Source organism: Nicotiana tomentosiformis, chromosome 7, assembly GCF_000390325.3.
Source record: "Nicotiana tomentosiformis chromosome 7, ASM39032v3, whole genome shotgun sequence".
NCBI lineage: Eukaryota > Viridiplantae > Streptophyta > Magnoliopsida > Solanales > Solanaceae > Nicotiana > Nicotiana tomentosiformis.
Window position 1 is genome coordinate 65,718,706 of NC_090818.1, and position 72,089 is coordinate 65,790,794.

Genomic DNA, 72,089 nt, shown 5'->3' on the forward strand with positions numbered 1-72,089 from the left:
TTATCTGATCATTTTAGTGCGAGGTAAGAGCATTTTAGAGAGAGAAGGAGGAAACCTAGCATTTTAATCATCCAATATTACACCAACCTTCATGAATCAAGGAAGTCAATCACTAGATTATCATCTATCCGGGTAAGTCCTACTCCTAAACGTTCATGCAAGAGGTTATGAGTTCTAGTATATTGTGGGGGGGGGGGGGTCGAAATAGACCATGCTTGTAACAATAGGTTGTAGTATGTGGGATTAATGAACCATTTTAGTTAGTTTCTTGTTGAAATTGGTTGAGGGAGAAAGGGATTACCATTGTAGAGCTTTATAATCTATTTTGCATACTAGGTGTTTGACAAAATTCTTAAGAGAGTTAAACCATGAGTATCCTTCTAATTATTATCCGATTTTCACTATCTTCCTATAGATTATTATTTCTAGAAGTATTGGGACGTTGTAGTAACTTAAGGAAAGCTCAAACAAGGTATGTTAGCTAAACTCCTCTTTTAGAATTGAACCTCACAATGGCCTTGTAAGTCCCGTATTGCTCATTATAAATTGATTATTCCGAATAAGCCTTGTGTCAAAAGATATATGCATTGAATTTGTAGTGAGTTACTATTTGAGAAGGTGATTAAGCATGGGCTGTGTGTTAATATGTTGTGATTTGAAAACGTGATTCTAATGAAAACTAGCATGTCGAACTGTGTACGAAATCACATGTTCCTAAGACCCTTAATTTGGTTAGTTGCTCAAATGTGTATTTAAATTCTTGAGTAGAAATACCTTGTTATTGATAATCTATAAGGATGCGCGAAAGTGAAAGAAGTGGGTTGGAGATATAAAGTGTGGCCAACGTGCCAAGAATAAAAATTATACTTGTGGTCAATGGTGCCGAGGAAATGAAATGATACGAGAAAGGTTATGAAATAAGCCTTGATTAAACTCTCCCAAACTGACCTCGAAAATAGATTTTTCCTAAAAGTTTATGTACCCAAGTTATGCCCAAATGTGGCTGTTTTAACTAATGCTGTGCTTTGTAAGTATTTCCAATATTTTTTGAGCTCTTATATCTTCCTGAGTTGAAATTGTGTATTGACCTTTTTGGGAAAAAGTATTTCAAGAACAAATTATGTGTTACACTTTTATGACTTTAACTTGTGCTTCGGTTGTCAATTATTTTACTCCATTTCTTGGAAAGAAATCCATTGTGTTTAAAGTCTTCATTACTAATAAACCTAAAGTTGTGATTTTCGGAATATTATATTTGTTGATATTTATGATGATGATCCATGAAAGTAAAGAAACGAAAATGTGGAATATGAAATACGGCCAACGTGCGATGAATGAAGAATCATAAGTATGGCCAACAGCGCCAAGGAAATAACGATGTTGTGAATGGTTGAAAGTACTAATGAAGATATTTATAGTATGAAATATAATGAGGTGAATATAAAATATGTTTGTACTTTTGTTTCCCTTGTGTGCAAAACAAAATATTTTTGGGAATAGCATAAGCAAACCGAGGAAGAGTAGGTCGTAAGGCCCACACCCGAAACTACACGTGCCGGTGTAGGAGTGGGTTGTGATTATTTCCCTTATTTGGGATGAGATTGAAATATTGATGTGATTGTGATTATTCCCCTTAATTGGGATGAGATTTTTGATAGCCCTTGATTTAATGTCGACTCACACGGCATATGTGGGGAGATAACCTAATTGGTCGGGTGGGGATCGGACGCCATGTTGCGCACATGGTGGTACTATTCTTGGTAACACCTATTTTCTTCGTACCACATGTCAAACCACATTGTTTGTGGGGAGATGGCCTTGCCGATCGGGCGTGATCAGACTCTGTACTATAAACACGGTGGTATATTAGTGCTATTAATCTCCTAACTGATTGATAGGATTGCATGCTAGAGCGGGCTGGTGACTTCAAGATATCCCTATTGTCCGATCGCAGGCCTTGCAGTCACCTTATTTTATTTCTTTATTATTGTTTACGTATCTTAAACAGTGATGTAGTTTTTAGACTTCTTATGTATTCTATGTAGAGCTTATAACTTAGTATTACTAGGTTTTTGGGATTTATGACTATTGTATTCATGTTTTGGCTATGTTATGGCATTTCTCATTTTTTATTTAATAATTAAGTATTTATATTTTGTTTGATCTCGTCTTGTGATAGGCTTTGTGATAGGCTTACCTAGTCTTAGAAACTAGGTGTCATCACGACCTTTATTGTGGGATTTTGGATCGTGACAAGTTGGTATCAGAACTCTAAGTTCATATGTTCTACGAGTCATAAGAGAGTTTAGTAGAACATTGCGGATCGGTACAGAGACGTCTGTACTTATCTTCGAGAGGCTACGGAACTATTAGGAAATTTCACTTATTTCATTTCTTATCGTACATATTTATTGATGTCGGAGTGTGAGCCTTTGTCTTTCTAATCTCTCACAAATGGTGAAATTACAAGCTTCAGTTACGGATAATACTGCCCCGATGCTGGTGTTGCTAGAGGTCGGGGTAGAGGTATAGGAAGAGCCGGAGCCCGTGTCGTAGCGAGGGGCCATGATAGGGCCACGATTAAGGAGACGCCAGTAGCTCCGGCTGGGGAGTAGGCACTTGAAGCGCATGTTGCTACCCATGGACTTCAGGAGACTTTAGCACACTTTCTAAGCATGTTTGGTACCTTGGCTTTGAAAGAGTTGATTCCAGTTGCACAAACTACTTCAAAGGCTAGGGGAGGAGCTCAAACTCCCACGGCCCATACTCCAGATCAGCAGGCTCATGTTGATCAGGCTCCAGGTATTATACCGGTACAACCCGTGATCGCGGCTCAGCCCGAGGTCAGGCCCGTTGCATCGGAGGAGGAGAAAAAGAGGTTAGAGAGGTCCCAGAAGTATAATCATCCTCATTTCTTTGGTGAAGCTTCTGAGGATGCACAGGGTCTCAAAGACTAGTGTCGCTGTATTTTGCATGCTATGGGCATAGTGGAGTTGAGCGGGTCGACCTAACTACTTTCTAGCTGACGGGGTCAGCATATAGATGGTGGCAGACTTATGAGGCGAGTAGGCCAGCTGGCACAACGCCACTTACTTGGACTCAGTTAACTAATATCTTCTTGAGGGAGCTCATTCCACAGACCTCAGAGATGAGTTGTGAACCAAGTTCACGCAGTTTCGTTAGGGGAGTATGAATGTGTCCGAGTATGCTATGAGGTTTACCGAGTTATATTGTCACACACCTACTTTTGTTTTTAGTGTTAGAGAGAGTGTTCGCAGATTTATTGAGGGACTAGATTATTGATGACATCCAAATCCACTCCTTCAAGAGTAAGAGGACACGGTCGCATGCAATATAATATACTCAACTATGAGTCAGGGTCGAATCCCACAGAGAACAATATATAGGCGATTAAGCAAGTAAGTGAATTATCGCTATTATGCTAAGCCAAATACTAATAAACGTTTTGAGAAAATATTTATATCTAACTGCGAAAATGTAAACTAACCTAGAAAGCAAGTAAAATGATCAATGGCTATAAGCATGGATACACGGGGAATTACACTCAAGTAACGATCCGATGTATTTCACGATTTTACAAAAATAAGCGAGTTTATTTTAATTAGCCTCGGATATTAATTCTATATTAGCTTCTTTTGAAGACTAGCAAGACTTCCTAATTGAATTATCCCTAAAACAATTTAGAGATTAAGTACACCCGATGTTGATACAAGTAGTTTAATCCTATCCCCATGTAGAATCTATAAAATAAGGGATGACGCCTCAAGTTCTTGTTAATTAATCTTTCCCAACCCCAAATTACCTTTTCCAAGTTTAATTCGAAGCTAATGGATGAGTCCTAGGGTTATCTAATCCCTTTGGAAACACTAGAGAATAGAAATAATTAAAGAAACAATTAACTCACTTCATAATTAATAAAAATCATTCAATACATAAGAACAACAAGTTATTTAATCCAAATTTTAACAATGAATATTCCCATAAACAAATACACCCACTTAGATATTCAATACAAAGCGAGAAAATGAAGAAATGAGTAAAAATGGGTAAGAAATTCTTATCCAAAGTCTTCAAATATTCAATCCCCAAGTGTGTGTGCAAGAAACCTAGCTCCCAAGATTATTTTCTCTTGCAAAGACTACCAAAGATATCTTCCAAATGAGCTGAGTCGAGTATTTATTGGCTTGGGGGTCAAAAACGTGAAATGCCAAAGTTATCCATATTGTTTGCCCAGTTATGTGAATCGCGTTCGCGAAAATGACTTTGCGATCACGATGAACAATGATTCATAGAACCGCGATTGCAAATTGAACCTCGCATTCGCGTAGCATATTTGACCAGCCGCTGACCAGCTTTCCTTCACCGCATTCGCATAAAGTCCAACGCGCTTGCGATTCTTCCAGGATGACCATGATTGCATCACTCTACCTCGCGATCGCGTAGAGAACTTGACCAGTGGCTGACCAGCTTTCCTTCATCACGTTCTCAGCACTTCCACCGCATTTTTGATGACTATTATCTTATACTTCTACGATCATATAGTACTCGCCGCGATCGTGAAGAGCATTAACTGGCATCAGTTAACTTTTCCATTTTAACACATTTCGACTTGTTTTCTTCCATATCTTCTATAAATCACATGATACATAACATATGCCAATAAACCTCAAAAAATGCCTTAGTTTTCAAAAAAATCATACAAAAGTCTAAGTATCAAGAAGAGATAAGCTGGTAAAATACCAACTTATCAATTATAGCCTCAAATTTGGGATGGCAAGGAGCATGAGATTGAGACTCCATTCCATCAGGTTGTGGAGATTTCTAGGAGGTTGGAGCATCTCTGTGGGCAAGAGAGAGGAGATAGGGAGGCCAAGAGGCCTCGAGGCTTTGGAGGATTTAGCGGTTCCCGTTCTTCAGCTACAACTCATCATGGCAGAGGTTTTATCAGTCAGCCAGTTCAGTATGCACTTTAGGTTACTCATAGTGCTCCAGCTAGTCAGGGACCTTAGGTTAATCATATTGGACAGCCATCTTTCAATGCACCTTCTACACGGGGTTCCTACAATGGTTATTCTAGCCGTTCGGGGTAGACTTAGTACTAGCAGCCACGCCCACAGAGAGGTTGTTTTGAGTTTGGTGATACTAGGCATGTGGTGAGAGATTGTCCCGGGCTTCAGAGGGGTGGACCTCCGTATAGTACTTAGGCAATGGAAACTGCTCCAATTGCTACTCCACATGCACAACCATCAAGAGGTGGAGGACAAGCAGGCAGAGGACGTCCTAGAGGAGGAGGCCAGGCTCGTTGTTATGTTTTCCATGGTAGGACTGAGGCAGTTTATCAAATATTATCATTAAAAATATTATTCCGATCTGTCATAGAGATGCATTAGTTTTATTTGATTTAGGATCCACTTATTCGTATATTTCATCCTATTTTTCTTCATATTTGGATATGTCTCGTGATTCTTTGAGTACTCTTGTTTATGTGTCTACACTCGTTGGGGATTCTATTATGGTAGACCAGGTCTATCATTCTTGTTTGATCACTATTGGGGGCTATGAGACTAGGATTGACCTTCAATTACTTAATATGGTGGATTTTGATGTGATTTTGGGAAAGGATTGGTTGTCACCATATCACACTAATATTTATTATCATGCTAAGACAGTGACGTTATCTATGCTAGGGTTGCCCAAGTTGGAGTGGAGAGGTTCATTGGGTCATGTTCCTAGTAGGGTGGTATCCTTTGTGAAGGCACAACGGATGATTGAAAAGGAGTGCTTCACGTACTTAGCCATTGTAAGGGATGTTAGTGATAATACTCCAACCGTTGAGTTAGTTCTGGTAGTGAGGGAGTTTTCAGATATGTTTCCAGCAGACTTGTCGGGCATGCCACCCGATACCATTATTGATTTTGGTATTGAATTGGTGTCGGGCATTCAGCCCATCTCTATTCCACCATATCGTATGGCACTAGTGGAGTTGCTTGATAAGGGTTTTATTAGACCGAGTGTCTCACCTTGGGGTGCTCCAATTCTATTTGTGAAGAAGAAAGACAGCTCTATTAAGATGTGTATTGACTACAAGCAGCTAAACAAGATTACCGTCAAGAATAAGTACCCACCACCACGTATTGATGATTTATTTGATCAGTTTTAGGGTGCTATGCTATTATTGAAGATTGATTTGTGATTGGAGTACCATCAATTGTAGATCCGGGCTTCAGATATTCCGAAGACGGCTTTCAAGGACCGCTTTGGCCACTATGAGTTCTTGGTGATGTCTTTTGGCTGACCAATGCCCTAGCAAATTCATGCACTTGATAAATAGCGTGTTTCAGCTATATGTCGATTCCTTCATTATTGTGTTTATTGATGATATACTAGTATTTTCTCGCAACCGTTAGGAGCATGAGCAACACTTGTGGATCATGCTCCAGACTTTGAGGGAGAAAAAGTTATATGCTAAATCTCCAAGTGCACATTTTGGTTAGACTAAGTGGCATTCTTGGGCCACATGGTGTCCGTTGAGGGGATTAAGGAGAATCCGAAAAAGATTAAAGAGGTTCAGAGTTGGCCCAGGCCTTCAATCGCTATTGAGATCTAAAGTATTTTAGGCTTGGCGGGATATTATCGTCATTTTGTGGAGGGATTTTCATCCATTAAAGCTCCTTTGACAAAATTGACTCAGAATGGTGCCTCATTCAGGTGGTCTGACGAGTGCGAGAAGAGCTTTCAGAAGCTCAATACTGCCTTAACTATAGCTCTTGATCTGGTATTGCCTTTAGTGTCAGGTTAATATATAGTCTATTATGATGCTTCACATATTGGCATTGGATGGGTGTTGACGCAGGAGGGTCGAGTGATTGCTTATGCTTCACGTCATTTGAAGTCCCATGAAAAGAACTACCTAGTGCATCCATTGTTCACTCTTTCAATATTTGGAGGTACTATGTTTACAGCTTGTCTTGTAAGGTGTTCACGGATCACATGAGTTTTCAACACCTATTCAAACAAAAGGAGTTGAACTTGAGGTGACAGAGGTGGTTATAGCTACTAAAGGACTATGATATCACCATTCTTTATCATTCCGGGAAGACCAATGTGATGGCCGACGCTTCGAGTAGGAAGGTTGAGAGCATATGGAGTCTTGTTTTTATTCCGGTTGGGGAGAGACTATTAGCTTTGGATGTTCAAGCTTTGGCCAACCAGTTCGTGAGGTTGGATGTTTCGGAGCCTAGTCAGGTTCTTGCTTGCGTGGTTTCATGTTCATCTTTGTTTGAGTGCATCAAGGCCTATAGTTCGTGGTATTCCCTTCATCCGGGCACCGAATAGATGTACCATAATTTGAAGCAGCACTATGAGTGGAGATGAATGAAAAAGGATATTGTGGAGTATGTGGCTTGGTGTTTGAATGGACAACAGGTTAAGTATGAGCAGTAGAGACCGGGTGATTTTCTTCAGAGGCTTGATGTTCCAAAGTGGAAGTGAGAGCATACCACTATCTATTTTGTGGTTGGGCTACCACGGACCTTGAGGATATTTTATGTTGTGTGGGTCGTTGTGGATAGACTGACCAAGTCCGCACACTTCATTCCAGTCATGAATGCATAATCTCAAAGCATCTGTCTCAGATATATCTTCGTGAGATAGTTCGCCTTTATGGTGTGCCAGTGTCTATCATCTCATATCGAGGCACGCAGTTCACATCATATTTTTGGAGAGCTATGCAGCATGTGTTGGGTACGCAGGTTGAGTTGAGTAGGGAATTCCATCCGCAGACGGACAAGCAGTCTAAGCGCACTATTCATATTTTGTAGGACATGTTACGTGCATGTGTCATTTATTTTGGGGGCTCATGGGATCAGTTTTTATCGCTAGCAGAGTTTGCCTACAACAATAGCTATCGGTCGAGCATCCAGATGGATGTGTATGAGGCCTTACATGGGAGGCGATGTTCTTCGATTGGTTGGTTTGAGCTCGGGGAGGCCAGGTTGTTTAGCATTGATCTGGTTCGTGATGCTTTGGAAAAGGTGTATTTGATTCAAGAGCGGCTTCGTACAGTGTAGTCCAGGCAGAAAATATATGTTGATTGGAGGGCTAGTGATATGTCATTCATGGTAGGTGAGAGGGTTCTATCCAAAGTTTCGCACATGAAAGACGTGATGACTTTCGAAAAGAAGGGAAATTTGATACCTTAGAATATTGGCCTTTTTGAGGTTCTAGAGTGAGTGGGTGAGGTGGCCTACGGACTTGCATTCCCACCCAGCTTATTGGGAGTTCACCCGATATTCTATGTTTTCATGCTCCGGAAGTACTATGGTGATCCGCCACATGTGTTAGATTTCAGCTCGGTGTTGTTGGCCAAGTATTTGACTTATGTTGAGGAGCTGGCAGCTATTTTGGACAGACAGGTCCGGAAGTGGAGGTCGAATAACATTGCATCGGTGAAGATCCAATGGAGAGGCCAACCGGTCGAGGAGGCAACTTGGGAGATCGAGCATGATATATGGATCTGTTATCCCCACCTATTTGGCACTTTAGGTATGTCTCTATACTCTTTCGAGGATGAACGTTTGCTTAAGAGGGAGAAAATATAATGACCTACTAGTTATTTTGTGTATTTGAGCCATGTTTCCCCTTTTGAAGCTTTCTGTATATGTATTTGTGGTTGTGTGGCTTGCGGGGAAGATTGGTTCGGTTCCGGTGAGGTTTTGGATTGATTTGGAATACTTGGCTCTTAGTTTGGAAGCCTAAGTTGGAAGTGTTGAATGAGGTTTAATGTTTGTGAAAACGACCCTAGAACGGTATTTTAATGGTTCCAATAGGTTCATATGTGATTTTTTACTTAGGCATATGCCGGAATTGGATTCAGAGGTTCCTAGGTTGATTTGTCTCTTTTTGCCGAAAACTGGCAATTTGAAGGATTAGAAATTTCATAAGTTTGACCATTGGTTGTCTTTATAGCTATCGGGTTTGAATTTTGGTTTCGGGACTTGAAATATTTCAGATTTTTCATTTAGAACATGTGTGCAATTTGTTTGGTGTCATTCCGAGTTGGTTTCGTAGGAATCAGACGCTTGGTAGTGTTTTTAGAGGTTCTTGAGTTTCAATGTGATTTCTATACATTTTAGCATTTGATTTGTGGTTCCGGATGTTATTTTAGTATTTTGAGCTCATGAGCGAGTTTGTATGATATTTCTAGACTTGTGTGGATATTTGGTGTGGAGCCCAGGGGCTCAGGTGAGTTTCTGACGTGTTTCGGAATGTTTTGGACTTGGTTCATAATTTCTGGTGTGTTGTTGCTGCAGTTATAGCAAATGACCAGTTCGTATTTGCGGATACCGCATTTGTGAAGGAACTACCACATTTGCGAAGGGGGCAGTGGATGGCAGGCTTCGTATTTGCGAAGCCAGCCGCGCAAATGCGATATGGGTGTGGGATGGGGACATGTCGCTTTTGCAACCACTTGGTCGCTTTTGTGATGTGGTCTGACCTCGCAAATGCGAAGTTTATGTCACTTTTGCAACATTCCCTGGGCTCAGCAAGCATTGCAATTGCGATCAATAGGTCGCATTTGCGAGGGGCGCATTTGCGACTTCTGCAGCTGAACAAAAATTTGGAATTTCGGGACTTAGTCTCATTTATTATATTTTTTATCCTTAGACTCGATGGGAGGCGATTTTAGGAGGGGATTTTCATACAAAGCTATTGAGTAAGTGCTTTTCATCCAATTTTGATAATATAACTTGATTATCTATGAATTTTAACATCGATTCATGAGATTTGAAGGGAAATTTTGGGGATTTTTTACTATGTTTTGAAAAATAAAAATTTGATATTTGAAAGTCGATTTGGACTTGGATTTGAAAACCAAACACATATTAGGATTCGTGGGGTTATGGATAGTCGAGATCTACCCTTTGACTCAGGTTTTGAACGGGTGGTCCCAGGGTAGACTTTTGTTGGCTTTTTGGAAATTGTGCAAAGATCTTAATCTTAACTTTATTAAGTGAAATTGAATTATCTTGCATTGTTTGATATTATTAAGTCATTTTGTCTAGATTTGAGCCGAGCGGAGGTGAATCTTAAAGGAAAAACATTTTTAGAGTATTGATTGGTGCTATTTGAGGTAACTGTCTTGCCTAACTTTGTGTAGGGGATTCAGCCCTTAGGATTTGGCATAACTTGCATTATTTGTGCTATGTGAAAGGGCATGTACACGAAGTGACGAGTGTGTACACGGGCGTATGTGTTGTTTATTACTTAAATAGAGGCCAGGCTATTAATATTCCTTGAATTGTGGTTATTTGCTATACGTAACATGCTTTGTCGTGGAATACTCCCTGTACTCTTGTGTTATTATTGTGATTTTTGTACGCATTGTTGTTGAGTCATGGGCTATATCTTGTTGTGACTTTGTTATTGTTGGTTTGGTGATGTTGCGGCACATGTGTACGTGTTGTGTAGGATGATTGTTTTTGGGTGAATGAGATGCGCATGCGGCGACATACGGGAGGCATTTCATCTTGATGTGCATGCGGCGAGATAAGGGTGGTTATTTATATGCATGCGGTGACATAAGGGTGGCATTCCATTGTTAATATGCATACGACGACATGAGGGTGGCTTGTTGGGGAATGTTATGAGATATGTCAAGGTGATTCTTTGTTATTGTTCATGTATTGTAACCGAGGGTTGATGCTTCGATCACAAACATTTTTTTCTTAAATGTTCTCGCCTTGTGCTTTATTAGTTGTTAGTGGAATTCAATATGTTATCACATGCCCCCTTTTCCATTGATATTTTGTTGTCAAAAACAGATCAATTTACATTGTGATGTTGTACATATTCTTCGAGGTTATAGATATTTGTTCTGTTATGCCTTCCATTGTCAGTTTTATATTGATAACCTGAACATGTTATTTGACTAGTAAGTGTCTTGACTTGAACCTCTTCACTACTCCACCGAGGTTAGTCTTGATACTTACTGGGTACCGATTGTGGTGTACTCATACTACGCTTCTGCACATTCTTTGTACATATCCAGGTACTTCGGGTCGAGCTGATTGATACGATTGCGCGCTAGAGCTGGTTGGAGACTTCAAAGTATCCATGTTGTCGGCTCACAGGCTTCGGAGTCACCCTCTTTTATTTCTTTATCACTGTTTATGTATATTTGAAACTTATGTATTCCATGTAGAGCTTATGACTCAGTATTATCGGATTCTGGGATTTATGACTATTGTATTCCCGTTTTGGCTATGTTATGGCATTTTCAGGTTTTATTTAATATTTAAGATGTTATATTCTGTTTGATCTCATCTTGTGATAGTCTTACCTAGTCTTAGGAACTAGGTTCCATTGCAACCCTTATGGTGGGATTTTGGGTCGTGAAGTGTATTGACGGCTTGATGCAACTTGTATAGACTTATACAGTGTATGGACTAAGGTTGAAGAAAACATCTTCAGATATGTTGTGTTGATAGACTTATATGGATCGAGGTGACGTGGGATAGCTCATGGGTATGTATATGGTTAGTTTATACATTAATTTGATGGTTTGGAATGACTCTTGGCACGTTCGAGGACGAACGTGTAATTAGAGGAGAATACAATGACCCACCTGTCATTTTGAGCATTGATATTCCGTTTGGTGGTTTGAGGTATTAAGTAACTACATATGATGTATTAAGACTTGCGCGCATGGTTGGTTTTGAATTTCTGGAAGATCGGGATTGATTCGGAGGAGAATTCTCATTTCGGAAGCTTTAAATTGGAAGAATTGATCAAGATTTGACTTTTGAGTAAACAACCTTTAAATCAAAATTTGAGGGCTGCAATAGGTTTGTATGGTAATTATAGTCTTAGGCATATTCCCGCATTTGAATTTGGAGGTTCCTAGGTTGTTTTGGCTATATTTGGCAAAAGCTGGAAATTTGAAGGTTTGGAAAGTTCATAAATTTGACCAGGAATTTTCGTTTAGTCATTTCGGGCATGTGTGCAAAATTTGGTGGCATTCCAAATTGGTTTAGTGTGAATCAGACGTTCGGTTCGAAGTTAGAAATTTGTGTTTAAAAACATTTGAAATTCTTCTATTTTTATGCTTGATTCTTGATTGTTGATGTTATTTTGATATTTTGAGCTTATGACCAAGTTCATTTTAGGCTTATATACGTGTTTGGATGATTGAATGGGGTCTCGAGGGGCTCGGGTACGTTTCGGGATAGTTTCAGACAATTTTTGGGAAGTTGTTCATTTTTTATACTGATGTTATCGCATTTGCGATGACAGGTTTGCAAATACGGAGGTCGTATTTGCAAATAAAGGGGAGGTAATGGACAGCATCACATTTGGGATGATGTGGATTGCATTTGCGAGCTTCGCATTTGCGGAGCAGGAGTCGCATTTTGCGAGTGCTCAGGTGGAGTTCTCATTTGCGATGAGTTGGTCGCATCTGCAGACTCCGTATTTGCGAGATAGTTGTAGCATTTGCATCTGGGAAGTCTCAGTAGGATTCACATTGGCGATCACTTAGTCGCATTTGCGAGCTTCGCATTTGTTCGCATTTGCGACATCTACAACTGGTTATAGGGAGGGCTTCCGAGATTAGCTCATTTTATTTTATTTTTTAGACATAGACTTCGTTAGGAGGTAACGTTTTAGAGGATTTTCACATAAACTCCTAAGGTTAGTAATTTTTACTCATTCTTGATTTAGTTTCATGATTTTCGATAGATTTTTACTCTTAAAAACCAAGATTTCATTGGATAGAAATTGGGGTTTTGGGGTAAACTTATGAAAGCTAATTTTGGGAATGTAGACCTTAATTTGAGGTCGGATCTTGAAACTAATTATATATTTGGACTTGTGCGATTATGAATCATCAGGTTTTGGTCTCGATTTCGTGTTTAGACCATGTGGACTAGGGTTAACTTTTTGTTGACTTTTGGGATTTTGAGAAAGATTGAACCTTTATTGATTGGAGATATTTCCTTTATCATTGTTTGACTTCCCTAGATAATATTTGACTATGTTTTGATCATTTTACAGAGTATTTCTACGGAAGACGGTATTGGATTGTGGAATTTATTCTGAAATGAGGTAAGTGTCTTGCCTAACTATGCTGAGGGAATGTTTTCTAATAAAATGATATTGTTTGCTACATGCGGAGTTGATTCATATGCGAGGTGATGCGCGTATATGCATGTGTAGGATTATCCATGCTCGGGGTAGATTATATGATTCTTTGTGCCTCGTGAACTTTGTGATTTTCTTAATTTATGTTTTACTTAATTTCAATGATAATATGAGTACAAATATCAATGTAAGGATCATGCTTTAGCTTATTACAACTTGATTAAATATGATGGGCCATTTGTGAGACTGTTGATGTGCTAAATTCGGTCGTAACAATACCCATATCATGAACACATGTCTATATCTATTATTCTTGAGATACTTGGGTTCCATATTTATGTTGAAGATCAAGTTTGAGTTTTGTTGAGATATTTGAATAATATGGTTCTTGAAGTTTATTCATATGTTTATTGGTGCAAAAGCTGTGATTATCTGGTTAGTACTGTTATGCATATACTTGGTGAGGATGAGATAAATGCACGAAGGGTGTTACCATGTCATTTGATTGGACATACATGTATATATTTAGTGAGGATGAGGTAAATGCACGACGGGTGTAGCCGTGCCATTTGATTTGATATCTTGAACAATTCCTCTTATTATGAAGATTTGTGGGTTAACTATGTTGTTTTAGTGGTTATTGCCTTAACCTCTTGACTTGAACTGTTAAGAAAAGTGTTGGTTGTGATATTGAGGAACCTGATCGTTATTCCTTTTAGTTAATCATTTCCCTATTTCTCGTGTTTGTTCTTGTTATCAACATTGTTATTTTCAAATGTTGTCTCTACTGCAATTTAACTGTACATGTTATATTATTGAGTATCTTTTGACTTAGAAACCTCGTCACTACTTCACCGAGGTTAGTCAATATGCTTACTGAGTACATGGAGTCGGTTGTACTCATACTATACTTCTGCACCTTGCGTGCAGATATTCGGAGATGAGCAGTTGCGGAGTTCGAGGGTCTAGCATTGAAGATGTACCAGCACTCCAGATACAAGCTACCATTTGTTCGTGGTAGTTTAGAATTTATATTTCTGTTTATGTAAATTTAAAACATATGATGTATCTTTCCTCAAATTAGAGTTGTACTCTTATTCTTAGTAACTCGTGACATGTACTACCAGTCCTGGGGATAGTTGTATTGAACTCTTTTGGCTATTTTATTCATTATCCCTGTTGATTTTCATTTATAGAAGCAACTTATGCTGCTGGGCTTACCTAGAGGGTTGGGTTAGATGTCATTACGACTTAGTGAGATTTTGGGTCGTGACATATAAAATTGAGTATCATAATAAAATGGATTAGAAATATGATATTTATCGGATTCAAGGACTAGATTAATTTTAATATCTTACTATTACAAAAAGATTATTTAGATCTCTCAAGAGCGGATAAATTTTACTAGTAATTATATAAAACTGGGCACTAGATTTGTGATGTGGCACCCTATTCGGCCAAGAAAGTGATTTATCTATTTTTTATTTTAATCCTTTGCATTCATATGTTTGGTCGTTCTCTTTTCTGATTTAATCTCAACTAAATATATTTTGGTCCAAAATGTAATTGGATTAATTATTCAAATCCAATATATATGAATTTAATAAATATGTCCAAATGCGTTAGACTAACTCATTTAATTTGGCTACAAGTGATGACTCCCACTTCATTGAGCCTAAGATGTCATCCTCTTAGAGGCCCAATTTGGTGTCATTTGTCAAATGAGACGGCATGACAAGTCAAATGGAATGGCCAATAGGATCATGCCACATATCAAAAAGACAAGGCATGCCAAATCAAATTAAAAGGCCAATAAAAATACGCCACATGTGCAAGTGACATGTTCTGGCCAATCAAATGCGGCCTTGTCATGCTTTAATTTCAATGGTCGAAAAGTGTTTGTTTTCGTCACAACTCTTCTCTTCCAAAACTATAAATAGGGGTTTTCATAACTAAGAAAAGACACCAGAAGTCATAACAAGAAGCAAGAGAGAGCTCGTGGATCAAACGCCACAAATTTCACTACAAGCTTCAAGCCTCAACCAATCAAGTTCAAGTTCAAGAAATCAATTTCAAGATCAAGAACGAAGAACAAATCAAGATTCAAAGAGTACGAATTCAAATCAAAGTCCGTGCTAGTTGAATTCAAAATCATCGTTCGTGAAAACAAGCATAAATTCAATATCAAGCACAAAAGCCCTTGAATTTCTATTAGAAAAGAAAAATCAGAGGAATCATAGAGATTGTAATGCTTATGTTGTTTAAAATAAAATACTACCATCGAAATGGATTCAAAGAAAATCAACTCCAGATCAACTTCCACCAAGGCTGCTAATTCCAAGTCCTGCACTGATGTGGAAAGCATCCTCGATGTTACCTTTGGAAGCTTTGAATAGTTGCAAGGACTAAAATAAGCTCTTTAGGATAACAAGCACTCTAAGTGTCGTCCGCATCAACCTTTGATTTCGGATCTTCATCCTTAAAAGGAGCAAGATCCTATACAAGCGCACTTGAAGGAGGAAGCGATGTTGCTGAAAATATTAAGAAAACTCTAGCTTTGCTTAACCTCTCCAGATCGAAGAACTCTATTGTGAAGAAAGATGATGATACTTCAAATGATGGATCCTCCCCACTTACACCGCATAGCGTGATCCAATAAAGGATCAATCTATGTGGCAATCCATGCTACTCTCCGTCATCCACAACGATCATGCAAGCAATATTGAGGAACACTTTATGTGTGGAGGAGCAGTTGGCAAACATGACAAAAGCAATTGATGGCTTGACCAAGTGCATGAAAAATTAAGATGCTAGAATTGATAAGTTAATGGATAGGGTGGGAGTCTTGCTGGAAGAAGAATCTAGCAAAACACTTGACAAGCTCCCAGAAGTTCCAGAGAGTGATCCTCCCCCAAGACAAGTATCATATGCTAAGGTTATCCCTATCTCGCCTGAGGGGATAATTCCAATTGATCAACTAAAGGAGTTCATTGAAGGGAATATAAAAAATAAAGTTGCCTCCAAGTCCTCCCTTACATACGCAAAGCCATACACCACAAGGATCGGTAGCTTGAAGATGCCCGCTGGATATCAACCTCCTAAATTTCAGCAATTCGATGGCAAGGGAAATCCGAAGTAACATGTGGCACACTTCATTGAGACATGCAATAATGTTTGGACTTATGTAGATTATCTCATTAACCACTTCGTTCGCTAGCTAAAAAGAAATACTTTTGATTGGTATATAAACCTCGACGCTGGATCTATTGATAGCTGGAATCAATAAGTGCAAGAGTTCCTCAATCGCTTCTATATCACAAGGTGCACGGTGAGCATGGTGGAATTTACAAATACTCGTCAATGCAGGGATGAACCGATTATCGACTTTATCAATCGATGGAGGAATGCAAGCCTCAACTACAAATATAGGCTTAGCGAGGGTTTTGGCATAGAGATGTGCATCCAAGGCATGCATTGGGGACTTTGTTACATCTTGCAAGGCATCAAGCCTAGGACGTGCGAAGAACTTTCCACTCATGCCCATGACATGGAGTTAAACATAGCCTCTTCTAGGAATGAAAGATTGCCTATCTACGAGCCTCGCAAAGGGAATGACAAGCAAGATGTCAAAATATGGAGCAAGTTCATGCCCAAGTCTGAAAGAAAAGAAGCTATGAATGTCAACACATCACTTATGAAGTTCACAACAATGGTGAGCAAAAACCAGAGTATAAAATCCACTTCTTTTCAAGATAATCCAAGTGGGAAGTTGACTATAAAGAAATGCAGGAAAAGGATTACCCATTTCTGGATTCTGATGTCCTTGCAATTTTTGAAGAACTTCTCGAGTTAAAGCTCATTGAGCTTCCAGAGATGAAGCGGCCAAATGAAGCTGGAAAGACTAACGACCCAAATTACCGCTAATATCATCGACTTGTGAGTCACCCTCTTGAGAAGTGCTTTGTCTTCAAGGACAAAGTTATAGACTTAGCTCGTGAAAAGAAAATTGTGATTGAAGATGAGAAGTCAAGTGCGAACCAAGTCTCTATCATCTTTGGCTCCTTCAGTCTAGATGAATTATGCAGCTTCAAAGAAAGTAAAGATGAAAAATTACTAGAGAACAACAAAATCGAAGCTGATCAACCTAATGAAGAAGGTTGGACCTTGGTTACACGTCGTAGATGACATAAGAGAGGTCTCCAAAAAGAATCAATCAAACAACCAATAAGAAAAATGATGTTGAAAATGACAAGGAAACAGAACCCAATTAAGCATTTGAAGAAAGCAAAATTCGAGGTACACCACCCTCAAAAGCCACGAAATCTAGTGAATTTTGAGGAGTTCTTGCCAGGTTGGTTCTGCACAAAGATTTTTCATGATGGTATCGAGGCCTCTTGTTGTAATACTGATAAAGGAGAACAAATGAGTAATGACTTGCCGTTAGCACCATCTTCAAAAAAGCCCATCGAGTCAATTTCTCGGGAAGTTAATGTTTGCGACACATTCACGAATGATGGCCTTCTACTAGGTGACACTCCTCATAATCGCCCGTTGTACATGGTTGGCTATATGCGCGATGAAAGTGTAAATCAAATTTTGATTGGAGGATCCTTAGTGAACATCTTGCCAATTTGCACCATGAAAAAACTTGGCATTCCCGTGGAAGAACTCTTAGAAAGTCGCTTTATGATTCAAGGATTCAACCTAGGGGACAAAGATCCATAGGCGCAGTCAAATTAGGGATCACCATTGGAGATATGCATTCAAGTGCATAGTTTTATGTAGTCGACGCAAAGACTTCATACAATGTCTTGCTTGGAAGGCCTTGGATTTATGAGAAGGTGGTTCTGTCTACATACCATCAATATTTGAAGTACTACAAGGACGGATTCGAGAAGAAAATAGTTGCTGATGATAAACCCTTCACCGAGGTTGAGTCACACTTCGCTGAAGCAAAGTTGAAGAACCACATTGTGAAAGAGCTAAAAGCTGATGATGTCATGAAAATCAAGAATGACGAGTTCACAACTAAAAGAGCTTAGGTGGCTGCTGACGAAGTCAAAATTGCTGCTAAGGAGGCACACCCTAATCCGAATAAATATCATAGAGGGAACATTATTTTTTTCAGGCAAGAAGGTAGCTCTTGTACTTCGTTACGTCCCAAAGATAAAGAAAAAGGAAGGTGAATCATGTAACATCCAAACTAACAGGCTAAAGGGGCTAACTCTTCCTATCAAACAGATTGTGGAAATAACGTTTTCCTCAAAGATACCTAGAAAGTTTGTGTCTTAGAATTCACCGCAAAATATAGCGTACGGATGAAGGTTTTGATCCTAATGCTTACTAGTTATTTGTAAAAGATGGATATAATCCTAATGAGACATCAAAGTTAGGGAAGCTCCCATCAGAAGTTGCTACGAGGAAACCACGTGAAGGTTTGGGATACAAACAATCCTCACGAGTGCGCACCTCTATAAGAAGTGCAAACAATAATTATATCACTACAGAAGATGAATTTGCTGCTTGCAATGGGCCTTTTGTCTTAGATCGACTTGGAAAATCAACTGTGAGGACTTCCCTATTTAAGAGATTAGTTCCATTGAAGAAGAGTAACAAATTCCAAAGATATTATCAACGTATAAGAATACCCGCTTGCCCAGAATCCACAAGATCTCTAAGGATTTCCAAAGTTTGGTTCCTTCTAAAATAAGGCGACAAACAAAGCTTGTGGTTCATGTAAAGAAGTACTAAAGTTAAAGCCATATATTATGGTCTACACTAAGGAATATGATGAGGACGAAGAAAGTATGGGTTCTTCATTTCATCTCTAACAAAGGATGACGAGAAATTAGAGGATGTTTCACCGTGTTATCATATATCCTTCAATGATGGGAACCCTCATGAAGATGAAGATGCAAAAGATGCTCCGCCTGAACTTGAATAAGGGGTAAAGACAACAGTTGACACTTTGAAAGAATTAAACCTTCGCACTGATGAAGAATCGGGGCCCACTTATCTAAGTGCTTTACTAGTAGTCTATGAAGAAAGCACTTATATTGAGTTACTCAATGAGTATACGGATGTATTTTCTTGGAGTTATAAGGAGATTCCTAGATTAGACCACAAAGTAGCAGTCCATCACCTTGCAATTAAGAATGGTGATCGTCCTGCTAAGCAAGCTCAAAGGCACTTTAGGCCGAACTTTGTTCCCTTGATTGAAACAGAAGTTAACAAACTTATCGGAGCTGGCTTTATTCGTGAAGTTAGATATCCAACATGGGTTTCAATTATTGTCCCTGTAAGGAAGACTAATGGCCATATTCGAGTGTGCGTTGACTTCAGGGATCTCAATAATGCGTGTCCCAAAGATGAATTCCTGCTTCCTATTCCAAAGGTTAATGATCGATACTACTACCGGTTATGAGAAAATATCTTTCATGGACAGTTCGTCTGGATATAATCAAATTCACATGTCTCCAAAATATGAAGAGCTTACCACATTTTGCACCCCAAAGGCATTTATTGGTACAAGGTAATGCCTTTTGTCTTGAAGAATGCTCGCGCCACATATCAAAGGGTTATGCAAAATATCTTTGATGAACTCCTTCACAAGAATGTTGAATGCTATGTGGATTACTTGGTGGTGAAGTCAAGAAAGAATAATGACCACTTGCAAGACTTGAAGATGGTGTTCCAGCTACTCCGGAGATATCAACTTAAAATGAATCCGTTGAAATGTGCTTTTGGAGTTACTTTTGGCAAGTTTCTTGGCTTTATTGTTCGACATCATGGGATCAAAATTGATCAAGCCATGGTTGATGAAATCTTAAAAATGCCTGAGCCTCGGGATATTCATGAATTGAAAGCTTATCTTAGGAGATTCATCTCGAACCTAGCTAGGAGATGCCAACCATTCAGTCGCCTTATGAAAAAGGGTATCCCTTTCAAGTGGGACCAATCATGTAGCAATGCCTTTGAGAGCATTAAATCCTACTTGATGAAGTCTCCAGTTTTAGCAGCCCATATACCTGGAAAGCCACTGATATTGTATATTGCGACATAAGAAAGGTCTGTTGGAGCGCTATTGGCCTAAGAGAATAGTGAAGGGAAAGAAAACTCCCTTTACTACTTGAGTAGGATGATGACACCAAATGAGCTGAATTATTTGCCAATTGAAAAGTTATGTTTGGTGCTAGTCTTCTCAATCAAAAAGTTGAAGCACTACTTTCAAGCTCATGTTATTCGTCTTGTTTCTAAAGCAAATCCTGTCATGTTTGTGATGTCAAAACATGTCCTTAGCGATCGATTAGCATGATGGTACCTCCAGTTTCAACAATTCAAGATTGTGTACATTCCTCAAAAGGTCGTAAAAGGACAAGCATTGGAAGACTTCTTGGCAGATCATCTGATACCTGATGACTGTGATCTAACTGATGAACAACCTAACGAAGAAGCAATGATCGTTGAAGTACGACCTTCATGGAAGATGTACTTTGATGGTGCCGCACTTCGCTGAGGAGCTGGTGCTGGGATAGTAATTGTCACTTCCCAAGGGGTGGTTTTACCCTACTCTTTTAGGTTGACACAACTCTGCTCCAACAATGTTGTTGAGCATCAAGCATTGATACTTGGGCTTGAAATGATTTTCGATATGAAGCGGTTACAATTACAAGTCTTTGGTGACTCTCAGTTAGTGATTAATCAACTTTTAGATAGTTATGATGTCAAGAAACCTGAACTACGACCGTATCATAATTATGCTAAAACATTGATGGGATGGGTTGGTGAAATGACTATTCAACATGTGCCTAGGAAAGAAAACAAGAAGGATGATGTTTTAGCTGCTCTAGCTTCATCGTTAATTCTACCTGCTCAAGCGCAAGTTACTATATGCCAAAAATGGGTAGTATCGCCGCCAAATGAGGATGAAAGTGAAGAAAATAAACTCGATCATCTTGTCTCTGTTTTTGAAATGGAGATGGAAGAATGGCGACAACCCATTATCGACTACTTGAGCTATGGGATACTTCTAGAAAATCCAAGGAGAAGGACTGAAATCTGCTATCGCGCACCGTGTTTCCTTTACTAAGGATACTCTGTACAGAAGATCATTTGAGGGAGTACTCTTGCGATGCTTAGTGCAAGATGAAGCGCTCCAAGCTTTGCAAGAAGCACATTCTGAGGTATATGGGTCACACTAGTCTAGACCAAATCTCCACTTTCATATAAAATGATGGGTTATTATTGGCCAACGATGGTAAAAGATTGCTTAGCCTATGATCAAAGATGCAAGGCTTTCCAATTCCATGCAAATTTTATTCACCAGCCTCCTAAAGTGTTACACCCGACGGTTGTAGCCTGGCCGTTTGACGCTTGGGATCAAATGTTGTTGGACCACAGCCAAATCCTTTGGTGGGCACTTATACATCTTGGATGCAACTGAGTACTTCTCAAAATGGGCTGAAGCTATTGCTCTCAAGGAAGTAAAGAAGGAGAATGTGTTTGGTGTGTTTGATATGAAGGAAAATATATTCTGAAAAATATTTTTCAATTTTAGCATGTTTGGTTGGCTTAAATGTTTTGGAAAATATTTTTCTTATGAACTCATTTTTTTCCAATTGGAGAAAAATATTTTCCCTATCAAGAGAATGGAAAATATTTTTCAAATATTTTTTCAACCTTCCCCATCCTATTCCCATCCCCACCCTTACCTACCCACCCCAACCCCGCCCTATCCCCCGCCCTATCCTAAATAGAAATATTATTAATTGTATTTTTTTCATGTTATAGATAGAGTACTTTTTGTTCATTCAACAAATAAGTATTTTCTTTTCATGATATAAAAAAGTATTTTTTTATTTTATCAAAAATGTACTTTTTTTATATGATGTAGAAAAAATATTTTCTTTCATTTCAACAAAATAATGTAGTAAAAAGTATTTTCTTTCATTTCAACAAAAAAATTATTTTCTTTTCATGATATAGAAAAAGTATTTTCTTTTATTTCAACAAGATAAGTACTTTATTTTCATGCTGTAGAAAGAGTACTTTTTTTCAACCAAAAAAGGAGTATTTTCTTTTTATTTATGGAGCACAAATTTTAACGTTATTTTTGCGTAAAAAAATAAAGTAGTACATTAGTTCCTTTGGAGTTGTGTGAATTTTTAGAAGAATAATTAAATTTTTGAGGAAAATAGAGTCTTGAAATTGTTGGGTATTTGGGGGGAGGAGGAGATCACATAAAACATGGGGACTTGGGGGGGGGGGGGGGGATAGGAGAGTAGCATAAAAAATTATTTTTTTAAAAAATATTTTCTATTCTCTAACCAAACACTATAAAATATTTTCCGAAAAAATAATTTCACTTACCAACCAAACAAGAAAAATTAAGTGATAAAACCACTCATTTTTCATGAAAATATTTTTTTTGGGGGGGGGGGGGAGGGGGGAGAGGAGGGAAGGAATGAGGAGAGAAGCATAAAAAATTATTTTCCTAAAAATTATTTTCTACTCTCTAACCAAACAATAGAAAATATTTTTCGGAAAAACATTTTCACTTACCAATCAAACAAGAAAAATTAAGTGATAAAGCTACTCATTTTTCATGAAAATATTTTTATTCCTTCATACCAAACACACCCTTAGTAGCAAAACTAGTGATTTTACTCTAGAAGTCTACTTAGCTCACGTGCACCTTTCAAATATTGTGCATTGAAATTCCTTTCTATGCAAAATTCTGGGTAATGCGTTGGGTTTGAGATTTTCTCATCACATATTCTACATAAATGAGAAGTGTGTAAATGAAGCTGCTTATTTCTTTTTGGACTACAAAAATTCGGCTCAATTGAGATTGTTTTGGGGCTAAATTACAGAAGAATCATGTATGTTTCCGTGAGATATTTTGGAGTAAAAAGGGAAGAAAAGGAACGCCTTTACTATTACTTCAAGCCTAGCCGTCGAAGTTTGGTATATTTACCCCAAACTTGTTTTGAAGTATGAGGCATATTTTGGCAATTAAAATTTTATTGAATTCAAATTCATAAGAAATTTGAATTTAATCTCAATTAAATATATTTTGGTCCAAATAAATAATATGCATGGACTAACGTAATTGGATTAATTATTCAAATCCAATAAATATGAATTTAATAAATAGGTCTAAATGTGTTGGGCTAACCTATTTAATTGGGCTACAAGTGATTATCCCACTTCATTGAACCCAAGATGTCATCCTTCTAGAGGCCCAATTTGGTGGCATGTGTCAAATGACATGGCATGACAAGTCAAATGAAAGGCCAATAGGATCATGCCACATATCAAAATAACAATGCATGCCAAGTCAAATTAAAAGGTAAATGAAACTGCGACACATGTGCAAGTGACATGTTCTGGCCAATCAATGCGGTCTTGTCACGCTTTAATCTGATTGGTCGAAAGAGTTTATTTTCATCACAACTCTCCTCTTCTACAACTATAAATAGGGATTTTCATAACTCAAAAAAGACATCAGAAGTCATAACAAGAAAAGTCATAACAAAAAGCAAGAGAAAACTTATAGATCAAACGCCGCAAATTTCTCCGCAAGCTACAAATCTCAATGTTATGACAACAAGTACTGCTAAAAACGTACGTTTTGTATATCGATCACACTTGCACATTTCACAATGTTATGGTTTGTAATTTTATAGGTAAAAGGATAATTCTAGTATTACTAACGCATTCTCTTATAATAGAAGCCGCAGTTGAGCTTCTTCACGTGTCTGTGTCATCAACGTGGTTGTCTGTCCATCAACTCCTTACCTGGCATTTCACCAAATTCTCATGGAAAAGTCAACAATTGATCTTAAAGTTGATAATATTTACCAAAATATTTACCACAACTAAACTGTTACTGTTGCATTTAAAAGGATAAAATAATAAAGTAATACAACCTCCGTTCCAATTTATGTGAAATTGTTTGATTTGGCATAGAATTTAAAAAAAAAGAAAGACTTTTAGAATTTGTGATCATAAATAAATTAAAAAGGGACACAAAGTATTTGTGTGATTAGAAAAGTTTATTATTAAGGTAGAATTGTAAGTTTAAGTTAAATTGTTTTCAAATTTAGAAAAGTATAGTTATTTTTGAAACGCAACAAAAAGCGAAATAAAGTCGCATAGTTATCGGGTATTTCACCAAACTCAGTAAAGTTCCACCGTTTATGAAACTCTCCTGCAACCTCCTCACTCCTTAAGCTTTAATCTTTGTCTGCCTTTCGTTGTTTTTCTTGCTGCTACACCATCAACTGGTTAGTTTACAGTTCGTTATATCTTTTTCCTTTCGTCTAATTAAAATTTTCCCCAATTAGTTGCCTTCTATGGTATCCGATCACATCTCTGTTTCTTTCTTTGTATCATCAGATTCTCTCAACTGCGTAATTTGTGCGTTTTCGTGTTTAAAAGGAGTGGTCATGGTGTAATTTATTGTAAAGTTAGGGTTTTATTTTGGTGGGGTGTGTGTGTGAGGGGGGGGGGGGTTGTATTGTTAGATCGTGCTAGGTTTTCTGAATTTAACAAATTGCTAAAATTTGGAGGATCGTGATTCCTGTAGTAAAAGGCCCAAAGTTAACTCCATTTCACTGTAAGACCTTCTTCTGCGCATTCATTTGTAGTCTTTACCATTATTTTTGTTTGAATTAGTCAAATTATTGAATGTTGGAGTGAAACTGGCCAAAATACATAATGAATAAGGAGGCATAGTTGATGTTATAGGGCCGACTCGATAATTACAGACATTCAAGAGTCCCTCAAATGCATGCTTTTGGGTTGTTATGTACAGTTGTAATTAAAGTCAAGCCTGTTTCGGAGCATTGAGTTTTGAGGAAGGTACATTTTTGCATAGTTATTCCAGGAGAAAGAATATAACACTGTAGAAATTTTGTAAAAGCATGTTACTTAGTATTTGGTAGAATTATTTGTAAAGCTACTTATATTATGGATTTTCAAATTGCAAAGTAAAATTTAACTCTTTAATTTGATAATAGACGAACTATCATTTGAAGTAAGGCCCAATTCAGGTTTAAAAATGAGCTTGTAATAACATTTTTTTCCAGTCTAAAAGCTCTTATCTGCTGCATTCCTAAAAGATGCCAAGTGAGCCAACATGCCTTTAGGTTAAAAAAAGTTTATGTTACTATTTTATATTTTCCTATGTTAGTGCGGTGTGTGGGAGGGTCCATTTGTGGTTGTCACAGTTTTTGATGATAACTTTAAGGGAAGTCAAAGAAGCTTCTTATATAATAGCGAGTTATGTTACACGAGTCCTTGGTCAAAACAAAAGTTTATACACCTGCCTGGTTTGACGTAACAGACATGAAGGATGGTTAGTTAAAATAAATAGATATTATTTAAAATTACTTCTTGTTCTCCTCATTCTCAAAATATTAATATTTGCTTAAGGTTGAAATCTTTGAATACTTATATGTTACTTAGCATTAATGAAATCGTTTTTACAATTGTTACGTTTGTTTCTTACAATTTTGTATTAGTTTATTCCGTAATTCTTGGTAGCAGAGATGTTTATTTCTCTATTGTCTATTCAGTGATTCTTTATAGCTACTGCGGCTATAATGTTGTTCGCTTACTGGCCATGAATTTTATAATGTTCAAAATTGTAGAACTTTTGTACCAATTGCTACTTGGGAGCGATAAATTTTAATATTGATGGACTCTGAACAAACAAACAAGTGTCCCTACTATTGAAAGAAATGTCTTGATAGGAATGTTAGACTGTGTGAACAATATAAACTTAAGATGGCGAATGAAAAGAGTGTACTATCGTTACAACAAGTGCTTAGAAATCAAGCGCTGAAGCGTAGTCCCTTTGAAAGAGATACTTCTCTCATTTCTGCTGAGATAACAACAACATCAGGACATGTGCAGTGTACTCCTAATACAACAGACTCTTGCTCTACTCCCAAAATAGGTTAATATATCAATTGTATAATTTATCGCAATCTGTATAGTACACGCAATTGTTTCATTATTTATCACAAATGAAATTTCTCTCTGTGCATGAATATCTATCTTAAATTCAATACTGTGAACATTATTATTGCCTACTACGCAGACAGTAAGGTTACAGTCCTTTCATCATTCCCTGCTTTTGACAAGGGACTATTTGCATCTATGAGAAAGGTAAGTTACTAAAAGTTTCTGTACACTTACACCAATATACGAAACTCATTAAGGTTCATTGAAGAACTATTTATCTGTTGGGTTCGACGTCAGCTGCACCTAATAAAGAATACAACACAATTGAGATAGTGTTATTTCGTCTAAACACATGTTATTTTGGCTCAATATAAATGATCAGCTGCTTACTGTTACAACTATAGATGTCGACACCAAAATGCATCAGATTATTATTGCTTCAGTGCCATTAGCTCTTGAACCTCTTTCTGTAATCTCATGTTTTCTTCTGTCAGATTCTCAATACACCTCTTCAAGAACTCATAGTCCACTTGCTTCAATTTTGTCTTGTACGTCCACAGACTATTTTTTGAATAAATTTTTTTATGTATTAACGTATGTAGAGATAAGAAACATCAAATATTGATATTTTTGATTAGTAGAACTGTGAAAATCATGTTTCTTGTTTAAGAGATCTAACTGGAATAGTATTTTCAGTTTCTCATTTGGTGAAAATGTTCTCACCTAGCTTTTTTGTAGGGTAACATGCACCTATAGATGCTGATGCCAACATGCTTCAGGCAATTACTCTTATGATAATTTTTTCTGTGTAGTTGCACGATTTTTCTGCTGCTACTTGGAGACATGTTACATAAGCTCAGTATGTGAGCTTCAATTTCTCTATACATGTTGATTTGAAAAATAATTAAATCATCACTGCAATTGAAGATTAGAATAACTGCTTCGTTTATTATGATAAGTTAAAGTTTATTTCTCTCATCGTGTCTACCTCAACTGCTTATAGATTCATCTATTATGCAGGAATAGTTTATTTACCTATTGTTCATACAAGATTTAACGTCGACAAAACAAGTATCTACTCTTTCTGTGTTCAATAAAATTACTTGAAAACTTTGTCCCTTACCACTAAAATGTTAAATGTAGAGTAGTTCTGAGTGCGTTTCTATTTGCCCAAATTAACATTTAGTATGCACGTGTTGTTGTGTAACGACCTGACTTGTCGTTTTAAGAATTTAAGCCCCGTCTGTCGGCATAAGGCCCTGAGCAGCTTCTTATTATGTGTATTGACTTGCGTGCGTGGTTGAATTCAGTTACCGGATGATTCTGAGTGATTTGGGACACTTGGTCCCCTAAACGGAAGCTTAAGTCTTAGGATTTTTACCGTAGTCAGAACTGTGTGAAGACGACTCCGGAATGGAATTTTGATGATGTCAATAGCTCTGTATGGTGATTATGGACTTAGGAGCGTGTCCGAAAAATTATTTGGAGGTCTGTAGAGGAATTTGGCTTGAAATGGCGAAAGATGAATTCTTGAGAAGTTTGACCGGGGGTTCACTTTTTGATATCGGGGCTGGAATTCGATTCTGGAAATTGGAATAGCTTCGTTATGTCAATTATGACTTGTGAGCAAAATTTGAAGTCATTCCAGATTGATTTGATGTGTTTCGGCACAAGATATATAATTTGAAATTTCAAAGTTCATTAGGCTTGAATTTGGGTATGATTCGTGGCTTTAATGTTGTTTGATGTGATTTGAGGCCTCGAGTAGGTTCGTGTTATGTATTTGGACTGGTTGGTACGATTGGACGGGGTCCTAGGGGCCTCGGGTTTGTTTCGGGGTGGTTCCGGACCAAGTTTGGGTGTTTTGATGCTGCTGGTTGCTGGTTCTGGTGTTGTTCTTTGCGTTCGCGAGGAGCCTCTCGCGTTCGCGAAGAAGGATTTTGCTGTTGGGACTTTGTTTTTCGCGTTCGCGAAGAGGTTCTCGCGTTCGCGAAGAAGGAAATTTTGTTGTTCGTCGTCTGACTTTAGAGGCTCATATCTCGCAATCTATAAGGAATTCGAAGATGATCCAAAAATAAAAATTGTAACCATTTGTGTGTAGTTTTTAGAAAGGTAAACTATTTGCCATTTGGAGTTGTGTACAAAAAGTTATGGTGGATACGCTATAGGCTGTCCGGGAAGAGTTTGGAAATCTCTGTTGTACAGGGCTGATTTTGGAAGCTTATATCTCGCAATCTATAAAGAATTGGAAGATGAGCAACAAATGAAAGCTATAGCCATTGGAGTCTAGTTTTCAGAAAGTTAAACCATTCATAATTTGGAGTTTTGTACAAAAGGTTATGACCATTATACTAGAGGCTATCTTAGAAGAGTTTGAAAATGACTTTTGAAGAATTTGTTCATCGCAAACGCGAAGAACAAATTCCTGGGCAGCAGAATAAAGTCCAAATTCGTGTTATTCTTCTATGTTTGGACCAAGGAAGCTCGGGTGAGGTGATATTTTAAGAGTTTTTCAAGGAAAATATTTGGGTAAGAATTCTTAACTTGATTTTGGTTAAATTACATGAATCTATTGTTGTTTTTATCACTAAATTAGTGAAATGGGTTGAAAAATTTAAAAAACCCTCTTGGTTTAAATTTAAGATTTGGAGGTCGATTTGTTATTGGAATTCGATAAAATTGGTATGGTTGAACTCGTATCGGAATGGGTGTTCGAATTTTATGAAAATTATGTCGGGTTCCGAGAGGCGGGTCTCGCGTTGACTTTTGTTGACTTTTTTGGAATAAAATTTTAAGTCGACGTATTATTATCTGGAATTGTTTTCGATGAATTTTAATGAAGTTATACAATTAATTTGGATAGATTTGAGCGGTCCGGAGGTCAATTCAAGCAAGAAGGCGATTTTGGAATATCGGCATAACTTCAAAGAGGTAAGTGTCTTGCTTAACCTCGAGTGTGAGAATTACCCCTTAGGCATCGAGTCTTATGTGCCATTTGTGAAATATGAAAAGCCGTGTACGCGAGGTGACGAGTACGTACTCGGCCTATATGTGTATATTTTTATTGAGTTAAAGTCTTGAGCATATTGTGTGGTAAATTGGGTAATTATTGGTATATATTTAATCATCTATTTGTCGTGCCTAAATCCTTCTTGTTGTTGAATCTGTTGTTATATGACAATTTGATGTGATTGTTACTTGATTATTTATGTAATTCCGTGATTTGTTGGTTTGATAATTATTGGAATTGAATTTCATTATGGATTTTTCCTCTGCAAATAATTAATTAAATAAGCTTAAGAAGAGGTGTTTATATAATTATTAAAAATTTGAATTTAATGTAAACTTTGCTTTATGTTGACTAGTTTCTATCTTTATTGGTTGTGTTTGGGTGTTGTACACATTGTGTGGAGCTTTTGGCTATTTGTTGTGAAATTAATTGATTTTGTTATATCCTTGGAATTTGTTGTGGCCATTGAGCAAACTGTAATTTGAATTGATTTTGTTATGTTGCCGTGATAACTTATCGTGTAAATTGTTGTGTTATGTGAATTATTATTTTGAGGAGATAAGGGTGGCATTTCACCGTTGATATTATGTGAGTATAAAGGTGGCATTTCACTGTTGTGTTGTTGGAATATTGTCTTGGCGGAGCGATAAAGTTGGCAATAGAAGCGATAAGGTTGGCAATAGGAGCGATAAGGGTGGCTATTGATATTGTCTGGGCGGAGTGATAAGGGTGGCTATAAGAGCGATAAGGGTGGCTATTGTCAGAGACGATATGTGATGATGTGGGGTTGTGGTGTTGATGATTTTCATGTGATGTTGTGATTTTCTTGTGTTTATTTTTATACCTTGTGCAATTTGTCTTGTTGTTGATAAATTAATAACAATCTGATTTATGTTGAAATTGAGAGCCTGTGGCTATGGCTAGGCGGATTATAAAATGAAATGTGGGCACGAGGTGCCGTGAGTAAATAATGAGGATATTTGGCACGGGAATTGTCCATGCAGTTGAGATATGAAATGTGGGTACGAGGTGATGTGATGAAATGATAATGATATTTGGCACGTGAATTGTCCGTGCAGTTATGATATGAAATGAGGGCACGAGGTGCCGGTGAAGTATGTTGATTTAATTATGGGCACGAGGTGCCGTGGAAACATGAAAAATGGGCTGAGACCCGTGTTTACGAAAAATATAAAAATGGGCTGAGACTCATATTTTTATGATTTTGAAATGAGGCGTCACATGAGACTTTTAATTGAAAGAATTATATTCAAAATATTTATTTGGAATGATTTTTATTCAAAAAGAATTATATGAAAGAATTGTATTTGAAAGATATTTATTTAAAGAAATTATATTTGAAGATATTTATTGAAAGAATTTTATATTCGAAAGATGTTTATTTGAGGAAATTATATTTGAAAAAGAGTTTTATTCGTAAGAATTATGTGTGAAAGATATTTAATTGAAGAACTTGATTTAACTAGGTGTAAATGTATTTATCAATTATTGAGCGATATTAATGGTGATTTTATTGTCTTACTGTGCACATCACTGGTTATTTTATGTTGCCCTTATTGTTATTTGTTTTTTATTATTTTGTATATTATATTGCACAGGTTATTAGACTAGTGAGTGTCTTGACTGCACTTTATCTCTACTCCACTGAGGCTAGTCTTGATACTTATGGGGTACCGACCGTGGTGTACTCATACTACACTTCTGCACATTTTTGTGCAAAGCCAGGTATTGGAGACATCGGACTTGAGCAGAGTTAAAGCGGGATCGTAAGGATTCAAGGTAGAGCTGCTTAGTCGTCGCAGTCCCTTGGAGTCTTTTTATTTCATTGTACTGTTAATTTGTAATCAAACAGTATTGTATATTCGGTTCTCGTGATCATTCCATGTATTCAGTTAGAGTTCGTGACTCTATACTACCAGTTTTGGGAGGTTGTCTATTGTAATTATTTTCGCTGTTAGTTAAAAAAAAAAACTTTAAAATGTAATTGAAATCGGCTTACCTAGTTTTAGAGATTAAGTGTCATCACGACGCCTGTGATGAGATTTTGGATCGTAACATGTTATAACTTGATACAAAGATGGCTTTTACTCAGATCAAACTTTGAGCTGCTGGCATGAGTTGCCAGTTGATAAAAGCCATAGGAATAGTAGACTAATTTCCTCAGAGATAAGCCTAGGAAATATTTAAGTTTAGAAGTGTAATGTTGGTTTCAAACTTCTAAGTTGTGAAGGCACTTTTTCTGAGTTATTATCTGTTTATCCTCCAAAGGCATATTTTGCCACTTCTAAAATTGGTTATTGGTTGTTATGTTAAGCGCTTTAATCAACATAATGCCAATTACAACATCTATTTTGCAGATCATGACTCCTTCTGGTAGCCGATTTATGCAAATTCTTTCTGTTGGAATCCGTGGTTCAGCGCTTGGACCACAATTTGTGGTTGAGGCATTGGCTCCTGATAACCCTCCTCTCCTCTGAAGGTAATTGGCAGTTGTGTTCAAAAGACCAGTGATTGTTCTGTTGTGAGATTTATGGGTTAAGTGAACTCACTCTTTTAGCAGTAAACTGTAAGGAGTTTTATCAATTTTTCCTCGCACTCAATTACTTTATCTCTAACCTGATATAACTTTTTTAAACAAAAAAATAGAATACCCTTCCAAAAAGAGTAAAGAAGTCTCAAGTACGATGATCAAATCAGTATGTACTCACTTCGTTCACTTTTACTTGTCCACAATGTACTTTGCACGCGCCTTAAGAAATAATAAATGAGGCGCATATTTTACCATAGTACCCATAATAATGATAGTATTTTGAAAAGTCTTGAGAACTGATTTGTGAAATAAGTAATTAATGATATGGGTAAAATAAAGAAATATGGTCTTCTCTTGATTTGCTAAAATTGATAAGTAAAAGTCAAAATATATTTTTAATATCAAATAGATATAGAAAGAGTAGTTGAAAACACTATGCCTAACCATTTAAATGTTAAATGTAGAGGCCCAAAGAAATAAATACAGAAGTTGTTAGAAGATCGAGAATATCTTTCTGATATTGATGGCAACTCAGGTGAATTAATACTTTGACAACAATTTCAATACTTGACTTGGCTCTTCAAGGCTTTATTTGGGACTACAATTTTACTTACCAATCTTGAAAACAGAAGGAACATCAAGCTTGGAAATACCTCTTGACTTACTATTTTGGCTACTTATAGGGTGCACTACAAGTTTGGTAATGTATACTTGATATATATATAGCTGATCCAGTCAATTAAAAGATACAATATGAGGAACTGATCTGTCAAATTACTTTCCAAACTGATACTATGAAACGAATTGATTTCATCGACCTTGGTGCTATGGGATTGGACACGGGAACTCAATTGCTGAAATTGAATTTCTACGTCCTTGGTTATGATATAATGTGTTGCATCTTTCATATTCGCTGCTGAAAAAGCTTCCACCAGGGGCGGAAGGGTGTTCACCCGAACCCCCTTTCGCTGAAAGATTACAGTGTATATATAAGGCAAAATTTATTTTATACCTCTTTATATTATATTTTGAATCCTCTTGACACAACCTAAAAGCATAGCTTAGTGGTTGAGGGAGTTCAAAATATTTGTAAGGTCATTGGTTCTATTTCCATCAGCTACATCCTTTTTATCTTTTTCGTTTTTTTAACTCCCTTGACAGTAATCCTGCCTTTGCTACTGTCTTCCACTCCATGTTTTTGCGTTTGCTTCCATATGCTTAGATTTGTCATTGCCATAACATACTTCATATACATATTAGTACTAAAGGTTCTGTTCAATGTAACTACTACTAGTGGATTTCTACATATCCACAAGATTAAATACTCTTCTATCCGTGTTACGAAGATTCTATAAACATTTAGAGAATTGTCTTAGGGCAATATATTGATTTTGGCAATTGGGTCCGGGCTCAGCCCGGGCTAATAATACAACTAGTCATTATTAAAAGTGCCTGAATATTTACCAAAGATGAGTGCCTATATGATAACGTCTACCATCAGGAGGTTACGAGTCATTACCTTTTAAAATAGAACCTAAAAAATAAAGAGTAATTAGCGATCCTTCCCCGGTCTTGCAGTTGACTATTGAACATGAACATCAGATTAGGTATCTAGTTTCTTAATTTAGATGGAACATTACTACTACTCAAATTAACCTACAAATTTTTGGATCAAGATGAAAGGAAGTTTTCTACTAAAAATAACATCATTTTGTAATTTGACTGGTTAACCACCATTGCTTTTCATCCTACAGGCAATTACATTGATAATAAGATTTTTTTTTGCTTTTGTTTGTTCTTTTATTCCTTTAGTTCCTTTATGTTGCACAAGTTGGGCGAAAAATATAATATGGTGACAATATTATGCTAAAGTTTCAAGAAAATATGACTTCTAAGTCTAACCTTCTTATTTATAACTTGAGGTGAGGCGAACCAGAATCTTGAAAATTTGTGGTCGAATAGTAATCATATTTGATCTATCTCATTGAAACATTCCCCTTCCCGTACTATTCAATGCCTTTGTTTATTTAAACATCTTGATAATTTTCAAGAAATTTTGACAAGTTTCAAAACTGTGACTTTAGTTATTACTGAGAATAAGACTAACTTTATATTGTGCTTTTATTTTTTTTCCTTTTCGTTTTGTTTAATCGACAGGTAACTTTTAATTTTTTTGTTAAATTTTTTTACTTTGTGCTTATGGTGTTGTAACTTTTTTTAGAATTTTATTTTTGTTTTTGTGTCAAACTGATTCTCTTAGACAGAGGTTCGATGATAACAAACAAGTGTTATGTTCTTACTCCCCTTTTGTTTTCTTTTTCTCCATATTTGTTTTTCCTTTTTTAGTAAATTTACGATTTTTATGCTTATTAGCATGTTAATTCTAAAAAAAGGCATATTAGTTCTACTTTTTGGGTATCTATATTGTCAAATTTCCTTTATAGTATTAGATTTTTATATTTGTAAGACAAGATATATTTCACAACTGCGCAAAATGCGAATATATTTACTAGTTAAACTATATTAAAGGCACGTTGATTCATTAAGTCATTTTGGGATTTGACTGCTTAATCCACTGGCAGTTTATTAAAATACCCCTAGACTGTACCATCAATCGATATGATGATAAGATGTTTGGAAAACTTTTATCCACAATAAATGTTTATACTAACTCAATATATATAATTACTAGTATTACTTAAATATAACTAATTACTACATCTAGTTTATATTATTTGCATATTTGCACAAATATATAGTCCAACACATGGTATTGCACCTGCGTAGTTATTTTTTTTTTCCAGTTATCACTTGTGTAGCCATTTATTGGGATATTTGCACAAATACATAGTCCAACACATGGTATTGTACCTGCGCAGCCATTTTTCAATTTTTACCCGCATATCTACTTTTTTTTCACTACAGTGCTTATACATCTTTATACGAGTAAATTTTATGGGTGGTCATCCAACTTTATAATCATTACCTAAAAATTATTATTCTTTCTTTTGTTACGTAAAAATCATTCTACTTTACTTCACTTTTCACAAAAGTAACTTTGATAATTTTTGGTTAAAAAATCCACCTAAAGTGAGATAAAATAACAAAAATCATCCTTATATTTTAGAGTAAGTTTAAAATGCGCCCTTAAATATACTCCTTAGCTATTTTGATTCCATAAGATTGTCAAAAGTAAGAACTTTTAGTTTTCGTCGAGTATTTAACAAACTATAATTGTTACTTTAATGAAAAATGCGAAAAAAGAGATTTGTTATGGAATCACATTTAAAAGTATATTTTTTACAATTTAAGCTATTTTTGGCTTATTATAAGATTTGGTATAATTTTTTGAGGTGTAGTATGCTATTTTAAAATTATTTCTAGCATCTTATGCATTTTTTATTTTGCGACTTCTGTATTTGACAAGTCCATCTCATCAAAGCATTTGGTCTTAGTTGCAATTAGATATAAAATAACTGAATTTTGTTGGTTCATAATTAATCATGCGCTCTGAAGATTTAAAATTCATATATCATAAAATGAAAGGAGTTAACTCAATTTCAAGGTGAATGTAGGTTAATGGCATTAATGTCGATTGTCATAATTGGTGAATTTGGACTCATCTATTGGTTCGATTTTTGGACAAATCATTAGTTTTTTTATCGTTTAAAGGATCAAATACTAACTATTTAATTTAGTCCCGAAGATGTGTGATTTGTTTATATATATTGGAATAGAAGGATACAAAGAAAAAGTGTCGTTGCTTTTTTGTTTACTTTTCAACTAGTTTCACACTTGTAATATATTTCCTATCGTAACTTTATGTTTAAGTTAGCAGAGCACCTATAATTTTAAATTTTTTGGTCCATCACTAGATTTGATGGAACTATATTGGTAATTTTAGTTAACTAAATTGTAATTTTTAATATATTTAATAAGCAGAGTTTATTAAATATTAGATGAAAATCAAAAGCGCTCAGTTTTGATAACCTTATATGGGATCAAAATAGCTAAGGAGTATATTTAAGGGCCCAATTTGAATTTACCCCAAACATAAAGATCATTTTTTGTCATTTTCTCTCACATTTGAGGTGACTTTTTTGCAAAAATGATCAAAGTTATTTTTGTGAAAAGTGAAACAAAGTAAAATAATTTTTATGTAATAGAAGAAAGAATAGTGATTTTGGGGTAATGAGCACAAAGTTGGGTGACCACCCATGAAATTTACTCTCTTTATACATCATTATACACTATATACATATAGTGTATCGTTAATAATTTTTTTTTTACACGACTTATACATCTTTATACACTTTTATACATATATGTACATAATGTACATGCCTTATATAAAAATATATAATATTGTATAAAAGTGTATAAGCGTCTCTAGATGAACTTCTTATTAAGATTTTCAGTTGTAATTCTTATTCAAAACCAGTCCAAATTCCAACTAAATAACTTCAAATTTTATAGACAACCTCCTTAGACTATTTCTAACAAGTTTAAACAATATTCACTTGTAATATCTTAAAAAAATCATATTCGAAATGTAAACACACTTTAGGTTTATTTAACAATGGTGGATTACCTTTCTAATCTAATTTTTATCGCCCAAATCTGTTAAATTTGGTTTGTTGAGCTGAGATTTGAGTCGGGATTACTGATTTGGAGAATTAGAAGAGCTTGAGCTTTTAGAAAAAAACATGAATACTGATTTTGTATAGGGTAAAAATATGCTACGCTAAGTAATTGCATAAGAGAATGACACGTGGAGCCGAAGACAGAGGATAGCTAAAATCGAAGACAATTGTTCCATTTGTTACTGGGAAGAATGATGTTCATAAAGATGCAATAAATGCATGTCACCCTGTATCATTTAATGAAGAATATTCTGCAGCATTTAGTACATTTTCCATTATAAAAAATTTGTCATTTATGCTCATCGTTACACATTCTTTAATGGTCCCTATAATTGACATTAAAGAAGGGCATAATACTAGGACCTTGTTCCCTAGGTGCAACTATAAATAGTAAGTTTTGTTATCATTGTAAAGGATCGAATTTTTTGACAAACTTACGTTGTAATCTTTTCAGAACTCTGTACAATTTTATCTTCTTACTTTTCGATTTCACTGTTGTTGCGCTCGGAAGTCTTGCTCCTGGATTTACTATTTTGCTATTTCATCTTCATCTCAAGGCTAACTATTGCGCATTTCTTCAATTCTTTTATTATTTCGGGATCGAATTAATTTACTTGTCTAGAAATCACGTATAAATTCAATTGTACCATTTTACGGATAAACAGTTTGGTACCCACCATAGGGCCTAGATAGTTGTATAATTAAGTTGGTCCTTGCCTCTTTTACTAACGTGTTTTAATTATTTGTTCTTAGCAAAAAATCACAAAAAATGACAGATAATGGTGTTAACAACACATACAATCTTGAGGCCCAGGGAGATCAGCCTCAGCACGAGGATTCAATCAGTGATACCCGCAATGAGGGAAATGATGATACGCCAGTCCACAGCAGGCGGTACCCGCAACATGTCCGGGAGGCAACTCCCGATGATGCTGAAAAAGAGCATATTGTTGAAGCGGTAAAGGTCCTGCAAGAGCAATAAGAGGTCATTTTAGTCCATCTCACACTGTATGATAAGGTTATGATAGAAATAAAGTAGGCGTTGTCGGGTGCTTCCAATAACACAAATGGACGAGGACCAGTTCCTCCCGGCGCTCCCGCAAATCAAACAACGCAGAGGGTCGACAACAACACCCCGAGGGGCGAGGTTAGTTCTAATATGGCCGGGGGGAGTGGTTCCGGCCACAACAATGAGAGCGATCCTTTCAAAAGTGAGTTTTGCGGTTTATGAAGGAAGTGAACACTCGCATAGACCAAATCTCGAGTGCATCACCGGTGCTGAAAGGGCCTGATTCAAAGAAGTATACTCAGTTGCCGTATAAACCAAGCGCGACACCAGAATTGATCCAGAAGCGGTTTAAAATTCCCGACGTGCCGAAATATGATGGGAGCTAGGACCCTCAGGAGCATATTACCACCTATACAATGGCGGTGAAGGGGAACAATTTAGCTCCCCATGAGATTGAATCTATTTTGCTGAAGAAATTTGGAGAGACTCTCACGAGGGGAGCCTTGATGTGGTATTCGCTATTACCAGAGCATTCCATAAATTTATTTGAGATGCTCGCAGATTCTTTTATTAAGGCCCATGCCGGGGCCAGAAAGGTACAGGCCCAAAAGGCCGACATATTCAGAATTTCACAAGGAGAGTTTGAGTTGCTACGGGAATTCGTCACCCAGTTCCAAAAGGAGAGGATGTTGCTCCCGGATAATCTGGATGAATGGGCGGCTAAAGCATTCACCAAGGGTCTGAATTCGAGAAGTTCTGATGCCTCCCAGAAATTGAAGGAAAGCTTGCTTGAGTTCCAAGCGATGACTTGGGAAGATGTTCACAACCAGTACGAGTCTAAGATAAGGATTGAAGGTGATCAGATTGGCTTCCCGGCATCGACAAAAGGTCGGGAAAAGAATAAAGAAAAATTAAAAGATGATTTCGACACAGATAGACGGTCTTCGAGGGGCCAGTGTTTTCCATACGAATGGGCCAAAATATGCGGCAGAGGTTTTTGGTTGACAGATAGGTTCGTTACCAACAGAAGAAATGATTGCGGTCGAAACAACAGATCATTGCAGGACAAAGAAGCGTCAGGTACGCGAGATTCTTCCTACCCCAGGCTATCAGAATACAACTTCAACGTCAGTGTAGTAGAGTTGGTATCGGCTATGAGGAAAATTAAAGAAGCTCGGTTCCCGAAGTCGATGAGGTCTAATCCCAGCCAGAGGGATCCCAATTTATGGTGTGAATACCACGGGATTAATGGCAACCGGACTGGGGACTACCGACATCTGCGTGAAGAGGTGGAAACATTGCTGAAAAATGTCCATCTCAGAGAATCTTAAGTGACCGGGCCAAGAACAATTATGGTCTCAACCTTAATAACGCGGAGAACTCGAAAACAGGAGAAGACCCCTCGCACCAGACGATCGACATGATCTTCGGGGGGAACGAGATCAAGGGGGTCACCTTCTCGGAAGTAAAAAAAATGAAGGTATTAATAACCCATGGCAAGTGACTCCGAGAAGTCGCTGAAGACGACATCACTTTCATAGAAGAGGACGCAGACGGACTGTTGCTACTGCACAATAATGCATTGGTAATTCCTTTAAATGTACTTGATTTTAAAATCAAACGTGTTTTGCTGGATCCAAGAAGTTCGGCCAATATCATACAATGGAGGGTATTGGAGCAAGCCAAACTTACCAGAAGCATCATTCCGGCTACAAAACTCCTTGTCGGATTCAACCTCACAAGCATGACAACCCGAGGAGAGATCATGTTGCCCACAAATGCCGAAGGGGTGATGAATACAACTCTTTTTGTAGTTTTGGACGGTAATATGGGTTATAACATTATTCTGGGAAGACCGTGGTTGCATGAGATGAGAGTCGTACCATCAGAAGGAATCCCCAACACCCGAATGAATCAAACAGTTAAAAGGGGACTAACCGGCGGCAAGAAAGATGAATGCGATTTCGGTTTCTAGTAGCAAAGGTAAGGATCATGCGGCATAGCAATTACAGGAACCAGCGCATGCTCCCGAACAGAGTGAAGTTAGCCAGGGGGAGAAGCGTTATAATCTTATCAGGTGCCGAGATATTTCCAGGTACCAGAAGAGGCGGATGCAATAAAATCCACAGCGAAAGAGCTCGAGCAAGTTGCATTGTTTGAAAAGTTCTTAGAGAGGAAATTCCACTTAGGGACAGGACTGCACCCCGAGCTCAAGTCTGGCTTTATTAAATTTCTTAAATATATTGTCAATTATTTTACGTGGTCGCATGCAGATATGACAAGTATCCCAATAGAAGTAGCCATACACAAGCTAAGCTTGGATTCCAATATCCCTCCGGTAAGGCAAAAGAAACGCCTTATTGCGGAGTCCAGGAATAAATTCGTCAAAGAAGAGGTAACTCGCATACTTGATATCGATTCGATCCAAGAGGTGAAGTATCGAGACTGGCTAGCTAATGTAGTAGTACTTCCTAAGAAGAACAATAAATTTTGCATATGTGTAGATTATAAGAACTTGAATAAGGCATGCCCAAAAGACTCGTTCCCACTGCCAAACACTGATCAAACGATTGACGCAATGACCAGGCATGACTTAATGATTTTCCTTGATGCTTATTCCAGGTACAACCAAATGAAGATGAACCCAGAGGATCAGGAAAAGACTTCATTCATAACAAATTTCGACACATATTGCTATAATGTGATGCCCTTCGGGCTAAAGAACTCTGGAGCCACTTATCAACGGCTCGTAAACAAGTTGTTTGAAAAACATATAGAGAAGACCATGGAAGTTTATATAGACGACATGCTCGTTAATTCTTTGAACGCAGGTGATCATCTTAAGCATTTGCATGAAACTTTTGACATCCTAAGGAAGCATAACATGAAGCTTAACCTTGAGAAGTGCTCGTTCGGGGTCAGCTCCGGGAAGTTCCTAGGATTTCTGGTATCACAAAAGGGGATTGAGGTAAATCCCGATAAGATAAAAGTCATCGAAGACATCCCGGACCAGTTATCAAGTGTGAAAGAAGCTCAAAGGCTCACATTGAGATTGGCCGCTTTGAGCAGGTTTATTTCTTGGTCATCAAAGAAATGCCACCGTTTCTTCGCTCTGCTCAAAAAGAAAAACAACTTCGAATGGACCCTGGAATACCAGCAGGCTTTGGGACTAGAGGAATGATATCATCGATTATCTCAAGCATGGGAAGTTGCCCGAAGACTCCAAGGCATCCCGGGTGCTGCGCGCTAAAGCAACACGATAAAACTTCAAAGGAGGCCAGTTGTACATGAAATCTTTCCAAGGCTTGCTGGCCCGATGCTTGGGAGCGTCCGAAGCTAATTATGTTATGCGAGAAATCCACGAAGGGATATATGAAAATCATTCAGGCGCAGATTCCCTAGTGCTAAAACTGGTAAGGGAAGGATATTATTGGCCCTGAATGGAACTAGACGCCAATGCTTTCATGCAAAAATGCGATAAGTGCCAATGCTACGTACCACTGGTACATCAACCAACAGAACCATTACATTCAGTTCTATCTCTGTGGCAGTTCATGAAGTGGGGAATGGATATTGTCGGACCACTGCCACTGGCCCCTGGTAAGGTAAGGTTTATTTTAATTTTAACTGACTATTTTTCTAAGTGGGTTGTTGAACGTACTTATCATAAGATCGGCGAATGTGAAGTGGTAGTTTTCTTGTTGGAGAACATTTGCAGATTTGGAATACCAAAAGAGATAGCCTATGATAAAGGGCCACAATTTATAGGTGCAAAGATCACAAAGTTCCTTGGAGATTTGAAAATCAAGAGAATCACATCTTCACCCTATCATCCTGTAAGGCCCCGTAAACGTTTTCCTAAAAATCCGAATTCTGTGATGCCGAAGTAGGCGTAGAGATTAATAATAGTAGAAATTCTTCGCGGCGGGCTTGCAAGTCGCGGTTTTCTGGAGCATTTTGATGTCAAATTTTGGGGCCATTATGCGACCGCATAACCACTTCGCGGGCCGCACTATTATCACATATCCCGCTTTGGGATTTTTTGGAGGGAGGTTCTGCGGTGCACTATGCGACCGCAGAACAGGTCTGCGGGCTGCATAGTGACCGCAGACCGGGTCAGTCAAGCCCAGTTTTGGAGGCCAAATTATGTGGCCGGTATGCGGACCGCATATCAATTATGCGATCGCAGACCTTGTTCCGGAGCTCTATTTTTGGGTTTTTAAAACCCGACCCTACTTTGTTAAATACACGTTTTGGGCCATTTTTGAGCTAAAATCTGACATTTTAGAGTGAGAGAGAGTGAGAAGGTATTCCTCAATAATTGTTCTTCAATTCTTACTCAAATTTTGGAAGATTAAGAAGGGAAACTCACTTGGTCTTCATCCTAGAGCTAAGATTCTACACCCTAACCCTCAATTTCGAATTTTGTCTAGAAATGGGTAATTATCAAGGTAATTTTTGGGCATGAGAGTTGTTTATTTTACATGCATGTGTTATCAAAGGGTGTAGGAAGATTGTTGAGCTAAAAATGGTAAAGATTGGGTTGTGGGATGATGGAATCCTCCATAAAAGGACCTTGAAACCTTAATGCACACCTAGTGTTTGATAAAATGCTCAAATGAGCTAGAACTATGAGCATATTCTTAATTTTGGTTCAATTTGTTATATTTCTAAGATAGATTGAAGTTGCTAAGAATTTCGAAATATTTTACAGTTTAAGGAAGCTCCATTGAGGTATGTTGTCTAAACTTTCTCTTTTAGAATAGATATCAATAATGTTTCCGTAAGATCAAGTATAATTGGCTCAATATTCCTAACTTCTATATTTCGGGTTATTCCCTATAAACTTGTTTATTCCGAATGAGACTTATGTTGAAAGATAGATATTCAAAGTATGGTTTGAGTATTAAAATGTTGTATCTTTGAGACGTGTTTTAAATGAAAACTAGTATACCAATTGGGTGAGAAAAACTCGATATTCTTAAGACTCTTAATTGCTCATATGTGTACCTAAAGTCTTGATTGAAAATTTCTTAATGTTGATAATCTATAAAAATGGTTGAAAATAAAATAATTGAATTAGGGGTATAGTGTATGGCCAACGTGCCAAGAATTTAAGTTATGATTGTGGCTAATAATGCAAATGATTTGAGAGGATACGATAAAGAATATGAAATGAGCCTCGACTCAATTGTTTAAAAATGATTTCGAAAATAGATTTGCCTAAAAGCTTTTGTACTCAATTCATGCCCATAAGTGGTTGCTTTAACTAATGCTTTGATTTACAAATATATCCATTGTGATTCGAGTTCTTACTTACTCAGGTGTTGAAATTGTATATTGTCATTTCTGGAAAAGAGTATTGCAAGAATAAATGGTGTATTGATTGCTTATGATTTGATGTGTGCTTGCATTGTTGATCGGTATGACCCATTATTTGGGAAGAAACCTTTTGTGTTTAAAGCTCTCATTACTAATAAATTTGAGTTATATGATTGCTGAAATATTCTATATGTTGATATTTGATGGTGATCTTTGAAATTGAAAGAGGTGAAAGTGTGGAGTATGAAATACGGCCACCGTACCAGGAATAAAGAATCTTGTGAATGGCCAAATGATCCAAGGAAATATTGTTGTTATGAGTGTCTGAAAATACAAATAAGAATTTATATATTGTGAAAATGTTGAGGTGAGTACAATTGTATTTATGTTACCTTTGTGTGCAAATCAAATCAAAAATATTTTTGGGAGTATCATTAGCAAAATTCAGGAAGGGTGGGTCTTAAGGACCTTACCTGAAACTACACGTGCCGGTGTAGGGGTGGATTGTAATTATTCCCATTATTTGGGATGAAATTGAAATGTTGGCGAAATTGTGATACTATTCCCCTTAATTGGGATAAAACAGGTAACAATTGTGAATTGGAAAAGTCAACCTACACGGCATATGTGGGAAAGCGACCTAGCTGATCGGGTGGAGATCAGACGCCATGTTGTGCACATGGTGGTACTAGTCTTGGTAACAACTTTTTTTTCGAATCACTCATCAAAACACATCGTTCGTGGGGAGATGGCCTAACCGATCGGGCGTGATCAGACACCGTGCTAACACAGACGGTGGCATATCGGTGCTAATGATCTCCCAACCAAAAAATTATATATGAAGTTCGTATTTTAAAAATTATTATATTTTAACTGGACATTTGGATATTGTTGATTGTGACTTGCCGTTTTTATGTGTTGTCTTTTCTTATATGGTTATTTTATTTTGAAAAAGGACTTTTAGCTTTACATACTAGTACTATTCGACAGTACTAACGTCTCTTTTGTCGGGGGTGCTTCATCTTTAATGGATGCAGGTGGTTCTACAGTAGGCGGCATTGATCTGTGATAGTGGTACTCTTTCTTCAGTTAACTTGGTGAGCCCTCTTCATTTAAGGGGTCATGTATCTTTTGTTTCTTATGTACTGTGTTTTGAGGTATAACATGCCGGTATTTCCATATTACTCTTCTATTGTACTTAGAGACTCCGTAGACAGGTTGTGGGTTGTGGTTGATGTTGGGAATTGAACTAGAAATGTTGGTATTTGGAAATCATGTTTTCATTAATTCTATGAACTCGTTATATTTTGTTTTTTGGAAATTATGAATGAAGCTGCTAATGGGAATGAAATGGAAGTTGTTAATAAAATATTTTCAGTGTTTGATTAATGGAGTACATCTCCTCTTTATTTATAGATGAGTTTGGGTAGAAGGTAATCTAACAGGCTTGCTCGGCCGGGTTCTTTCGGTTAAGCACCGGTCGCGTTCCCCGAGTTTGGGGCGTGACAAACTTGGTATCAGAGCCTAAGGTTTTAAAGTGTCCTAGGATGCCTCGGAGCCGTGTCTAGTAGAGTCTTTCTTATCAGTGTGTTATCGACCACATCTATAAATGAGGAGGCTACTTGGACATTTAGAAATTTCTCACTTCTTTGTTACTCCTAATCGTGCGATAAAGCCCAAGGTAGGGAGCTAATTTCCTCATTATGTCACTTTTTTTTTCCAGATGGGTAATCTACGAGTTCAAAACAGTGAGGGGGGAATGATCGCGCCATTGAATCTGGGGTAGATTACACAAGGGTTCGTTGGGAGAATGCGTCGAGCCGTGGAGGGATTAGAAGAACTTGTTGCTAAGGGAAGTGCCCTTGTTCCTACCAATGTCACCGCACCACCAGATCCCGTGGTGAGAGAATCTAAGAAACGAAAGAGGGTTGTTGGTGCTAATGAATTGGGCTATGTGATTTGCAGCAAGCGACACTTGGGAACATGTTGGATGACCCTTGAAATATGTTATGGCTGTGGAAAGAGGGGGCACAAGAAGAACAAATGCCCTAGGTTGGGTACACCCATCCAGTTATGTCCGTCATGTGGGAAGGATCATCTGGCGTCGTGTTGTGAGTATGCTCAACAGCGCGTTAGGGGTGGTAGTTTTGGGCAATTCCGAAGGCCCACACAGCAATCCGGTGCTGGAATTGTTACTCCTGCATTGGAAGCTTGGAGGAAGGATAAGGGGTATGCTTATGATGTATGCAAAAAGGGTAAATATCAGGTCAGTGGGACTAGTCAGTTTAGCGGACTTAATCCTCGTTGTGTGAAGTGTGGGAGATGTCATCCGGGAGTATGTCACTATGGTACTAATGTATGCTACAAGTATGGTATGGCGGGTCACTTTCAAAGAGATTCTTCTTTGTCTCGCCAGAGCTTGGGCAGGGGTATGGCCCAACCAGCCAGTTCTGTAGCTACTACATCCACAATGCCTCCCCTAGCTCGAGGCACTATAACGTCCGCCGGGCTTGGAACAACTAGGGGTGGTATTCAGAGCTCGGGAGGGCCCAACAGGTTTTATGATATGAGGAGACGTCAAAAGTTTGAGGCTTCTCCAGAAGTGGTTATAGGTATATTGACTGTCCAATCTCATGATATGTATGCTCTTATTGATCCCGGTTCCACTTCGTCATATGTCACTCCTTATGCAGCTATGGAGGTTGGGATAGAACCGGAACAACTTTATGAGTCGTTCTCTGTATCTACTCTTTGAACGAGACTTATTATTCGTGAAGTCACTCTATCACAAATTCCCTTATTTACAACCTCTTGAGGAATTGAGCTCTATAATTAAGTCCTTAAATTGAGTTATAACTCTAGGATTAATACTTCCCACTTGCTTTCCTAACTTCTCAACAAGGGACTATATGTGATGAATTTCTTGCATAACCTTTTAATTCAAATGGATAACATCTGCTCACTGGTGCCGATGCACGCACCGCCATAATATTTACCTATGTGGTATCAAATCTAATGTAAAGCAACCTAGTGTTGAGATCCTTCTTGAGCCACTCTTTTTCTCTACGGTGTATGTCGCTCCTATGGTTTGAATAATAAATTTGTTCCTTTGTGTATATTATCATGAATCCTTTTCATTGTCTAGTAACATGAGAGCATATCTCAACACCTATCATGTGCGTACATGTCAATTGAAATGGTCCACTTGTCCGCATAAAGTTTCTGAGAAATTTGAGATTTATCACAAATTCGTCACAGGATCTTGTTGTTTACCCATCTCAGTATGACTTTCATGTTCACCAAAATCGTCTCACAGTAAGTAGCTCACTTTGTACCTAGTATTGTGGTCTTCCATGAAGTGGCCTGGTATTGCATCCTGAGAGTTATTATGGAAACAACATGTCTATCTCATAGAAAAATGTTCATTTTCTCTAGCCAATACATGATTCTATCCCAAATATTTAGATGTCCCAGTTATGTGGTTTCACTCGTGAAAGGTTGAGATTAGATGCTTCCATATTTTGGCACATATCATGGGTATATTGATTTGAAAGACAAGTTTGTCACACCTCTAGTTCTCTCATATAGGATCAACTATCGGAAAAGGGGCTAAGCTGTCCGAATAATAATAATATCACAAGTGTTCAACTTCTTTTTCATCCTCGTAGGCTTGTGGCATAGATTCCTTGTGCTAGTTACTGTTAAGAGCATAATGCAACTTTATGTATTTTGAAACCCATATCACATTCAGGGTGCCATAATATTCTCATTTCGAATTAAACCCATATCACCATGTATTTTCCTTTTTCCTACACTCAAGTAGGTAGCTGGTGTCACGTACTTGACTATTCCTCCTTAAGGATTTCTATTGCCGATATACTATTTAACTATATACCTCATTTGTCGAATCAATGATGTCATCACTATGATTAATCTTGTCAGCATTATCAGTAGTAAACTTCATATCTTTTAGGATATATAACCTAATGAAATGCTCTGCTCATCCCATTGATAGATTCTTGAATAACTCCAGCCAAACCTCGAACCCCGTTGTTCCTTCTTGTATTAAATCTATGAGGGTTGAAGGTTCAAACATGTCAAAGAAGAAGCATCATCCCGTGATCAAACATATGGGATAGGAAATTTTATCGTCATATTCATGCTAGGACATCTTAGAGAAATTGTTGGAGGTCGCCAAAGGTTTAGTTTGGGTGTTCGGCGTAGAGATTCAGAGTTGAAGAAAGTGAATGGGTTATTCTAAATATTCTCTCCATGAGGATGCTATGTGGATTTTTAATAAAGGTAATGTATGTGTGGTCACATTAGGCCTTATGATATCATGAAGGAAAGAGGCCAAACTATGAGTATCATGTTTCCCTATTATTGTTCTTCGTATACCTGGTGTTTCATGTGTCTATGTGTAAGAAGGTGAAGTTAATGGATAATTGGATTCCGAGGGGTACCTACTTGCCATCCTTGTTAGATAAGTCCGAGAGTTGAGATTGCCTTCATTAATGTGTTATGACGAAGTCTGTAAGTCGAGGAGGCCATCTTGAGGGCCAAGAGTGTTAAGGAACTAAAATGTTCTCACTTGAGTGTATAGTCAAATGATTGTGATTTGAAAGGTACTTTCTAGGTGTTATGATTTAAAAATATGCAGTTCCTGTCCAAATATCATTTTGATAATGCAGTGCTTGTAATGCTGAGATTAGTGCTATTGATATATACATTGTGGTGCTTTATTGGGTTGTGGATGTGTTGTTAGGAGTTGTTTTGGTGTTACTCAGATAGGTGGATAGGCTCAGTTACAGGGGAGACTCTAGCGAAATATTTGAAAATTTGGGGCTGCTGGTGTGGGATATGAAAAACTGAATTGTATAAGGGGCTAATAGTGGACCCTAACCCTCATTCGAGGACGAATGACCTTAAATGGGGGAGGATGTAAGGCCCCGTAAAATTTTTTCTAACAACCCGAATTTCGTGATGATGAAGTAGCCGTAGAAGTTAATAATAGTAGAAATTCTTCGCAGCGGGCTTACGAGCCGCGATTCGCACTTTTTGGATTGAATAGTGCGCTCGGGAGTTGAAGAAAATGTTGGGCAGAAGTAGGCATTTCTGCGGCCTATTCTGCGACCGCAGAACCACTCTGCGGACCGCAGAATGGTCGTAGAGTGGGTCAGTTTTCTGGGTCATTTTGATGTCATATTTCGCGGCCATTATGCAACCGCATAACCAGTTCGCGGGCCGTACTCTTGTCGCATATCCCGCTTTGGGATTTTTCGAAGGGAGGTTCTGAGGTTCACTATGCGACCGTAGAACCGATCTGCGGTGCATTATGCGATCGCAGAACAGGTCTACGGGCCACATAGTGACCATAGACCGGGTCAGTCACGCCCAGTTTTGGAGGCCAAATTATGCGGCCGATATGCAGACCGCATATCAATTATGCGATCGCAGACCTTGTTCCGGAGCTCTATTTTTGGGTTTTTAAAACCTGACCCTACTTCGTTAAATACACGCTTTGGGCCATTTTTGAGGTAAAATCTGACATTTTAGAGTGAGAGAGAGTGCCCTCGAGTGAGAAGGTGTTCCTCAATAATTGTTCTTCAATTCTTGCTCAAAATTTGGAAGATTAAGAAGGAAAACTCACTAGGTCTTCATCCTAGAGGTAAGATTCTACACCCTAACCCTCAATTTTGAATTTTGTCTAGAAATGGGTAATTAGCAAGGTAATATTTGGGCATGAGAGTTGTTTATTTTACATGAATGTGTTATCAAAGGGTGTAGGAATATTGTGGAGCTAAAAATGGTAAAGATTGGGTTGTGGGATGATGGAATCCTCCATAAAAGGTCCTTGAAACCTTAATGCACACCTAGTGTTTGATAAAATGCTCAAATGAGCTAAAACCATGAGCATCTTCCTAATTTTGGTTCAATTTGTTATATTTCTAAAATAGATTGAAGTTGCTAAGAATTCCAAAACATTTTAGAGTTTAAGGAAGCTCCATTGAGGTATGCTGGCTAAACTTTCTCTCTTAGAATAGATATCCATAATGTCTTCGTAAGATCAAGTATGATTGGCTCAAGATTCCTAACTTCTATATTCCGGATTATTCCCTATAAACTTGTTTATTCCTAATGAGCCTTATGTTTAAATATAGATGTTCAAAGAATGGTTTGAGTATTAAAATGTTGTAGCTTTGAGACGTGTTTTAAATAAAAACTAGTATACCAATTGGGTGAGAAAAACTTGATATTCTTAAGACTCTTAATTGCTCATATGTGTACCTAAAGTCTTGATTGAAATTGTCTTAATGTTGATAATCTATAAAGATGGTTAGAAATAAAATAATTGAATTGGGGGTATAGTGTGTGGCAAACGTGCCAAGAATTTAAGTTATGATTGTGGCTAATAGTGCAAATGATTTGACAGGATGCGATAAAGAATATGAAATGAGCCTCGACTCAATTGTTTAAAAATGATTTCGAAAATAGATTTGCCTAAAAGCTTTGTACTCAATTCATGCCCATAAGTGACTGCTTTAACTAATGATTTGCTTTACAAATATATCCATTATGATTCGAGTTCTTATTTACTCAGGTGTTGAAATTGTATATTATCATTTCTGGGAAAGAGTATTGCAAGAATATATGGTGTATTGATTGCTTATGATTTGATGTGTGCTTTCATTGCTGATCGGTATGCGCCATTATTTAGGAAGAAACCTTTTGTGTTTAAAGTTCTCATTACTAATAAATTTGAGTTATATGATTGTTGAAATATTCTATATGTTGATATTTGACGGTGATCTATGAAATTGAAAGAGGTGAAAGTGTGGAATATGAAATACGGCCACTGTGCCGGGAATAAAGAATCTTGTGAATGACCCAATGAGCCAAGGAAATATTGTTGTTGTGAGTGTCTGGAAATACAAATAAGAATTTATACAATATGAAAATTTCGAGGTGAGTACAATTGTATTTATGTTACCTTTGTGTGCAAATCAAATCAAAAATATTTTTGGGAGCATCATTAGCAAAATCCAGGAAGGGTGGGTCATAAGGCCCACACCTGAAACAACATGTGCCGGTGTAGAGGTGGATTGTGATTATTCCCCTTATTTGGGATGAGATTGAAATATTGGAGAAATTATGATATTATTCCCCTTAATTGGGATGAAACTGGTAATAATTGTGGATTGGAAAAGTTAACCCACACGGCATATGTGGGAAGGTGGCCTAGCTGATCGGGTGGAGATCGGACGCCATGTTGCGCACATGGTGTTACTACTCTTGGTAACTTTCTTTCGCATTACTCATCAAACCATATCGTTCGTGGGGGGTGGGGGTGGCCTAGCCGATCGGGCGTGATCGGACGCCGTGCTAACACAGACAGTGGCATATCAGTGCTAATGATCTCCCTACCAAAAATTGTATATAAAGTTCGTATTTTGAAAATTATTATGTTTTAACTGGACATTTGGATACTGTTGATTGTGACTTGCCGTTTCTATGTGTTGTCTTTTCTTACATGGTCATCCTATTTTGAAAAAGAACTTTTAGCTTTACATACTAGTACTATTCGACAGTACTAACATCCCTTTTGCGGGGGCGCTGCATCTTTAATGGATGCATGTGGTTCTACAACAGGCGACATTGATCTATGATAGCGGTACTCTTAGATCAGATGAATTGGTGAGCCCCCTTCATTTCAGGGGTCATGTATCTTTTGTTTCTCATGTACTGTATTTTGAGGTATAGCCTTCCGACATTTCCATATTACTCTTCTATTGTACTTAGAGACTCCGTAGATAGGTTGTGGGTTGTGGTTGATGTTGGGAATTGAACTAGAAATGTTGGTATTTAGAAATCATGTTTTCATTAATTCTATGAACTCATTATATTTCTTTTTTTGGAAATTATGAATGAAGCTGCTAATGTGAATGAAATGGAAGTTGTTAATAAAATCTTTTCAGTGTTTGATTAATAAAGTACATCTCCTCTTTATTGATAGACGAGTTTGGGTAGAAGGTAATCTAACAGGATTGCTCGGCCGGGTTCTCTCGGTTGAGCGTCGATCGTGCTCTCCGAGTTTGGGGCGTGACAATCCGAGGGAAAATGGTCAAGCGAAATTAACAAATAAAGTGATTATACAAAATCTCAAGAAGAGGTTGGAAGCGGCTAAAGGTAAATGGCCTGAGGAACTTCCCGGAGTGCTATGGGCGTACCGAACAACGGCCAAATCGAGCACAGGAGAAATGCCTTTTTCCCTTGTGTACGGAGTAGAAGCCTTAATCTCGATAGAAGTAGGAGAGCCTACCTTGAGATATTTCCAGGCAAGTGAAGAGACGAACAACGAAGCGATGTTAGTCAATTTGGAGCTACTCGATGAACATAGGGACTTGGCACATATAAGAATGGCAGCCCAGAAGTAGAGAATGGAAAGATATTATAATCGAAGGGCCAACCTCCATTATTTCAAAGTGGGAGACTTGGTTCTAAGGAAAGTAACTCAAAACACCTGGGAACTCAACGCATGAAAGCTAGGTCCAACCTGGGTAGGCCCCTACCGGGTTTCAGCTGTCACCGAGAAAGGTTTGTACGAGTTGGAGAATCAGGATGGAGAAAAGTTGCCAAGCAACTCGAATGTGGCACACCTCAAGAGATATTATTGCTGACAAACATCGCCTGTACTGAAAGTATGTGCTCCGCTCTTTTTTCCTTCGTCCAGTTTTTGTCGCAATTGGGTTTTTCTGGCAGATTTTTAACGAGGCAGCAACGAAAAGCATACTACGAAGAAAGTTTCAACAGCAGTAGTAAGACCTTTAATAGCAAGGCACACAAGCGAAGAACCACTCCGGAGCGGTTAGATAATCTTTGGCTCGATAGCAAAATTTTCATCGAAAAATTGAGTTTGCTATCAAGCAAAGGTTACCCAACCGTTCACAAGTGCAAACCACCAGGGGTTTGTTAGATAGTATTTGGCTCGATAGCATAAATTCCTAAGGGAAAACAATGTTTGTTACCGAACTGAAGATTATCTAGCAATTAATTAGTGGAATTCTCAAAGGTGCAAAACTTTCAGTGTTCCAATTCGTATTTTTTGCATTCGAACACTGGGGGGAATGATATGAGAAATGATATGAGAATAAGCCTTGTTGCATCAATAGGATCAGCTAAAACGGCCTCATCGGGGACGACAATTGAGCCATGGGGTAGACCTATATTCAATAGGAGAGAAAAATCAGATAACTTTCTCATAAGAAAAGGTAAGGACATGATGAGTTAAACTTACCATGATTTTTGGCCTTCTACCCATATTTCAAGGACAACTCTTTCCACGAGCAGGTTTCGGACGTAGTAACGTCCAAAATTTTCTGAACCTATTGGTCCAAGCCCTCAACCCTAGGGGGAACCTACCGAGTCGCTGAGGTAGGTCAAGGAAGAAAAGTTAATAATGACGAGGAAAGGATCTTTAACAAGAGTAGAAGAAAACTGTATACTTACGAGTGTGGTTCCACAATTCCGGGAAGGAAGGAGCCGAGGCTGAGACGATTTCACTGGTGGCAACTGAAAAAACCCGTTCCATCCACCAACGATCATTATCATCATCCATGCTGGATAGCAGTGCATGGCGTCCTCGTTTGCTAAAGTTAATCACCCCCCACCCCTACCCCCCACCCCGCGGAAGATCTTAGGGGAATAAAGGTTCATCACATGAGCTAGAGATAGCTCCTCCCCCGTTTCTTGGCACAGGCACCGAAGGCAAGCAATCGTCCTCCACACAAAGGGAGTCACCTGCGCCAAACGTACTTGGTAACGGAGGCAAAACTCCGCATTAACAGAGTCAAGCTCTCCGCTCAAAGAAAATGTCCCCAAAGTGAAGGGATACATATAGAAGTACGTAAGAACCTTCTTGGGTAAGGTTACCCGCTCCGCTAGATCAGGAGCGTTAATGTCCAAATCCTAGCAACGATAATCTTCCTTCACAGCTGGAATGCTGGAAGGACGGATAAAAGAAGGATATCTGCTAACGGCCCATGTACGAGGGCTAACAGAAGGAAATTTCTTTTCAAAGTTTTTAGTTGTGACAAGACTTCTAGGGATGATGGTACTCACTGTAGGAGGAGCAGTACAAATTGAATGAAGAAAGTTTGAGAGTGTTTGGAGAATTATGGGGTATGAATGAAGGAGGTTGATGCGTGTAAGTAAAGGTTTAGGCAGCTAAATTCGTAACCATAATTACCTCGATAACTGGCAAAAGTTATGTTGAATCGTGGGATGACGCGTGTTCGGGGTATTAAATGCAGAGAGACGTGCCTCTAATCAACCGTCAGAAGCTTTTCAGAGGGGCTCAGAAAAATTCTCGCCAAAAAGAATGTTTCTGCCAACTTTCTGATGACACAAGGTTATGTCACTGGAAAGCAGAGGGACTATCTGTATACGGTAAAAATATGCTACACTAAATAATTGCATAAGAGAATGATACGTGGAGCCGAAGACAGTGGATAGCTAAAATCGAAGACAACTATTTCATTTGTTACTGAGAAGATTAATGCTCATAAAGATGCAATAAATACCTGTCACCTGGTAGCCTTTAATGGAGAATATTCTGCAGCATTTAGTACATTGCCCGTTATAAAGAATTTGTCATTTATGCTCACCGTTACACATTCTTCAATGTCCCTCATAATTGACATTAAATAAGGACATAATCCTAGGAGCTTGTTCCCTAGGTGCAACTATAAATAGTGAGCTTTGTTATTATTGTAAAAGATAAGAATTTTCTGACAAACTTACGCTATAATCTATTCAGAGTTCTGTACAATTTTATCTTCTTACTTTTCGATTTCACTATTGTTGCGCCCGGAAGCCTTGCTCCCGGATTTACTGTTTTTGCTATTTCATCTTCATCTCAAGGCTAAGTATTGCGCATTTCTTCAATTCTTTTATTATTTCGAGATCGAATTAATTTACTTGTCTAGAAACCACGTATAAATTTAACTGTACCATTTTTACTTGGATGTTGAATTTAAATTTTTTCGGAATGGATCATTAGTTGATGTTAGAACAGATTAAAAGATGCTTCAAAGATTGAAGTTTGTTGATAAACCACCAAATTATTGTTTGGGTTAAAGTAGTTGACGTTCTAGAAAAATAAGTATTTATCATATTTTTTAAAATTAAATATTTATGACTTTTTCCAAATAAAGCAGTACTGCTTTGATTTATAGAGTGTTAATCAAAATAAAACGTTTAAACGAGCTATAAAAGATATTTTAGACAAATATTCTTACAACTAAGACTGTTACATTTTGTTTCTTCTTAAAAGTGCACGAATACCTTAAAAGACAGAATAATATAACAACTATACTTTCTTCATTCTAAAAAGAAAATATTATTTTTTATTAGTCCGTTTCAAAAGAATAATATATTATTAAATTTAAAAATAATTTATATTCAACTTCTTATTTTATCTCTAATTTAATAATAAACTTTTACAGCCAAAGCAATATTATGAAATTATGAAATCACAAGTTTCGCAAATTTTAAAGCAACACAGATCTTATATTATATTCCCTTCGATCCACTTTAAGTGATTTTTGGCCTTTTTTTGGTACACAATATTTAATTTTTTTAGATATTAATAATGAATTAACTTCTTCTTTCCAAAATTGTTCTTGGAGTAAAGAGCCTAGGAATAGTTTATTTTTTCAATAAATAAATTAAGGTTAATATGATCATTTCATTATTAATTAATGCTAAAAGATGAATTTTTAATGTGTAAAAAGAGCCAAAAATCAGTTAAAATGGACTAGAGTATTTAAGATCATAAGTTTATATCTTTCTTTTTCCATAGAGCATATCCAATCAAACAATGCCATTTATATTGAAACTAGTAATAGACATTTTCACTCTAATTTTTATTTAATAAATATAAATTAATAACTCCAATGTTTTTCATCAGAAAAAAAAAAAAAAAAAGCACAAGCCAATGAGGAGTAGGAGAAAACGGTCCAGCAACGTAAGGTCGATACTCGAAACGTGTCCCCGACAATGAAGTAAAGGATATGAGCAAAGAAAAGCAGTTGATGATTAACACACGGCTTTATTGTGATTGGTTCCTTTCTTGAAAAATTATAAAAACTGGGTCCTATTCCCTTTTCCTTTTACTGTCCAGACAAATTCCACACCCAAAAACACACTCTTTCCACGGCTCTTCCCAAAAGTGGGGTAGAGGAAAGAAAAGAAAATCTTTTTCTGTTTGAAAATTTTAGAGAAGTCCAAAATGAATTGATTAGAGTTGTGGGACCCAGAGACAGGCCTTCGAATCTTACTCGTCCGTGGGGTTTGGTGCTCTGTTTCATTGCCACGTGCACAGTGTTCGAGGGTCCCATATTTTCTGTTAATGAGGGACCAAAAGCTCAAAGCTCAGCAGAGTTCCAACACCTAACGAAAAGGAAAAAAGGTCGCTAAAGGTCGCGTGTGAAGTCACGCTTTTTCAGCAGCCGCCTGCTGGAATGCTTTGCTAGTGATGCCGTGTGCATACGTGTGCTTTGATAAATTTTAATTTACAAAAAAGGCATAAAATACTCATTAAACTAGTCCTGAAAAGTCATTTATAGATTTGTCCTGTGGTATTAGCATGGTTACATACTCAATTTGGGGAGGTGTAACAGTGTATGGTCTGGAAATGCATGCAGGAACCCTAATTTCTTGGGGTTCAATCCCAGCCTCGTTGAATTGCATGGACACTAAACTATACAGGCTTCTTCTGAAAGATACATACAATGATATACACGGTTTCCACGCAATGGTTAGGTTATTTAGCTGCTACATTTGTACATATATAGAGGAATTCAGAAATGTTGTTATGGTAGATACCTAGACATATTCAAAAGTTGATGTTGTAGACTGGAGATTCACACTTGCATTGTCCTATGAAATACAAAACTTGATACCCGGTGAGAGTGTTAGAGGTGCTATATTGAGGTGCTACATTGATGTTTTGCACTTGGCCCGTGAATACATACAACATCATACATTAGAGGCTATTTCATCTATACTTTGTAATAGTTAGCATAAAGTTTCTAGCTAGTAGTAGCGGCTCATCGCTTAGCTTTGGATTGAGACAATATGTAATCTTTGAACCTTTGTTTTTGGATTGTTATATATATATTAACCACTAGGCATTCTACCTAGTGGTGTATTTGCTAAAAAAATATCATTTATACACCTAAACTTTATGTGTGACCTAATATCCTACTATTCTTATAACAAAAGAATTTATTTACCTTCTCATAAGCCCTGTCACCCGCATGTCTTTTGTGAGCGCGTCTTTGTCTTTTTAAGCTTTAAACCCACCCCCTCCCCCAAAATTTTTTTTTACACTTTTTAACTTCAATATAACCCCCCAACAGTAATATCTATTCTTACAATTTTTTACCCAACCCAAGTCAAGAATCCTAGTTTCTTCTTCATCTATATTCTAATGATTTATAACATATTGACCTTTGAAATTTTGATTTTTGAAAGCAAAGGTTAATATTTCTCTTCCTTAATTTCATTCGTGTATTTGATTAAGTTCTATCTTCTCTATTTTATTATTGTTTTCTCTTTCTCCTAAAATTCCATCTCTCATTTAAACACTAAAATATGGCTGATGCTTTTAATTATTTCGTCAGTAAATTATCTGATTTTGGTATTTTTTGTTTGTTTGGTAGTTGTTGTAATACCTTCAAAATGCTTGAATTTGAGTAGGATTTGTATGAAAAAGGAAGAGAATGAGTCATATGGAGAAATTCGATGCAACCATGGGTTTATGTTGTCTTTGTTAATAGCTTGGACCCAAAGGAACCCAGGAAGAAGATATTTGGTTTGTCTATACTTTGAGGTAAATAAGAGTGAAGATTCTTTAATAATAGAAATGTGAATAATTGAAGGTGTTATCAATGATTAATTTTCTTTTGCTATTCACCTTAGGATCCACGATCTTGTGACTTTTGGGTTTGGAAGGATGGCGAAATTGATCCTAGGTCGAAATTTGTTATTCCAAAACTGGTTGACAAAATGGATGAACTTTAGAGGGCATTAGAAGGCTTTGAATAATGTGACAAGCATAGGGCGATTTTTAAGGTTGAAAATGACATATAAGAGGAGAAGATGAACAAGACTGAAGCTCAATTGGAGTAATTCCAATCTCATATAGAGATGATAAAAGAGAAGGAGAAGAAGTAGAGGAGCAAATTGGTTAGGTCCAAGGGTAGAGAAAATATACTTTGGTTCATTATCTTGTGTGGATGTATTATATGTGTTGCTTGTAGTTTTGATTCAGAAGATGGTTATACCAGAGTGGAAGTAAGAGCATATCACTATGGACTTTGTAGTAAGCTTATCACGTAATTTGAGGAAGTTTGATACTATTTGGATGTCATTATGGATAGATTGACCAAGTCTGCATATTTCATACTAGTGTTGACTATTTATACTTTGGAGAGGTTAGCCCAGCTTTATTATAAGGCCCCGTAAAAATTTCGTAAAGGAATTTAAGGTTTCGTGGTGTCGAGGTAGGCTTATGTGTTAGAGGATTGTAGAAATTATTCGCGGCGAGCTTGGCTCGAACTTTTTGGGTTTATCAGTGCGTTGGGGAGTTGAAGAAATTTTTCGGAAGTGTAGGGCATTTCTGCGGTTTATTCTGCGATCACAGAATTACTCTGCGGGCCGCATAACTATCGCAGAGTGAAGCAGAAACTTAAGCTAAATTTTAGGACAATTGTGCGGTCCATTATGCGGCCACATAACCGCTTTGTGGGCCGCAGATTCCATCGCAGAACCAGCATGAGAAATTTTTGAAGAAGGCTCTGCGGTCCATTATGCGATCGCAGAATAGGTCTGCGGACTGCAGACCGGTCGCAGAGTGGGTAGTGTTGCCCAGTTCCGGAGGGCCATTATGCGGCCCATTCCGTGGACCGCAGATCTATGTCGGGACTTTATTTTTTTAATTTTTATAACCCAATCCCATTTTTATAAAAAGGCTTTGGGGTCATTTTTAAGGGTTTCATCTGATATTTTTGGAGAGAGTTGAGAGTATCTTAGAGAGAGAAAAAGAAAACCTAGCCATTTTGTTCATCAATTCTTTCTCAAGGCTTGAAGATTTCACAAGGATCTTGCTAGGGCTTCAAAGAGGTAAGAATTTCTTCCCCCAATTCTTCAATTTCGAGTTTGGTGTAAAAGATGAGTGATTTATAGTATGATTCTTAGGTGTGAGAGTATTATATATACGTGCATGTACCAATAAGGTTTGTGGGAAGATTGGTTTGTGGGAAGGTTGTTGAGCTCAAATAAGTAAATATTAGATTGTGGAATGAAGAAAATCTTGTAGAAGAACCTTGTAGCTAAATTTGCACACCTAGAGTTTGATAAAATGCTCAAATGAGCTGAAACCATGAATATCTTCCTAATTTGTGTTCAATTTTGTTATGTCTCAAAATAGATTGGGATTGCTAGGATTTTTGTAACGTTGTAGTAATTTAAGGAAAGTTCAAATCGAGGTATGTTGGCTAAACTCCTCTCTTAGAATTGAATCCCACGGTATTCATGTAATTTATGTAAGTCCCGAGTTGTTCATTATAAAATTGGCTATTCTGAATAAGCTTGTGTTGAAAGATATATGTTCAATATGTATCCCAAAGGCTTTTATCATGTTATGTTATCATCTGAAAATGTGTTCAAGGTTTGGGTTGTGCATTAGAAAAATTTCGACTTCAAGTGAAGTTCAAACGAAGGCTATTATGCTAAATTTTGTGAAACATCTCTATGTACCTAAGACTCTTAATTGCTCTCATGTGTACTAAAAATCTTGATTTGAAACGCCTTGTTGTTGTTGTTGATGATGATGATGTTTGAAAGTGAAAAAGGTGAGCATGAATTACTATATACGGCCGATGTGCCAAGAATGATTTTATAATTGTGGCCCCTAGTGCCAATAAAATAAAAATATGTGAAAGAAGTATGAAATGAGATAATTAGTAGAAAAGGATGATGTCGACCCACATATCACTATGGTGAGACGGCCTAGCCGATCGGGTCGTGATCGAACGCTATGCCGCACACATGGTGGTGATTGTGCTGGAAATTGTAATTGAAATTGTGATTGTGGTTGTTGTCTCGGATGAGATGGCCTAGCCGATCGGGTCGTGATCGGACTCCGTGCTAAAAGTATGGTGGTATTGGTATTGTAAACGGTGGCATATTGGTACTAAAGATCTCCCAACTTAAGATATGCAAATTTATTGGACACTGCCTTGATCCTAATTTGAGGTTTGATGTTGTTTATGGCTTCCACTGATATTATGATTGTTCTTGCTTGTATTGTTTATTATTCTATTAAGAGGGTATTTTGTCATTCATACTAGTACTATTCGATGTGTACTAATGTCCCTTGTGCTGGGTGCGCTGCCTCTTCAATGGATGCAGGTGGTTTAACAGCATAAGACATTGATCAGTGATAGCGGTACACCCTCTTCCCAGCTAACTTGGTGAGCCCCACTTTATTTCGGGGTCATGTATCTTTTGTTCCTTGTGTATTGTGTTTGAGGTATAGCCGGGGCCTTGTTGCCGGTATTATCATAGTACTCTTCTGTATCTATTAGAGACTCCGTAGACATAGTGTGGATTGTATATTAGTGCTGGGAAAATCAAACAAGTCATGTTGTATTTGAATTACTTGTTCCACTTCAGACCATGAAAATGTGTGTAATTTGAGACTTTAAAAGGAAGTAACTAATGGTAATGAATTGGTATTGTATACATGATCTCCTTATTGTCTAAATAACGAAAATATATATTCACTTTATTCATAAGTGAGTTTGGGTATAAAGTATCTAACATGCTTGCTTGACCGTGTTCACTCGGTTGAGCGCCGGTCGCGCTCCCCGAGTTCGGGGCGTGACATTTACATCCGGGAGATAGTTCATTTTCATGGCATGCCTATCTCTATCATTTCATACCGTGGTACTCAGTTCACATCTCACTTTTGGAGAGTTGTTCAGTGGCAGTATGCAAGTTGACCTGAGCACGAACTTTCACCCACATATGGATGGTCTGTCCAAGCGTACTATTCAGATTCACGAGGACATGTTAAAAGCTATATGATTGATTTTGGAGGTCATTCAGATCAGTTCTTCCTTTGGTGGTTCGCTTACAATAATAGTAATTAGTCTAGCATTAAGAAGGCTCCATGTGAGGCTTTATATGATAGACGGTGTCGATCTCCTATTCGTTGGTTCGATCATGGTGAGGCTAGGTTATCGGGTACAGATGTGGTATATGATTGCTATGGAAAAGGTGAAGTTCATTGAAGAATGACTTCAGATTGCATAATGTATGTAAAAGAGCTATACAGATAAGAAGGTTCGTGATATGACATTTACGAGTGGTGAGAAGGTACCTATGAAAGTTTCACCATAAAAGGTTTGATGATGTTTGGGAAAAAGAGCAAGTTGAGTCCAAGTTTCATTGTCCCATTTGAGGTGTTCGAGAGAGTTGGTGAGTTTCCTTATAGACTTGCTTTGCTTCCTAGCCTAGAGGGGGTACATCCAGTGTTTCATGTTTCTATGCTTCCAAAGTATAATAAAGATAAGTCACATATTCTAGACTTCAGTACAGTGCATTTAGATGAGTATTTGGCCTATGAAGAAGAGCTAGTAGCTATTATGGACATGCAGATACAGAAGTGAAGGTAAAGAGATATTGCTTTGGTGAAGGTGATTTGGAGAAGGTAATCGAGCAAGGAGGCTATTTGGGAGTCCGAATCAGATATGTAGAGCAGATATCCACACTATTTCAGTAGTCTAGGTACATTTCTAAACTCACTCGAAGACGAACGTTTGTTTAAGAGGTGGATAATGTAACGAGCTGACCTTTGAGTTCTAGAACCCATTCCTCTATTTGATGCTTTCTTATGTTGCTTTGATGTTTATTCAATAGGTTCGTATGATGATTTTTAACTTGTATGTATATTTGGTTAGGTCTTGGGCGGCCTGGTGTTGGTTCGACACTTCTAGCCGAAAATTAAGAGAATTTGAATTTTTTTTTCTGATGCTTAATTCTTGGTTTTGATGTTGTTTTTGGTTTTTGAGCATTTGGACAAATTTTTATAGGGCATACGAACTTGTTACGATGATTGGATGGGGTCCCAAGGAGCCCGAGTAAGTTTTGAGGTGGTTTCAAAACATTCTGGAACAAGATGGAATTGCTGGTTTGCTGGTGCATTGCAGTGAATCACAATTGCGGAGCTGTGTCTTTGTCGAAGGATTTGAGCAGGGGAGATTTTTCACTTCGCGATAGCATGGAGGGGTTCACGATCGCATAAGGTTGTCAAGAAATGAATTGTGATCGTGTGAGGGAAGGTCGCAATTGCATAGGAGCAAGGTCAGTTGGCCTTCGCGATCGCATAGAAGAAATTTTCTCATGGGGTATGTTTTTTTCCAGATTTTGCGATTTAGCTTCATTTTTGAGTTTTGGAGAACGAGAAAAGGATATTTTGAAGAGGAATTTTACCCCGATATTAAGGGTAAGTAATTCTTACTTGAATTTGATAATGTATCTTGATTCTCCATGGATATTTACACCGAAAACATAGAATCAAAAGAGTGAAATTTGGGGTTTTTACCTATAACTTAAGATAGTGTATTTTGCGATTTTGAACATTGATTTGGACTCAAATTTGAAAACTAATAACATATTTGGACTCGAGGGTATATGGGTCAACGAGATCTAACCTTAGATTCAGATTTCGATCATGTGGTCCCGAGTTGACTTTTTATTGACTTTTGAGATTTGATTTAACATTGAAAATTATTGTTTGGAGTTGGTTTCAATGACTTTATTTGACCTTGTTAAGTATTGCTTGGCTAGAGTTGGAGTATTTGGAGGTTACAGATAGAGGGAAGTGCTTATTGGACGATTGAAGCTTGTTATAGATAAGGTAAGTAGCTTGTCTAACCTTAATTTAAGAGATTGTTTCATTAAAAATGGGCTTATGTGCAAAGTACTACAGGTTTGGGGGCGACATATATGTTAGGTAATGAGCGTATATGTGGACGCTAAGATTTTACCATGCTTTGGGTTGAACTTAGGCTTCTTTGTACTTTATTTGAGATATATCTATTCTTGTCTAATTATTTGTTTGTATGATTATTGAGAAACTTTAGTCATGCTAGATATTATATCTAGGATTTTGATGCCTTTTTTGACATGAAAGGCTATTCGAAATGTTGGATTTATATGCTGTAGATGTAGTTGTAGTCATACTTCTACACATGCACATATGTCCGTATTTATTTTCTCTGTCCATTTCTCAATCCATACTCCATTGTGGATTGAGGTTGGCACGATGGGACATTCAATGCAGATATTATGATTGGTTCATAATGGTACATTATGTGCGATTCGATGACTGATTTCTGAGGTATTGATATATGGTGGAGATGTGATGCTCAGTGTATGGATTTGGATCCATCCTTCTGGAGTCACCTGATCACCCATTCTTCCTTGGGCCGTGTGGGAGTGTCGGGCACTTAGAATGTCGGTTGTTGTAAGGTTTGGATATTTATCATGCATTGATACCGTAGACTCATGTAGAGACATGCATATACATGTTACTTGGTGCATATCATCCATATATGCTGATACTATGCCTTACTTGCATCTTGATTAACTTATTTGAAAAGCATGCTTAATAGCTGATTGCATCCCTTACTATTTGTATCTGTGATTTCTTGGTTGTTCCTTCATTTATTGTACAATGTTATGAGCTTATTAGATTTTAGAATTGTATCACCTTTTTCTAAACCTCACCACTATTTCATCTGGGTTAGACTTGATCCTTACTTGGTATATATTATATTTGCACTCCACAATTCTATACTTTTTTGTAAAGATCTTGGTATTGGACCTAGCAGCGTTTAGGAAGGAACTTAGCAACTCATTGGAGACTTCGTGGTGAGCTGATGTACTTGATTCGCAGCTTGTGGAGTTACCTTCTTATGTATTCTATTGTTGTTTGATTTGGATAGTATTTTTATATTTGAGATGCAATTATACTTTATGTAGTTGCTCATGACTTTGCACTACCGGGTTTTGGGAGAATGTTATGGTGATTTCCATATTTGGTTGATGATGAGAGACTTATTTTATGCTTTATCTATATCATCTCAGTAGATCATCTTTTATTTGTTTTGCTTTGCGTGATTGCGAGTGTTGCCTTACCTAGCTTGTTAGATTTAGGTTCCATCACGACCATTTGTGAGATCTTTGATAGTGACAAAGAACTTGTTAGAATGATTGAACAGAGTCCTAATGGGCTTGATTGAGTTTCGGTGCGTTTGGAGAAAGTTTTGGGAGAAATAAGTTGCTGAAACGAGGCTTTTCTAGAGCCAGTCGACTTTACAAGAGTATTTCTCCCAATCTATGACGAATTTGGAGATTAAGTAAAGACTGAAGTTATAGCCCATTGAATTTAGTTTTCGGAAAGTCAAACCATTTTTGATTCAAACATCTGTGCAAAAACTTATGGTTGTTTTACTGAAGGGTGTCTGGGAAGAATTTTGTTGTCAATAGGAGAAGCTGTTGTTGCCAGTGCCCAGCTCAGCCCTCCGTGGTGGCTATGGCACTGGGAACAACCTATTTAAAGTGATGAATTTCAAACTTAGTCCATTTATTCTTCCACCATTATGGAGACTTGGGAGCTCGATTTTATAAGGTTTTGACATAGAATTTCATTAACAAGCTCGGGGTAAGTGATTCTAAATCTGTGATTTATACATGCTTCTATCACTAGATTTAATATCAACACATGAGATTGAACAAAAGAAATTTGGGTTTTTGTCAAAAACTTTAGAAACATGTATTTTAAGGTTTGAACATCGATTTAGAATTGCATTTGGAATCTAATCACATATTTGGGGTTGGGTTGATTTTTTTTTACTTTTGAAATTTTGTTTAAGATTGAAGCTTTATCATTTCGAGTTGGTTTTTATAGCTTTGTTTGACCTTGTTGAGTACTTTTTGGGCTAGGTTGGGCTTGTTTGATAGACGAAGAATAAAACTTTCCCAGAATAAGGTAAGTATCATGCTTAACCTCGACTTAAGGGAAGTTTTCTAAAATGGACTTATATTCCAAATTCTACGTATTTGGGATTGACGTATATGTGAGGTAATGAGCGTATATGCAGGCACTAAGGTTATACTATGTTTGGGGATAGATTTTAGGCGATTTTATGCCTTGCTTGGATATATGTTCTTCATGTGATATGCTTTAATTGTTTATATGACTACTTGAGAAACTTTATTCATGCTAGAGATTATGTCTAGGCTTTTGATTCCCTATTTGGACATTATGGGCTATTTTGTTTGTTGGATTACATGTCAAAATCGTAGTCATACTTATATACATACATACATACATCCTTGCATGTTTATTTCTCTATCTATATGAGCCATACATACATATCTCTTGTTCATATACATACATTGCTGCATTTGGATTTCTAATAAAGGTAGAGATTGGCACGACGTTTTACGTCGTGCGATTGATATCATTACGGCAAGATGATTTATCCATGAGGATGTTATGATTATGGAATGGTCTTGCATTCTGTGCGGATTGATGATTGATTTCTGAGGTATTGGTGATATGATTATAGAGCTATAATGCTTTGGCATATGGATTTGGATCCATCCCTCCTGAGTCACGTGATCACCCATGTTACGCTTGGGCCGTATCTGTGGAGTTGATACTTGGAGTGTCGGGGCACTAGGAGTGCCGATTATTGTAAGGTTTGTGAGAAATACTTCCATAATTCTTTCGTGCCACATAGCCAAATCTGAATATCAACAATCGATCAATCAGGCGATTATCATAATACTAGTCAAGCATCCGCAAGTCAAAATACAATGCACCTTTCTGAAATATATGCTCTTCTTAGGTGATATCAAAATAGTGTCAACATTCTTCTAAACATCTAAAATCGTCTATTGCTATCTAGTACTCATGACCTTCTTATCACGACCCAAAAACCCAACCATTCGTGATGGCGCCCAACGCACATGCTAGGCAAGCTAGACTTAACAATAATGAACCATAATAGCAGAAATGACAGAATTAACATAAGTCTAAACCTTAATATAGTAGAATAACGTCAATACATCATAAATCACCAAGAACTAGTAAATACAGAGTCATGAGTTCTAAAACGGAAATACAAGTCTTAAAGGCCAAATACAATACTGTCTGAATTAAAGACAACAATGCGTAAGAAAAGAGAAGCCAAGACTACGGTCGAGAATCTAGCTCTACCTCGTCTCCCGGTGATCTACTCAACTAGAAACTCCGCTACATGTGACTGGGTCCGACACCTGGATCTGCACAATTAAGTACAAAGTGTAGTATGAGTACAACCGACCCCATGTACTCAGCAAGTATCATAACTAACCTCGGCGAGGTAATAGAAGAAAGAGTTATAAATGATACTTGCTATAACCTGTACAGTTCATAAGTTCAACAAGTACAAAATAGGAATATGATCAAATCATGAAATCACGGATAAAACTACCTTGGTGCACACAGTTACTCAAGTACTCTGCTCAGTCAATGATCCAACATATAAAGATGAGATACAAGTAAATAAAGTAAATAGTCATGAAAATTGCAAGTAAAGATGAAATGCAATAACCAAACAACATTGGCCAGAAATTCCAATACAGTACCAAACCACTGAACAATTTTCCTCTATCAGCGTGTACACCATCAAGAGATAAACATGAGAGGGTGACCCTAGGGGGATTGATCCAAATCCACACGCTGCACGGTATAGTCATGTGCAATGATCATACTACGCCTGACGTGGTCAAAGGCTATATATCATAATCCACCCGGCGTGGTCACATGCTCAATATCACGAATTTGCCAGGCGTGGTCACATGCATAATATCATAATATGCCCGGCGTGGTCATATGCATAACAATATGATCTATCCGGCATGGTCATATGCAAAACAATATGATCCGCCCGGCATGGTTACATGTATATTTACACAATTCGCCCAGTGTGGTCACATGCGTAACAACACAATCTACTAGGTGTGGTCACAAGTATAATAATACAATCCGCCGAGCGTAGTCATATGCATTCAGTCAAAATCATATCACACAGAAGCAAATATACAAAAATATATTTATATGATCAATAAATATTAGATTTCATACTCCTGGACTGGTATAAATGACATGCTAAGGTGTGCAATGTATTCTATCATAGGTCAAATTGAAAATTTCATTATGGAAATAGCAATTATCAAGTTCATTCAGCGGATTAGCCTCTATGTAACCTCAAACATAGATCAAGCAGTTCACAACAAGGTGTCGCGCCCTGTTTTCTTGCGAGAGCGGGCTTCGACGTGTGACAACACTTTTAAATGGGTATTAAGAGAGAAGAGTCACCACCTAACGATTTTAAGGTGCGTTAGGGCACCTATTTGCAAATAACTCTGTTTGACTAGTCAACGCCACCAAAGATCAGGTAAGAGCTTAAATTACCTCAAAGAGAAGGTGTTAGGCGTTCTTCGAGGTCCACAACTATGGGTCCCGACCGAACATTAGACTATGTGGATTATGTAATTAAGCTAGGTGATCAAATAAATAGAAGGAAAATTTAGAAATTGTAGAGTCTTATTTAAACATGTGAGAATCGCTACAAGTCTTAATAACTACAAAGGTACAAACTGTATTGATCTATGTTAAATGACTAAGTGTGAATAACACGCACATAAAAGGAGGGGGGAGGATGTCCTAAGTTTTATAGCCTAAAGGATCACCCCGTGCAATATAAATAATACTTCGCAACTCTCTTAAGGTAGAGGTTGCTCGTATTATTCAACGGGCACAGACTATCATCTCCTACTACCCGATTACTATGTTGAAGTTGTTTACTTAAGGGCGTTCTAATTCAATTCTAAGTCGTACCCTATGTGTGAACTACTCGTCCCATGCCTATGGTCCAGGAGGCTTTGGACCTACTATAAGGTGGTTCTAGAATTTACTTAGGTTGCTCAAAAATGATAAAACTAGGCGACATTCAAAACAGATAGGACGACATACAATAGCAATAAAAGGCTCAAGTTAACCTCCATACATAAGCATGAAAGCACGCAAACAGATTTCTGGTTAGGCAGTAGACATAATTAAGACGTATTAGAATCATTAAGTCCTACATGCATGATTTCTATATAATTTGAACCACTCAGCAATTGGTGGGAATTCATATGTGCATGATTTCTAGGTGACCAGTTTTGATGAAGAAGCTATTTAATACATAGTTCTTATTAACGAATCCTATAGTCATGCTTTCTATGTATGTAGCAGCATCATATAGACATGATCTCTAAATGATTCGCATCTGGGCAATGAAGTAGTTGAGAATGCAGAATTATTCAATTGCCTCTATAGGCATGCTCTCTAGAGGGGCTATATGACAAAAGGAGGATAACAGAGATGATAACTTTGGTAATTTATATTGAAATTATATGGACATGGTGTCTGGACGGGTCAGATATTTGAAAGAAATACCAAAGCATACAGTTTTAGTTGTTTGTATTGATCTCATATAGGCATAATATCTAGGTGCAAGAAGTCCAATTTAGATCCTATACGCATGCTATCTAACCATTCAAGTCATAATATAGGCCCTAAGTCATGTTTTCTAAGGGGATACCATTGTGTTCATATAATTCCAGAGAATGAGGTATGATGAACAAACAAACAATTAAGATCCTATAGTCATGATGTCTACCCATTCATATAAAATATAAAGTATCCCAGCTCTCACTTTTCACTAAGTTCCCCATCATTCTGTTTTACAAGTAATTACAGACCATATTGAATAAGAATAGACCCAATTACAAATATAGAATAACCCAGTAACACATATGGGCCTTCCAATGTGCTTAGAACTTTGCACAGACAGCAGGCCCAAACTCTAGATGCGAACATTGCATTTCAAACCTCCGGTACCGAAGCAAGCCCAACATACAAGGCCCAAATAAATTACTTACCCAAAGGGATGCCAAATTCAGACTTACATATGACAAAATACTCATGGGATTGATTAGCAACATTCTCACTTAACTCCTAAGGCTATAACTAATCAATAATTCTAGCCGAAACACATAGACAATAATACACAAAATACATACAAGTTCACAAGGCAGACTCATGCTTGCATTTTTGGAAACAAAGCTAAAGTAACAGAATTGACCATCATAGGATAGTGAACTATTGTAAAAGAGTTTTAAAAGTAAACTGATTTAGATTTATCCTAAAAGGACCTTAGACACGAGATTTAAACATATAAATCTAACAGAGTCATAGACATAGGTCAAGTGTAGTTCCGTTACATCAAATAGAAAGTGCAAACATAATATTAAACATAGTATCTCTTGATTGCGTCCGAATTGATAGGTTTTGGCCAAATCTCTCCATCCATTTCTGCAAGTATAAGTGCTCCTCATGTTAGTACTCGGTGAACAATATAAGGGCCTTGCCAATTGGGTAAAAATTTCTCCTTTGCTTCATCCTGATATGGGAAGATCCATTTTAGTACAAATTGCCCCGGTGTGAATTGCCTCGACTTGACTTTTTTTGAAAGCTCTTGCCATTCTATTCTGGTAGAGTTGATTGTGACATACTGCGTTCATTCTTTTTCCATCAATGAGAGCTAGTTGTTCATACCGGCTCCGTACCCATTATGCGTTACTGAGCTCAGCTTCTTGTATGATTCTTAAGGAAGGGATTTCCACTTCGGCAAGAATAACAGCTTCAGTATCGTAGACCAGTAGGTAAAGAGTTGCCCCAGTTGAGGTATGAACTATGGTGCGATACCCGAGCAAAGCAAACGGTAGCTTCTCGTGCCATTGTTTATAATTATCTACCATTTTCCTCAATATCTTCTTGATGTTCTTATTGTTGGCTTCTACGGCTCCATTCATTTGTGGCCTGTATGCTGTAGAGTTTTGATGCTTGATCTTGAATATTTCACACATGGATTTCATCAAGTCACTATTAAGATTGGAGGAATTGTCAGTAATGATTGACTCAGGTACTCCAAATCGATAAATGATGCGGTCCCGAACAAAATCCGCTACTACCTTTTTAGTTACAACCTTATAGGATACGACTTTAACCCATTTCGTGAAGTAGTCTAAAGCCACCAGAATGAACCTGTGTCTATTTGAAGCAGCAGTTTCAATTGGTCCGATGACATCCATACTCCAAGTAGAGAAAGGCCAGGGCGAACTTGTTGCATTGAGTTCATTGGGTGGCACTAGTATCATATCAGCATGTATCTGGCATTGGTGACACTTTTGAACATATTTGATGCAATCTCTTTCCATAGTCATTCAAAAATACCCCGCTCTTAATATATTCTTAGCTAGAACGAAACCGTTCATGTGGGGTATGCAAGTTCCGGCATGTATTTCCTCGAGCAATCTAGACGCCTTCTTGGCATCGACGCATCGCAACAATCCCAAATCAGGATTCCTTATATACAGAATTCCTCTGCTTCAGAAGAAATGATTGGCCAATCTTCAAAGCGTGTGCTTCTGAGTGTGTGTAGCATGCTCTGGATATTCTCCCTTTTCTAAGTATTTCATGATGTCGTGGAACCACGAATTTCCGTCAATTTCCTCCTCAACATGAGCACAATAATCTGGCTATTTATAAACTCCTATTGTGATAGGATCGATGAAATTCTTGTCTGGGTGTTGTATCATGGAGGATAAAGTGGCTAATGCATCTGCAAACTCATTCTGAATCCTTGGAACATGTCTGAATTCTACCTTTGTGAACCTCTTTATCATCTCTTGTATACAGTGCAAATATGGCAATATTTTGGTGTTCTTCGTAGCCCATTCTCCTAGAACCTGGTGCACCAATAGATCAGAATCTCTGATTACCAGCAACTCCTGAATGTTCATATCAATGGCCAACCTGAGTCCCAGGATGCATGCCTCATATTCTGCCATATTGTTAGTGCAAAGAAACCTGAGTTTTGCGGATATCAAATAGTGTTGACCGATTTTTGATACTAAGACAGCTCCGATACCCACTCCTTTGAAGTTTGCTGCTCCGTCGAAGAACATCCTCCAACCATCGTATGCCTTAGTAATATCTTCTCCTACAAACGATACCTCCTCGTCGGGAAAATACATTTTCAATGGTTCGTATTCTCTATCTATGAGATTTTCTGCCAAGTGATCTACCAATGCTTGCCCTTTGACTGCCTTCTGAGTTACATAGACGATGTCGAACACACTCAGCAATATCTGCCACTTTGCTAATTTACCGGTAGGCATGGGTTTATCAAAAATGTATTCTAGCGGATCCATCCTTGATATGAGGTATGTAGTGTATGCACAAAAATAATGTCTCAACTTCTGGGCTATCCATGTCAAAACACAGCAAGTGCGTTCCAACAAAGAGTACTGGGCTTCGTAAGGCGTGAACTTCTTGCTCAAATAATATATCGCCTGCTCCTTCCTTCCTGTTTCATCATGTTGTCCTAGAACGCAACCAAAAGCCCCATCCAACATAGACAGATAAAGTAGTAGAGGTCTTCCTAGTTCTGGTGGGACCAACACGGGCGGTTTAGATAAATACTCCTTGATTTTGTCAAAGGCTTTCTGGCATTCCTTAGTCCATCTTGTTGCAGCATCTTTCCTTAACATTCTGATGATTGGCTCACATATCACCGTTGATTGTGCTATAAAGCGGCTGATATAATTGAGGCGCCCTAGAAAACTCATCACATATTTCTTATTCTTTGGCGGCGGCAAGTCCTGGATAGCTTTGATTTTTGATGGGTCTAGCTCAATACCTTGGCGACTGACGATGAAACCTAGCAATATTTTAGAAGGAACTCCGAAAGCACACTTTACAGGGTTCAACTTCAAGTTGTATTTTTGAAGCCGATCGGAAAATTTCTTCAAGTCTGCTATGTGATCCGAACTCCTTTTGGATATGATGGTAACATCATCCACGTACACCTCTATTTTCTTATGTATCATGTCGTGGAAGATAGTCGTCATGGCCCTCATGTAGGTGGCCCCGGCATTCTTTAAACCAAACGGTATCATTCTGTAACAATATATTCCCCATGGTGTGATAAAGGCGATCTTTTCGGCATCTTCTTCATCCATCCAAATCTGATTGTATCCTGCGAAGCAATCCACAAAGGATTGGAGTTCATTCTTGGCGCAATTGTCAATCAATATGTGTATGTTGGGCAGCGGGAAATCATCCTTGGGACTTGCTCTGTTCAGATCTCGGTAATAAACACATACTCTAACATTCCTATCTTTCTTTGGAACTGGCACAATGTTGGCTAACCAGGTCAGGTATTCGATCACTCGGAGAACGTTGGCTTTGATTTGCTTGGGGACCTCCTCTTTTATCTTCAAACTCATATCTGGCTTGAACTTTCTGAGCTTTTGCTTTACCGGTGGACACATGGGATTGATGGGTAGCTTGTGAGCTACTATGGATGTGCTTAAACCAGTCATATCATCGTATGACCATGCGGAAATGTCCTCATACTCCTTTAGGAATCTGATATACTCTTCTTTCTCTGATGGTGATAGATGAATGCTTATACGAGTTTGCTTGACTCTTTTGGAATCCCCTAAGTTGATGGCCTCAGTCTCCTCAAAATTAGACTTCGGTTTGTTTTCAAAATTCTCTACTTCTTTGATGATTTCTTAGGTATTATATCGTCTTCCAGATCTTTCGAATCACTATCCTTATGTTGCATTGTCTCATTACATGTCACAGTTGTAGGTTCATTAGGTTAAGTAATAATTATGCTGAAAAGAATGTAGAAAGATAATGATAAATATGAAAAGTAATAATACCTTAAAAATAACTTTTAAAATGTCAACAAGTACGACTCGATGGCTCGAGTAATTATTTCAAACAATATACTAAAAATGTCTTAAATGCTCAAAACTATTTGAAAATAATTCATGCTAATTTTCCAGGCTACCCAGGAACTCGGCGAACCCGGGATGGTGCAGCGGTCCAGTTCTTGAGAACACCTCCTTTTTCCATGGTTTAAATAGTATGTTTTGCCTCTTCCTCCTCCTCAACAATTGCACTGCAGTCCATGTCTTCTTCATCTAGAAACAACTTCCTCATGCCGGCCAAAACCTCATCTTCATATGACCCCCACATCATGTCAGCCTGATGGAATGTCTGGTGCAAAGGTGGTACGGGCTGTTCCAGCAGATAATTAGGGGCACGCCATAGCGGTGTCCAATCCTGATATTCTTGCCATGTGTATTCATATCCGAGTCCAAAGGTTGTGC

At 37.6% G+C, this 72,089-nt stretch overlaps 3 protein-coding genes across 40 annotated transcripts; all 3 read left to right on the plus strand.

Moving 5' to 3' along the window:
• Positions 1 to 19,049: 19,049 nt before the first annotated feature.
• LOC138895715 (uncharacterized) lies at positions 19,050 to 19,585 on the plus strand. The gene is made up of 2 exons (XM_070180436.1): positions 19,050 to 19,108; positions 19,258 to 19,585. Exons 1-2 carry the CDS (start codon positions 19,050 to 19,052, stop codon positions 19,583 to 19,585), a joined length of 387 nt encoding a protein of 128 aa, XP_070036537.1.
• Positions 19,586 to 24,301: 4,716 nt separating this feature from the next.
• On the plus strand, positions 24,302 to 32,511 carry LOC104096649 (uncharacterized). 38 transcript variants are annotated; one of them, XR_011409786.1, is made up of 8 exons: positions 24,302 to 24,449; positions 26,270 to 26,337; positions 26,628 to 26,681; positions 26,872 to 28,662; positions 28,997 to 29,064; positions 30,763 to 30,943; positions 31,522 to 31,643; positions 32,159 to 32,511. XR_011409786.1 is itself a non-coding variant. In XM_070181632.1 (4 exons), the coding sequence occupies exons 1-3, from the start codon at positions 26,486 to 26,488 to the stop codon at positions 31,639 to 31,641; spliced, it is 384 nt and encodes a 127-aa protein (XP_070037733.1). In that variant the 5' UTR covers positions 24,311 to 26,485; the 3' UTR covers positions 31,642 to 31,643; positions 32,159 to 32,511. The 38 variants fall into 38 exon arrangements, 2 of the variants coding, with proteins under 2 accessions (XP_070037733.1, XP_070037734.1); XR_011409792.1 differs by having other exon boundaries at positions 26,872 to 26,912; XR_011409775.1 differs by having other exon boundaries at positions 26,628 to 28,662.
• Positions 32,512 to 37,762: 5,251 nt separating this feature from the next.
• Positions 37,763 to 38,677, plus strand: LOC138895716 (uncharacterized). The gene has a single exon (XM_070180437.1). The coding sequence runs from the start codon at positions 37,763 to 37,765 to the stop codon at positions 38,675 to 38,677; it is 915 nt and encodes a 304-aa protein (XP_070036538.1).
• The last annotated feature ends 33,412 nt before the right edge of the window (positions 38,678 to 72,089 follow it).

Bases quoted from the DNA above. Each gene is read 5' to 3' on its own strand.
- LOC138895715 (XM_070180436.1), top strand. From the start codon at position 19,050: ATGGGAACCCTCATGAAGATGAAGATGCAAAAGATGCTCCGCCTGAAC. The intron at 19,109-19,257 runs GTAAAGACAACA...ATTTTCTTGGAG, and splicing joins CGCCTGAACTTGAATAAGGG to TTATAAGGAGATTCCTAGAT.
- LOC104096649 (XM_070181632.1), top strand. From the start codon at position 26,486: ATGTTATTTTGGCTCAATATAAATGATCAGCTGCTTACTGTTACAACT. The intron at 26,682-28,996 runs GTACGTCCACAG...TAATTTGGATAG, and splicing joins ACTTGCTTCAATTTTGTCTT to ATTTGAGCGGTCCGGAGGTC. The intron at 29,065-31,521 runs GTAAGTGTCTTG...TCTATTTTGCAG, and splicing joins ATCGGCATAACTTCAAAGAG to ATCATGACTCCTTCTGGTAG.
- LOC138895716 (XM_070180437.1), top strand. From the start codon at position 37,763: ATGGCGGTGAAGGGGAACAATTTAGCTCCCCATGAGATTGAATCTATT.